The sequence below is a fragment of the Mercurialis annua genome, linkage group LG6 (assembly GCF_937616625.2).
Source record: "Mercurialis annua linkage group LG6, ddMerAnnu1.2, whole genome shotgun sequence".
NCBI lineage: Eukaryota > Viridiplantae > Streptophyta > Magnoliopsida > Malpighiales > Euphorbiaceae > Mercurialis > Mercurialis annua.
This window is the reverse complement of record NC_065575.1, coordinates 32,675,870-32,747,958: the sequence shown is the minus strand read 5'-3', so window position 1 is coordinate 32,747,958 and position 72,089 is coordinate 32,675,870. Positions and strand designations below refer to the sequence as shown.

At 34.3% G+C, this 72,089-nt stretch overlaps 4 protein-coding genes across 5 annotated transcripts; 2 read left to right on the top strand and 2 right to left on the bottom strand.

Moving 5' to 3' along the window:
- Positions 1 to 9,871: 9,871 nt before the first annotated feature.
- On the top strand, positions 9,872 to 11,237 carry LOC126686883 (glutathione S-transferase U17-like). The gene is made up of 2 exons (XM_050381164.2): positions 9,872 to 10,309; positions 10,674 to 11,237. Exons 1-2 carry the CDS (start codon positions 9,992 to 9,994, stop codon positions 11,046 to 11,048), a joined length of 693 nt encoding a protein of 230 aa, XP_050237121.1. The 5' UTR covers positions 9,872 to 9,991; the 3' UTR covers positions 11,049 to 11,237.
- Positions 11,238 to 15,062: 3,825 nt separating this feature from the next.
- On the bottom strand, positions 15,063 to 15,380 carry LOC126687770 (uncharacterized). The gene has a single exon (XM_050382326.1). The coding sequence runs from the start codon at positions 15,378 to 15,380 to the stop codon at positions 15,063 to 15,065; it is 318 nt and encodes a 105-aa protein (XP_050238283.1).
- A 12,700-nt stretch (positions 15,381 to 28,080) lies between these two features.
- On the top strand, positions 28,081 to 41,975 carry LOC126687093 (uncharacterized). 2 transcript variants are annotated; one of them, XM_050381464.2, is made up of 14 exons: positions 28,081 to 28,343; positions 28,569 to 28,721; positions 28,808 to 28,906; positions 29,888 to 29,989; positions 30,064 to 30,207; positions 30,430 to 30,524; positions 30,617 to 30,746; positions 30,821 to 30,925; positions 31,897 to 32,003; positions 32,087 to 32,138; positions 41,088 to 41,177; positions 41,271 to 41,355; positions 41,431 to 41,495; positions 41,579 to 41,975. In XM_050381464.2, the coding sequence occupies exons 1-14, from the start codon at positions 28,251 to 28,253 to the stop codon at positions 41,663 to 41,665; spliced, it is 1,407 nt and encodes a 468-aa protein (XP_050237421.1). In that variant the 5' UTR covers positions 28,081 to 28,250; the 3' UTR covers positions 41,666 to 41,975. The 2 variants fall into 2 exon arrangements, with proteins under 2 accessions (XP_050237421.1, XP_050237423.1); XM_050381466.2 differs by lacking the exons at positions 28,081 to 28,343; positions 28,569 to 28,721 and having other exon boundaries at positions 28,816 to 28,906; positions 29,878 to 29,989.
- Positions 41,976 to 42,581: 606 nt separating this feature from the next.
- Positions 42,582 to 44,911, bottom strand: LOC126653427 (LEAF RUST 10 DISEASE-RESISTANCE LOCUS RECEPTOR-LIKE PROTEIN KINASE-like 1.5). Its single transcript, XM_050347323.2, has one exon. The coding sequence runs from the start codon at positions 44,679 to 44,681 to the stop codon at positions 42,849 to 42,851; it is 1,833 nt and encodes a 610-aa protein (XP_050203280.1). The 5' UTR covers positions 44,682 to 44,911; the 3' UTR covers positions 42,582 to 42,848.
- Positions 44,912 to 72,089: the final 27,178 nt, after the last annotated feature.

The window sequence follows — 72,089 nt, the reverse complement described above, 5'->3', positions numbered from 1 at the left end:
TTCTTTTCCTAACTGAAGCTTTCCTTCTGCTCTTCTTTCTTTCTCTCGAATGATCTGATTCTTCATTTTCTTTTATATATAGGTTGGCTAATTATCCATTTTGATCCTTCATTTCTTTAACTTAAACAATTTCTCTTTTAAACTTTCTAATTTAACCAAACGGTTAAATTATCCTTTTAACTCAATTACTTACGTATTATTTATATCCATATAAATAATACTAACTAAAAATTATCATTTTCCGTTAATAATATTTTAATTGCAACTTTTGAGGCTTAATTGGCTAATTTACACTTTAGCCCTAAAAACTTTTCAAAAGTTACAATTTAGTCCAAAACGCATCCGCGTCCAAATTTTAAAAGGTCTCCGATTGACCTGAAACTTTTACCACATATACTATAATACATTTAGCGGTCCTTGGCGAAATAATTTTCACTTTGGAATTTATATGGCTAAATTACCATTTTAGTCCTTGTACTTTATTTTGCGACTTTCTTAACATTTTTCTTTTCTAATTCCAATTCCAACTTTAGAACTGAAATATAATGTTAAATTTCTCACAATAACCCTCTCGAATCCGTCCTGCTAGAATTTAATATTTATCTTAATTTCCCGGAAATCTTTCCGATATCGCCACTCTAGCGACTTAACACTGGACACGTGGTCCAATTAAATACTTAAATATTTTGGGGTATTACATTTTTCCCCCCTTATAAAAATTCGTCCTCGAATTTTCATATACTTTTCTTACTTTAATCCCCTTTACGTCTAGTAAGGATACCGTGTTCGTCTCTTAACACTGGTCAGCACATGGAATCGTCATTCCAATTTCTTTACTTCTTGCACTTTGATGTCAGTTATCACTGACAAGTTCACTTTTGATTTCTTCTCTTTAAACTTTCAGTTCCTTACTGATATCCAATGGTAGTTCGTCTTAATGACGTTTTATCATTAAGGACGACGAAACTAGTAGTATTCATATGTACTTACCATTCTCTGTCTTTGATTCTTTACTTTTTGTTCAATACGTCTATCCCATTATCATTCCTTGTTGAGTAATGTGATTACTCAATTAGCTCATGTGTAGTCTCTTTCATATGGTCGTCGTCACGATCTGATCTTTATTTATCTTCGTGCTGGGGTCTTCATCCCGTTATCTATTGTCCTCTTTGGTCTCGTTACTTCACTTCTCGTATGAAGATTCTTTCGCTATCGTCGTTAATCATGGTTATCGATGAGGTGAATCCTCAGGACGTATCCTTATGAGGTCTTCACTTTTCTTGTAAAACTTACTTAACCTTCTTCTTGCATCTAGATATATCGTATACCTCTTTATTCGTTTGCATTTCCATTGATCTATTTCCTTTAAGCATGACGTACTATTCTTTGAAACTCCTTGTCTCTTCTTACCTTACATCGATATGTTTCATCAATCTGGTTTTCAGCCAGATAGGATTGTCATATTGGTCGCTGAATTCTTATTTTAATAAGGCAGCGTGTGACCAATGCTCATGCAAGCTTTCTTTGCTTCTAATTCTTAAGTGAAGATCTTAATCCTTTTCCAATCATATACTTACATCTGAATGTTCCTTGATGACATTGTTACTTGCTCTATGTTTGATCTTTTTATTCATCATTTCATCTATGCTTTTCCCTTCTCTGTTGTCTCTTGACATTCAAAGATGCTTTTAGCATTTATCGTTATAATCCAACTCTTTCTTTGCTATATCATCTTTCCAATTCTTAATCTTAATTTGGCTCTTAGCTTCCAAACTATTTCTTTTAACTATTATGTAGCGTTAAACTTACTTCTTATCATCATCCACGATCTTGCTATTCTACTTATTATTCCTACTTTCGTCCATATTTCCGACGTACTTCTTCGTATCTTTCTTTGATTTCTTGTCCTTAGTTAACCAATAGGATTAATAGTCCAAATGCTATGATCCTATAGTATTCTTCTTGCATTCCTAATTCACGTTCTTATCGTGTTTCTTGATTATCTTCTATTGCATCTCTTGCTTTCCTTCTCAGCGCATCTCGTACATCGTGTACTACTTACTTTTGATATCCACAACATCGATCATTAATAGAGAGTCGTGGCCTTCTTCGTCTTAATTTCCCGATGTAGTGTGCCCTTAATCGTATACGTATCGTCTTATCGTACTTGTACTGTCATTATGACCGTCTGTAAAGCCGATCCTACACTGATATCATCTCTATCGTGTCTCGCATATCTGATATTTCTTGTTCAACACTCTGAACGTATTAAATAATAGGTCACAGTTTCCTTTGCCTGAATTATCGACGTAGTACGCTCTCAATTACTTACATACAGTACTATTGTACCTTTACTGACATCTTAACTGTCAGTGAATCGGATCCTATGTTTCTGTCATCTTTATCCTTTCTTTCTTTGTTTCTATGTGTTCACGACTACACAGAGTTCCATTTCTCTAATCTCCTTGATTGTTCCCCACGTAACTCCTCTTTTCCTTACCTCAATCTCTCTTAAAGAGTTCCTTGCGACATACGTAAGCTATTCACACTTTCTTAATGATTATCATCCTGAATGATTTCTTAATATCCTTAATCCTTTCTTAATTCTCATCGAATATATATCTTTTACCTTTAGCATACCTTACTTTCACATCTTAATTTCTCGTTCAATTTATCTGATATTACTTTCTTTCGTATGGGTCAATTCCAATATTGAGTCTCTGCTTTACATTCTATCACTTATTTCAACATACTAAACTTTAATCGTATATCTGACACGTTCGATGTCATATACCATCTCTCAACCGTTCATAGGTATCTCTTTCTTTACGCTAATATTGTCTTTATATCCATTGTCTTAATTGGCACACAATTCCTTATATCAGTTGCTTTTTTGGCTAACTGATTCCTAATGACGTTGGGCTACTGCGGCACTTCCGATGCCTGTATGTACCCACTTTACTTTGCTAGGTTCCTGTTGTCCTTTATCTCGTCTCTGGCCTTTACTGACCGATTGGAGTAGATTGCATTCGCTTTGGTTACCTCGATCTTCTTCTTGCGCCTCATATACTTGTTGTGCAACAGCGCGCGTTCGCGCAGTTCTTTATTCCTAGTATGGCGAATACATAAAGGAATCCTGATGAATTCCTTAAAATATAACACCTAATAGTCATCGCAACTAACCGCTGTCCACGTAAGTTGGATTATTGGAATGTCTCCTTCCCTTAGGCTTTCTAGGATGATGTCTCTTATTGCAAGTCTTCTGAGTGCTCTGACTCATTGTAGACTTAGCAAATTATCAAAATATATACTCGCGTTGTATATGTTATACGTATATTACTATTGTAGCTATAGCATCTATATTGACCGAATTCAAGAAAACCAGTGTTCCCTAGATTTTTTTTTTTGATTACATATCATAACTTAAGTCTTGTGAGCATTCCGCTCACATGGACTTAATCAAGCATTAAAAGTATCAAAACATAATATTCATGTTCTAACTCATTATTAATCGGATATGAATTATTATCCGAACACATTTATTATTCTAATCACCTACTAGCCTGTTTAATCAAGGCTAAGTTCATATCCTAGAAGTATAACTCTTATATTCTCGCAATTATACTTATTTGATCTTCTCGTGTCCTTGATCACAGCTTGCTCGTGGGCACTTCACTTCCGTCACAGAGTTCTGGTCTAGGTATACTTACACTAAAAACAAAACTCCTGAAAACTCTTTTAAATAAAACAACTCATTTAAAAATTCCATTTAAATCTTAGCAAAATTGTGCACTAGGGTGATGACGTCTCTCATCCCCAAAGAGTTGCCACATCTCACCTCTTCGTCTTAACATAATGCATATGATGCATGTCCTATTAATGCATGTATTGATGTATGTAGTGATGCATTTCTATCAATGTCGTGGCAATTATCAATGGCTATTACGGATCTAGGCATAATTATGCTTTTAGAATCGTTAAGCAAATAACTTTTAAAAGTTATAAACTTCGAGTTTTGTAAGTTCTCTAGACCTTTAAACTCTGCTTCTGGAAAGTTCCTCAACTTCTACAACTTTGCATTCCTTCTTCTCACTCTTTATGAAATTTCGATCGATCGAATCCAATAACATCTCTCCTGCTATCTGATGCTAAACACCCATATATATAACATCAAATCACATTCACATCAATTATATTCTATTCATAGTAGGCAATACCTCTCCTAGAAACTTCATTTCAAAAAGCATATTATTCTTAATCTCTTTCGTCTGACATCGATAGCAAAGCCAACCGATGTACCCTATCTGCCTGACACTGATAGCGAAGCCAACCGATGTATCCTATCTGCCTGACATCGATAGCGAAGCCAACTGATGTATCCTATCTGCCTGACATCGATAGCGAAGCCAACCGATGTATCCTATCTGCCTGACATCGATAGCAAAGCCAACCGATGTATCCTATATGCCTGACATCGATAGCGAAGCCAACCGATGTATCTGATTCAACTCATACAAATCAATCTCATATCATGCAAGCACATCTTATCAAAAATAAAATTATACGTATATATCCCGTATATACGTGTCACGAAAGCAAACAAACATTTCGCAAGTCAATCTATTATACTTATCATAAAACACTTTACGTAGACGACTGGGATCAGACAAAGCTCAACTCTATAGCTGCAGTAGTGCCTAGGTTACTTGACCGACAAACGCATCTTAGCAGAGGTAACTGGACCAACTTCTCTGATACCACAATTGTCACGACCCAATTTATTGAGCCGAGACCAACGCTAGGGAATGGGAGTGGTAGCTCCGAAACCCGTAGCAAGCCTAAAACCGCTAATAATTTTTCGCATTTAACAATATAATATTGTATATAAAATATTTTCAGAAAAACTCTTTTGGATAATGCATTTATAAATATTAAAATATCATATTAGAGTTTACAATATAAAATATCATTTAAAGTTAAAGCGTCTATTTAACACTGACAACTACTGACTACTGCAGTTCTAAGAACTCATACTTGTGCAAGTCCAATGACTTCTGGCATAGTGGAGATGGTTTGTCTGATCCGACTCTGTCTACCTGCAAACATCAGAGTGAGGGGTCAGTATTTGGGGAAATACTGAGTGAGTTTGCAAGTTACTTATAGTATTATCAAAATATAGCGTCACACGCTTAATACGTATATAAATTTATGATACAAGCAAACATTATTAATTTCAAAACTGTGAGTCAAACTCACTAGATACGGGGACTTCCAGACTACACCGTAGCCGAGTGCTCACTCGTATCGAAATCATAAAGTGTGAGTCCAACTCACTGGTGGGTCCAACCCACTGGTGGCCCCAGCCCACTAGATACGGGGACTTCCAGACTACACCGTAGCCGAGTTCACTCTCGTATCGAATTCATATCATATCATGCATAAATATATATTAATTCTTAATCACAAAGTCAGGTACTCTAGACTGATTCACTAATGATCATGCAGCCTATTGACACCCAATAGGTAGTTAGTCTCTTCGGACCGCACATTAGACACTTATCTCCAAAACAACGAATACAACAACATTCATATAATCAAATCTATCAAACAAAACATCTTATACGAGCAAATCATATAAATACGAGATATTTAATAACAATACTCATAATATAAGAAAATAACTTTTATACTAATAATACGCGAAAGTAAATTTGCCACTCACAGTGACCGCTATCCAAAACTGCATAATCGTCACCCGATCACGTAGGTTCCGTGCATCGTTTGATCTTACAGCTACTCTAGCTCATCGGTCTGATAGCTCGCCGATACGTCCGTTACTTAGTCGAGTTACCTGTACGTTTAATTCATAAACGTAGGCTTAATATCAAAATCCTAAGTTATAAACTTAGGTTAACTCGATCTTATTCTAAATACGTCTTTTAACTTTGATCGTGTTCTAATACTTAGGCGAGATACTTGTTATATCTCTTATCCATCGATTTCTAATCATAGGTTTCTTATATCTCGAAACCCTAATCGAATACGTCATGTTCGATATCTAAATTTATCGTTTTCGGGGTCCGTATTTCCTTTTTGATGTCTGACACTCTTAAAGTCGGAAAACGGGGTCATAGCAAGGTGAAAATACCTTATAGGTGCTTCAAATAAGTCATGCGTCCGCATAGTCTTGTTGCGCGCCCGCGCATTATAGTTGCGCGCCCGCGCAATATGATTGCGCGCCCGCGTAACGTACTTGCGCGCCCGCGTAACTTACTTGCGCGCCCGCGTAACTTACTTGCGCGCCCGCGTATATTCGCCCTCGGTCATTCCGACGTGCTTCCGGCGTGAAAACGCTCCAAACGTGTTAATAACACTTAATCTAAGTTCAAAACACTATAATTCAATCTCAAAATCATTAAAACGATTAAATCGTTTCGTGGCCTAAAATTTTAACTCGATATATAATCCAATTCATCCATTAAAAAGGCGAAACGTCAAGCTTACCGTGATTCGCCATTGAAATACGATCAATTCGAGCAATGGAACGTCGGAAACGGACGAGAAACGGCGAAACCGCGGTGGATCGTAATCATTCGCCATTTCTTTTCCTAACTGAAGCTTTCCTTCTGCTCTTCTTTCTTTCTCTCGAATGATCTGATTCTTCATTTTCTTTTATATATAGGTTGGCTAATTAGCCATTTGATCCTTCATTTCTTTAACTTAAACCATTTCTCTTTTAAACTTTCTAATTTAACCAAACGGTTAAATTCTCCTTTTAACTCAATTACTTACGTATTATTTATATCCATATAAATAATACTAACTAAAAATTATCATTTTCCGTTAATAATATTTTAATTGCAACTTTTGAGGCTTAATTGGCTAATTTACACTTTAGCCCTAAAAACTTTTCAAAAGTTACAATTTAGTCCAAAACGCATCCGCGTCCAAATTTTAAAAGGTCTCCGATTGACCTGAAACTTTTACCACATATACTATAATACATTTAGCGGTCCTTGGCGAAATAATTTTCACTTTGGAATTTATATGGCTAAATTACCATTTTAGTCCTTGTACTTTATTTTGCGACTTTCTTAATATTTTTCTTTTCTAATTCCAATTCCAACTTTAGAACTGAAATATAATGTTAAATTTCTCAGAATAACCCTCTCGAATCCGTCCTGCTAGAATTTAATATTTATCTTAATTTCCCGGAAATCTTTCCGATATCGCTACTCTAGCGACTTAACACTGGACACGTGGTCAAATTAAATATTTAAATATTTTGGGGTATTACATGGAATTTGTAATAATTCATCTAGATATTTATAAATTTTGATAAAAAAAGTGTAATGTTATAAAAATTCACAAACGTTATAGATTTTTCATTTTAATCACGCCATTTAAAAATCGTCATTTTCATACAAAACTACCAATTTTTCCCAAATCCATACACTGTTTAAAAATCCGACAAAAACTGTTGATATGTCACTATTCGATTCGTTATGACATGTCACTATTTGGTTACCAACTCAACAATTTTCACCGGATTAACGGTGTATGAATATGAGAAAAATTGGTAGTTCGTACATGAAAATGACGATTTTTAAACGACTTGATTAAATGAAAAAACGTGATGAATTTTTATAACATTAAAACCAAAAAATGGGCAGACTCAAATTTGTTAGGGAAAAGGGTCATCTATGACCCTAAGGTTTGTCTACAAGATCAAATGAGCCCTTAACGTCCGGAAAGGTTCAAATATGTCCACAACGTTTTAAAAAGTGAACAACAAGGCCCTAATTGTGACTTATAAGTGAGATGTTGGGGGCATGGTTATCAAAATTAGGGGCCTGGTTGTTCAATTTTTAAGACGTTAGGGGCATATTTTAACCTTTCCGAACGTTGACGACTTACTTGATCCTCGAGTCAAACGTTCGGGGCATAAATGACCCTTTTTCCAATTTGTTTTTTTTTTTTTGTCATAGGCTAAACTTCAATAAATGAAGTGGAAATATTTACAATATAAAGATAAAACTCCTCATCACAATGAGCAAGTCATACCAAAGTCAAATGATGATACTGCAAAACAGTCATCCAATAGGGCTTTTTGACTACCAAGTGAGCCACCCAAATATATAAATATAGTAGTTATCGAAAAATTAAACTGAAACTGATTGTCGCTTCAGCTCTACTCATCAGATTATTTTTTTAAAGATGAGAAAACTCTGTAGTAACAATCTCTCCATATGCGCCTAAAATTTCGATAACTTTGCCATAATTAAAGAAGCCAAAGATTAACCAAAATAATTAGCCATTAAATGTAAGCCTATGGTTATTTTGTTTGTAAAAGGTATTTTTATTTATTTATTTATCATTATTAGAAGAATTGTACCAATTTTCTTCTAGTAGAGAAATAAATAAAATAAATTACAACAAAATAACCATAGAAACAGCCATCGATATATATATTTTATGTTATTTCTATAAAATCTGAATCACTTATTAAAACATTATATATAATAACTTTTTTTTAGTAGATAAAAATAAAATAATTACCAACCTTATACTAAACGTGATGAAATAAAATTATGACACGTAAAAAAAAGTGAAATAAATATATAAAAACAGATTAATCAAATTAAATAAGCATGTGATTTAATGTACATGTCTTTGGTGTTGAATAGCTTCATATTTTATCCAAAATTAAAGGTATTGCCAAATATATAAAATTTTACCCTTTAAAAGCATCTACCATGGATTCTTTATAAATTTAAAAGTTAATATTACGATATTATAATATAAAACAATACTTCAATGAAACTTTTATTTTAAAAATAAAACAAAAAATTCTAATTAACTTAGCAAATTTAAACTGTTAAAGCAACTCTTTATTTAAATATACTTCGTTTTCAATTATTTATTTTAAAATTATAAACACTGTAATCATTAAATTTATAAAATATTAAATTAAATTAAATTTTACTTTTTATTATTGAAAATTCTTTTAAAAATGCTCTTAAAAATAAAGAATACCATGTAAGATGCTCTAAAGGGAAAGCGCCAAAAAAGTGATATATAATCACGCCAAAATAGAAATAAAGAGCAGTTGAATAAAACTAAATTTAATGTTTAATTATCAAAAACTAAATTTTCACTGTTGCTTGAAAATTTAATGTAAAATTTCTTCTTTCCATTCTTCTAAATTTAATTATTGTTATTGATAGAAAAAAGATGAAGCATCATTGATGAACACAATCAAATAACCGCCCAAGTTTCTTCTTTCCAATCTTCTAAATTCAAAATATATTTGTCGTATAATTGCAGCGGTTAACAAGGGAAAACAAATTGTTGAGAATAAATGGAGAAGAGAATAACTTTAGAAAAAGAGATTTTTGATTTTTGTTTTAATTTGCAGCCATGAAGAAAGTGTATAAAATTATACTTATAGAAAATTGCTAATTAAATGACATCATTAAGTTATAAAGTTATTATTAACCGCAAAACTGCCCCTTCACTGCCATCTTGCCGGACTTCAAAAAACTGTCAAAGCCCGAACAACAAGCGGAGGAATGGCTTCTATTTTTAATTAGTATAAAAAAATAGAATGGCTATATTTTTAGAGTAAATTTTTGACAAGGTTAAAGCAATTTTTAAGATTTGAACTTCTTTTTTTCAACAGATTGTTTGTTTTATTCATCAAAACAATCAATTAGTTTTTTCATTTTTCCAATTTGTTTATCTATAGTTTTCGGTGTGAAAGATTAAAATTAGGAGATTTGATTTATGATTGTGTAAGTGATGTCGTCATGTCATTAAATTAGAAAGAGATATATCTCCTCCTACATGTTCCGCACCACCAGTTTCCTAATCTCTTTAAACATAACGACCTTCCAGAACTTTCTTTGATCCTTATAATAATCCCCCCATCAGATCTATTATCACTCATATCAAACATACAAACAAATTATCAAAAATTTTAAGAAACTAAATGGCTACGAGTGGGGTTAAGGTTCTTGGAGCATGGGCGAGTCCGTACGTTATGAGGCCAAGAATTGCGCTGAACATAAAATCTGTCGATTACGAGTTTCTTGAAGAAACATTCGGATCAAAAAGTGAACTTCTGCTAAAATCGAACCCTGTTCACAAGAAAATCCCGGTTCTGATTCATGATGGCAAGCCAATTTGTGAGTCTTTGATCATTGTGGAGTACATTGATGGTGCTTGGTCTTCTGCTCCTAAAATTCTTCCCTCCGATCCTTATGATCGTGCTACTGCTAGATTTTGGGGTGCCTACATTGATGACAAGGTACTTTTCTCATTCATTTTGACAATTTATTGCAATGGTAATCGAATTCCATATTTTTATGAATTTGGTGGTTGGATTTGTAGTTGTATTTTTTTTAGGAAATCATTGCAAATGAGGTTTTTTAGCGTTTGTGTGAGAAAATGAACTCACCATTTTAATAGTAGAATGCTTTTGTGCAGCGTTTATACTTTGTACTATTTGAACTTTAATCATTAGTAGTTAGATTTGTATTTGATCTTAAATAAAATAGCTAATTTGCTCTGATTTGGACTCTAAAATTTCTTTTGTTTGCTGAAATAATTTAAACTGAACCAAACCGTAACATTTCGATTGATTTGTGTATGCAATAACAACAAATGCGCAGTGGTTCCCAAGTTTAAGAGGGGTTGCATCAGGAGATGCAGAGGCAAAAGAGAAGTCAAAAGAGCAGATCGTAGAAGGGCTGGTGCTACTCGAAGAAGTTTACCAGAAAACCAGCAAAGGAAAAGCGTTTTTCGGAGAAGATGAAATCGGATATCTCGACATTGCATTGGGTTGCTACTTGGGTTGGTTAAGAGCAACAGAGGAAATGAGTGAAGTGAAGCTACTCGATGAAGCCAAAACTCCAGGTCTTGTCAAGTGGGCTGATGCATTTGCTTCTCATCATGCTGTTAAGGATGTCCTGCCTGAGACCGACAAGCTTGTTGAGTTTGCTAAGCTTCTTTTTGCCAAACTCAGAGCTCCTAAAACTGACTCTTAGATTCATAAATTTGTCCTCATAATTTGGAACTTTTATTGTCATGGTTTTTTCCTTTTGTGCTTGATTGCTTGGAACACTTGTTGTTTGGTCCGATTTCGTTGGTCAAGGCTATATGAAGAATAAAAATGTTTTATTTTCATTAAATTGTTAAACCAGCTGCATATTCAATTTAAATTGTTATTATGTTCATTTAGTTGTTTGATGATGTGTTATAGTATTGTTATTTTATTTTAAAGCAGAACTGCATTATTCATTACACCTTTTTTAGGATAATAATAATAATGAAATCTACTAATTAGAAAAGTAATTCCAGATTTTCACCATCCTTTTTATATAAAATATATGATGAGAAAAGTAATGTAAAAACTCCCTTTGTTTTAAAACGATAGATCATTTAGACAAACATAAAAATTAAATAAAAATATAATTAAGTAGGTTAAAATTATTATTTTTTTCTGCGTTTTTAACATTAAGTTTTTTTATAATTTTTAAATATATAAATAACACATTAGTAGCTATATTTTTATTGATACATTTTATATTAGAATATGACATCGTAAACTTATTTGAGGATAACTATACGTATCCATTAAGATATAAGACTTTTGATGTTTAAAATGCTTACCAAATATATAAGATGATTTATAATTTAGAACGTTAAAAATAGTAAGATAGCTTATCAATTTGGGAAAGAGTATATATATTATTGAGCAAATTACTCTAATGCCCCTCATATTAGTCATAATTCACAATTTGTTACCTCTTATTTGAAAATCAAACGATTTGGTACCTCACTTTTAATTTCGTCAATAATTAAGAGCTTTTGTTAGTTACGTTAATAATTTGGTATTCACTATCAAACGATATATATGGTACCTCACTTTCAATTATGTTAACGATTTGGTTCATCACTTTCAATTATGTTAACGATCTGATACCTCATTTTCAAACAATTTGATACGTCATGTTTAATTCCGTTAACAATTTGGTACCTATATTTAACATAAGGTTATAAGTGTTTGCAAAATTAAAACTGAAATACCAAATCATTTGATTTTCAAATAAGAGATATCAATTTGTGGATTATGATATAAGTGGGGGTTTTAGAATAATTTGTTCTATATTATTTGTGGTATCTTAAACTTTTTCTTTCTAGTGAAATAAAACATCAAACATCACAAATCTATATGCAATTATTTATTTACTATCACCACAAAAAATACAATAATTGGTAATAATAATTTTACAAATAAATTAATTTTATGATTAAATTAATTTTACTGCTACAAGATATTTTACAGTAATAATTTCAAAAAATTGTGATGTAAAAAGAACTATCATCACTGGTTAAGTTATTCCCAGTAGCAATATAAAATGTTGCTATTATAAATTAAAGGTCTAATAACTCACAAATACTCAACCTTTTTTATTATAAAATGTTCATGCATGAATATAAAATGTTGCTATCATTAATTAAAGGTCTAATAACTCACATATACTCAATCTTTTTAAATTTTTTTATTGTCTCTCTTTCTAAAATTTTTATTTTTCAATTTTCACTTTTAATTATAACCATTTGTCTAAATTAAAATTCAAAAAAACCTCTCATATTATTTTATTTTTAAATTTTTTATAATAAAATTGCAATTTGGAACAATGTGGAGTAATATAAACAAAATATTTAAACTTTTTTCCACTCCAATTTGGACAAATCGCTATAATTGAAAGTGAAAACTGATGAATGAGCTAAAACTTAAATTTTTAAAAGATGAAGTCATAAACGGAAAAAAATTAAAAAATAGGATATTTTTTAAGTGATTAAGTCTTAATTAAATATCATCACAATATATAATTATTATCATTAGTTAAATAATATGCAGCAGTAGAAAATGTTGTTGCCATTGTTGTAATTGTTTGGCTGATAATAGCACATGCTGGCAGTGTCAAAATATGCTCATTCCATAAAGGTTTAATGTATACAAAATCACCAATTTTAGCATGTTTTTAGTATTTGACACGGACTTTTAATTTTAACATATAAATACATGAACTATCAATTTTTTCAAATATGACCGAGTTTCCGTTTTAAGTGAAAAACGTTGCCGTTTTAGGTATTAAACATTGCCGTTTTAGGTCAAAAAAGGTGCACGTGTTATATATGCAAAAATTGATAGTTCGTGTATTTATATGTGAAAATTAAAAATTCGTGTCAAACACCAAGAACACGCGAAAATTGATGATTTTTGTAGCAATTAAGCCTCCATAAACTATAGAAACTTCCGAAAAAGTTAAGAGTACATGTAAAATCAGCCTACATTCACCGACTATTTCTGATTTTAAGACCTTTTATCATTGACGTTTCTAAATTTTTATTCCGACCTATAAACTCTTTGAGTTTCGATTTCAACGCCAATAAACTATTTCCGTCCAATTTTTAATTAATATTGTTAGAAGTCGATTATGTGATAACTAAAAAATACATATCCACACAACCAGCGCTGCGTCATATAACACGTTATTAGAAACACCCAAATTTTTCAAAAAAGCTCTAAATACCTGAAATACCCTAAACTAAAAACCCCAATTTTTAAACAAAATCCTAAAGCTGATATACATATGTTGCTGCCACCTCTACTGCAGCTGCCGCTCCTCCTCCTCAACTCTAGCCTTATCTTCGGCATCCTCATATTCAGCCACCATTATTCCTCCAAAAAATGATCAATCATCGATGTTGTCGTCTTCGTCTAGAGACGAAGGGACCAGAGGCAACGATGGGTCCTCGTCGAGCTTCTGTAATGGTGGGTAACCGAGAGCGACGAGCTTCGATGATGGTGGATGATAGCGGCGGCGGGATATTTAGATTTAGGGTTCGATTTTTAGAGTATTTAGGGCATTTTTGTATTTTTAGTGCTTTTTTATGACGTGATGGTGTGGAGTGTATTTTTTTAAGTGCCATGTTGTTGAATGTTAACGGTGTTGACCAAAAATTGAACTGCAGAAGTTCATTAGCTTTCAAATCAAATTCAAAGGGTTTGTAGGCCGAAATTGAAGTTCACAAACAAGAGTGATAAAAGACCCTAAGGCCTATTTGGTTAAGCTGTGTCTTGTAGTTGGTAGCTCTTAACTGTCGCTGATAGCTGTTAGCTGATAACGGATATACTACACGTGCTTGGTGAAATTTGATTAGTTATTACTGTTTATATGTAAAATGATCTTAAAGGGTGTCACTAATTTTATTAAATTAAAAATAGATTATATTATATTTAATAAAAATAACTAATTTTTTTATAAGAAGGAACATTTAATTTAATGGCTTAAATGCACCAAAAATCATCAACTTTCGTGTGTTATTGGTATTTAACGTAATCTTTTAATTTTGACATATTTAACATGAAGTTCCCAATTTTTTGCAATTAAGACCACGTGTGTGTTTTCTTTGAAAACTAATACCATTTTACATCCAAAACGGTGTTAGTATCTTTTTTTTTGTAAGAATACTGAGATTATATTAAGCCCAAACGAAACAAACAAAGGCTCAAAAGCACCAAGTTCAAAAATCCCTAAGGATTGATACAACCTACATCAGCAAAATAAAGCTAACAACTCATTCTTTGCCAATTTTGATACAACCGACAGAACATCTGCGAATTACTTCTCCTGGAAAACATCTTTAGAATAACTTCTTCTCTGATTACTGCAATGATAGTTGCTTTTGTAATATCTTCTTTCTCAAAGATCATTCTGTTTCTAGCTCTCCAAATATCATAGATCACACACACAAAGGCAATCCTTCTGATCTTAGCAAGGATACTTTTCCCCATAGCTTTCCTACTAAACCAGGACCACTCCCTTCTCCAGCTGGAAACCTCTCTGTTAAGCTTGCAGAACTTTCTTGAACACACTTCCAGTAATATGACATTCAAAGAATAGGTGTTGTACAGTTTCAGTATGTTGTTGACAAAACACACAAACATCATTGTCAATAGTACCTTACCTCTTTAGTCTATCCCTTGTTCAGAGTTTGTTCTTCACAGCAAGCCAAGCTATGAAGCTATGCCTTGGCACAAAACCAGGTCTCCACAGCACTTTCCACCAAGACACATTATCAAATTTACATCTAATATGTTCCATGGCAGATTTAATAGTAAAAATACCAGCTTTGCTATACTTCCATCTAATGTTGTCATCTCTATCAGGCTGGACACTATGATTCTCAGCTATCATGATCCACATACTTTCAGTTGCTTCATCAAATGGATCAGGAAGATTCCATTTACCTTTTTGCCATACATCTTTCACATTAGCATTTCTAAGTATATCTGCATCTGACATTTAGGCATTAGGATACAGATCAACCAAAGCTTTCCCCTCAATCCAGGGATCATGCCAGAAAGAGATCTCACCTCTTCCTAATTAATAAATAATCCCCTGTTTAAACTCATCTCTCAATTTAATCAAGCTCCTCCAATTCCAGCTAGCAATCAGAGGCTTGGTAATTCCCTAGAAGCTCATCATTTTGAGCTTATTTCTAGTAACCCACTGAGCCCAGAGAGAGCCTTTGATTACAATCAAATCCCAGATGTGCTTCATAACTGCAGCTCTATTCCACGTAACCATGTCTTTAGCTTCTAGTCCACCTTCAGCCCTGAGCTTGCAGACATCTTTCCAAGCAACTAGATTTCCATATTTGAACTCAGCAGTCCCTTTCCACAGAATTTTTTTTACACAATCTCTCTACATCTCTAGTTACTGCAATTGGAAGGATAAACATTGAGGCTCAATAAAGTTGCATTCCAAATAAAATTAAATTAACCAGTTGGAGCCTCCCAGCATATGTCAGATGTTTCACAGTCCAGTTGGATATTCTACTGGTTATTTTATCAATTAATTCTTTACAGTCTTCCTTGCTCAGCCTCTTGCTTATTAAAGGAACTCCCAAGTACTTGATGGGCAGTTTGCCTTCCTTAAATCACAACACCTGCAGAATGTTCTCTTTAGTAATATTATCCACCGCACTGAAGTAAGAACAAGTCTTTTGGGCATTCACTTGCAGACCAGTAGCTTCATGGAAATGCTTTAAAGTCTCAACAATCTTCTTTATACTTTCAATATCTCCTTTACAGAATATGAATAGTTCATCAGCAAAGTAGAGATGTTTAATCTTCAAATTTTTGCATTCATAATGATAAGCAAATTGATCCTCACACATAACACTCAGGCATTCTTGGGATATTAAACTCCCTGGGTCACTCGACTCTCAAGAAATTTCAAAAAGGTCACAAAAATCAATTTTCTTACAAAGTGGTCACTGAACTATACCTTTTATTACAAAAATATTTCTATTGTTACGAAAAGAACACTAAACGTTTTGTGAACTACAAAAAAAATCATTGGGTTATTCCTTTTATTACAAAAAGGTCACTGAACTATGTTCCTTTTTGTAATTTTAGCTTGCCACGTAAGCAAAAATGTTAGGTTTTTAAGTCGTTTTATATGGGTGAACCCTTTTGTAATAAAAGGTATAGTTTAGTGACCATTTTGTAAGAAAATTGACTTTAGTGACCTTTTTGAGATTTCTTGAGACTTGAGTGACCTAGGGAGCTTAATATCCGGCATTCTTGATAGGTACTCCATGACTAACACAAACAACAGAGGGGACATGGGATCCCCCTGCCTGATTCCACAAGCCCATGGAAAAAAACCTCTGGCTTCCCATTAATCACAATAGAATAAACAGGTGTTCTAACACAGCTCATCATCCACTCTATAAATCTCTCAGGAAATCTCAAATGTAGTAATATCTCCTCTATACTATCCCACTGTATTGAATCATATGCCTTCCTCAAATCTATCTTCATTGCACAGTCTCGTTTCCCATTCTCTCTATGGTAATTAAAGACCAGTTCATGTGCCAATAAAACATTATCACAAATTTTCCTCCCTGGTATAAATGCAGATCGTGACTTACTGACTATACCATCCAGACACTTCCTTAACCTTGCATATATGATTTTTGTTATGCACTTATAGAGGACATTGCAGCAGGAAATGGGCCTGAAATCATTCAACTTCTTAGCATTTGCTACCTTAGGAATAATTGTGATAGTAGTTGCATTTAGCTGTTTCAATATCTTCGCATACTCAAAGAAATCCCTAATAGCATCACATACCTCTCTCCCAATTATTTTCCAAGATTTTTTTGAAAAACAAGCTGCTATATCCATCTGGCCCAGGAGCCTTATCATTACCAATCCCAAACATTGCTTCTTTAATTTCATCATCACTAACCTGCTCACAAAGCATAATGCCCTCCTCTTCAGAAACACACTTCCCAACATTCATACTACTTGCTTTAATATGGGATGCTCTATTGCTCCTCTTTCCTAACAAGATCTTATAATAATCCACAATACTATCAATAATAACTCCCTGGTCATTAATCATAACCCCTTCCACATTCAGTTGATTAATTCTATTGTTGGATTGCTTTTGTTTTAGAGACTTATGGAAAAAACTAGTATTTAGATCTCCTAGTTCTATCCTCTGCACTCTGGATTTTGGCTTATAAAAATTCTCCTCCCATCTCAACAGTCACTTATAATGTTTAACAACAGCATGCTCCTCATCCATAAGCCAGGTATTAAAGGGATCTTTTTGGATATTACCTTGTATCTCCTCAAGCAACTTTTTTGTATTCAAAACTTTAGTTGATGTATCACTAAATTTGACCGTATTTAAAAGTTTAAGCTCAGCTTTTAATCTTTTGATTTTACTAACCACTTTATATATTTTATAACCCTCACATGGTATAATCCAATTCTTCCTAACAATCTCTAGAAAATCATCACAATCAGTCCACATATTAAAGAATCTGAAAGGTTTAAAACTATGGCATATAGGCTCACTAAACACCATAATCAAGGGAGAGTGGTCTGAAATACCTGGATTGAGCACATTAACTTCAGAATCATACCTCTGCATCCAGCTCTCAGGGATAAAACCTCTATCAATCTTCCTCCAAACTCTTTTATCTCCATGTTGATTATTGGTCCATGTGAATTGATTTCCACTCCATCGACTCTCCACCAAATTAGCCTCATCCACACATTTCTGAAAGTCTTCACAATCACCAGGATTAGCTAAATTGCCCCCAAGTCTATCATCATTCCTTAGGATAGCATTGAAATCCCCTAACACTACCCAAGGAATGTTTTGCTGAGCCACACTCCGGATATTCTCCCACAGTCTCCTTCTATTCATTCCATCATTTGCACCATAGACAAAGGTACATCACATTTTCCTTTTATTACTTTCAATAACACAATGAATCATCTACTCAGTAATGTTTGTATTCATAATTTTAACCTTCTCTTCATTATACATCACTCATATTTTACCAATCTCACAAAACTCATTGTTGTTGACAACTTCCATCCTTTAAGCCCCATCCTCTTCCAAACTCTATCAAAGTTATTATTTCTCACCCTTGTTTCCAGAACTGCAATTAGACATAATTGAAAATTCATAATCCAATTCCTAATCTCTAGATGCTTAATAGGGTCATTTAGACCCCTAATATTCCAGGATCCAATCATTTTCCCTATCTGGGGGAATATTGACCTTCTTCAACCTCTAGTCTCCAATGATCCCTACTTTACCCCCAGGCAGTGCCTCCATTTTATTCTAAATCATCTGCTGCTGGTTGCCCACTCTAGCACCAGACAAAACCTCCACTGTACTTTGTATCACCTGCTGTTGGTTGATAATAGCTCTCCCTTTCCTTTTAGCTCCAATTGGAGAAGCTTTAGGTTGGGAGTTCTGACTTGTTTTACTAGACTCTCCAGTATTCTCCTTAACCACATCCTCAATCCTTGCTACTTCCTTATTGCCCTCTCCAATCCCCTTATGAACCATTAAATCCTCCATTACCTCAGAAACAGGTTTTTTCTGGATCCATTCCTTCTGCTCTTTCCAGATTATCTTGCATCCTGCATCAGTATGACCCATAATTTTACATTTTGAACAGACAGGTGGTCTTCACTCATACTCTCTGAACGAATTATCCTCCAAATTTATCCTCCAGTATTACAACCTCTGGGAAATATCCAAAGACCTCCATCTCCACTAGCACCTTGGCATATGACAATCTAGACATACCATTCGTACACTGATCAGTAAACGTTGGCTTTCCACACAGGCTCGCCATTCTTCCCAGCATAGTTGGAGACCAAAATTCCCACGGTAGTTTGGGAAATTGAATCCATATAGGTACCTTCACCATTTCATCAACCTCAAACTACATTCGCTTACTCCATTCCTTTAGATCAATGGACGCTGCTCAAAGAATACAGGACCATCACTGAGAGCTTTCATTTTTCCCACTACATTCTGAAATTGTAGTAAAAATATTTTTGGATTAATCTGGACTACATCTAGTAACCCAATCTTATTCCATCTATTCATAACGAAACCTTTCAATCGAAAATATCTTGGTTCAAAACCCATAACCGAGCAAACCAGCGCACAATTCCATTTACTTTCTTCCTCATTCACCTTCGTCGTATGAAACTTCACCACTCTAATACCATTATTCAGATCAGGAGGATGATACTCAAGGTTTGCACCATTACTTTTATATCTATTTGCTGCAAATAATGAACTCCAGGATTTGTTATCTCCCCCCTCCTTAGTTCCTTCACCTTCATATCTTACTTCTCTATTATACTCTTCTGATAGAACCCTAGATTCAATCACGATCGAACCCATTTTAGGTATATTCCCCAAGCTCTTTTCACTATGAACTAATTTGACGCTCTCTACTGCTTCTTTCTCCGAATCATAACCATTCTTCTCATTGTCGTTAAGATCCGATACAGCAGCACTCGATTCAGATCTATTCATCTCCGCTACAATCGCCTCATTAAGTTCCACAATCGATTCATGTACCATTTCCTCATCTTCCTGAGTAGATTCCTTCTCTAACACTTATTCGATTAGCTGAAGCTTTAAATCAAACACCTTATTGTTCTTCGGATTCGACGTTTTTTTAGGTTTCTTCCCCATTTTGAGAAACAACGTACTTTAGCAAAAGGATCTAAACGTGCGCCGAGAGAAAACGTAAGAAATTGTCATCTCACAAAGTTACAAAATTTGTAATTGAAATCTTTTAAATGTTCATGTACTTTTTTGCCAAACTTAAAAGATTGTGTTAAATACCAAAAAGAGGCGAAAGTTGGTGATTTTTGGTGCATATAAGTCTTAATTTAAATTTGTTTATACATTTTTTTTATAAACTTATGATTTTTTTTAAAACATTATAGCATTATAGCTACTCTAATATAAATAAAATAATTTTATATAATTAATAAATACTTAGAATATTTACGACTAATTTAAATTAGTTTGCATATTGTACAAATAATATATGTTAGTAGGAAAATTTTGTCTGAATAATTAAAAATATTGAAACAGCTATCAGCTGTTGGCAAAAAGCTCCAGAATAAAAAAAATTCCAACAACAGCTGTTAAAAGTTCAAAAATCTTCTAAGAATTTTTAAAACAAAACGTTTGAGTGGAGTCTTTTGAAAAGAAAAAGCTAAAATTCCACTAAAAAACTGAACCCACCCCCCCGAAAGTCTTAGACGGTGAGTGAATCTTTTTGACATAGATAACTATTAGACTCTCTTTTTTTTCCAGATGTTAGTTATAGAGGCGGAATTTGAACCCACGACCTATAAATGCACTTGAAAACCTCTTAACCAACTAGACTAGAATCACACTCGCTATTGGAGGAATTAAAACCAATAAAATTAGTATCAAAAATAAAGTCAGCTATAGCTTTAAAATTAAAGAGTTAACAACTTAAGTACTTACTAATGATCTCATAACTCAATTGGTTAGGAGTAAGGTCCAAGGCTCTAGATGACTTGGGTTCTACTCTCCATGGACACAAAATTATGGAGATTATTTGAAGATTTATAGAGATTTATGAGAAACGCATATTTGGACTTGAAATTTTCAAAAGAAGGCGATAAGCGTCAGAAGCGTCGGCTGCGACATCGTTTCGTCATGATGGAGAGATTTGTAGGCGATGCATTTACCGTAAACGGCGTTAATTGTAAACATAAAAATAAATCAGTAATAGATATTAAATTTAGATATCAGATTGTAATATATTACACATAAAAAATACAGGTATTCTAAAAAAATATTATTTGTAAAAAATAAATGATATATAATTATATCAAACCTATATAAATTTTTAAGAAACAATTATAATTATGAAACGAACAAAGTATGAACTCGACCTTTAAACTTGTGTGTCGTGACAATTTGAGTACAAAATAATTTTTTTAGGATCAATTAGATCCTAAACTTGTATTTTCGGGGTCAACTACATCATTTTAATCAATTAGTTCCCTTAAATTACTTTTCAGGATCAAATAAGTTCACGTGTGAGGTATACAAATTTGAGGTTATTTGACTTAAATTAAGAAAGTTTGGAGATTTAGTGACGAATAAAATTAAAAATAACTTAAAATGATCCATTTGATCCCAAAGATATAAATTTAAAATTTAATTGATCTGAAAAGTTAAATTTGTTATGAATATAATGTGAATATGGTGTATGACAAAATTACCTATCCAATTAGGTGAAAAAATTTCAACCCTCCATTTTTGACATGCATGTAAATGCATTAATTACATGGTGGGTGAAATTGCCTATAAATAGGTTTCCATCCATGTAAATTTTACAATTGAAAATACTCATCAAAGAAGTAAAATTCCTCCCAAATATTTGCTCTCTTGTTGCATTATTGTGATCACTAATTATTAATTAGTTTAGTCTATAAAAATTATTTATATTATCATTAAATTTATAACACGTTATCAGCACGATCGTTCTATCAGTTTACGATTCCCTAATTCAAGAAAATTCGGTAAAGTATTCCAAAGGTAAATCTCTAACTTTAATACTTGTCTAATTATTTAATTAATGGAAGGTTATACCTCCTACAAATTTTATTTACTTAATATTTAATTTATTATGTTTATATCTATGTTATTAATTTTTATATGGAAGGCTAAGCCTCCTATAAATAATCCTTTGATAATTTAATTTTAATCGTTGATGCTTGAGTGGTAATCCCCTTGCTATAAACGATTTTATTTAGTTGACACTATTAGTATAAATATAAATATTTTTATACCATAATTAAATTTAATCCATTGTTGTCCTCATCTAAATAATTTTATTCAAAAAAAATATATATAAAATAACCTAACGGCTACATAACGGTAACAAACGGCTATATAACGGTAATAAAACGGCTATATTTTTCTCTATATATACTCACTTTACTATTTATTTTCACTACACAATTTTTCATCTCTTAATCTTCAAAAATTCAAAAATGAAGCTATTTTGGATTATTATTATTATGTTACTTAATTTAATACTCATTGGTATATTTAATCTTCCGTGGAAAGAATTTTATTTATATTTAGGTATTTTTGTATTTATTGTTCTACCTTTACTAATTGCTGCAATAATTGTTGATTATGCATATTTATAAGCCAAAAATATGATGGTTGTACTTGTTTGTTTACTCTTGAAAATAAATGATTATTATTTCTATGTTTTATCGCATAAATAAATATTAGTTCTAATTATATTTATTTTTCATGTGATAGTTTAATCATGTCAAACCTTACAAAGCTTGAATTTACGGCACTTGATGTATCTGGAAAAAATTATCTGTCATGGATACTAGATGCAAAAATACATCTGCAAGCCTCTGGTCATGAGGACACTATTAAAGAGGGAAATAATGCCTCTACTCAAGATCGTGCAAAAGCAATGATCTTCCTTCGCCATCATCTTGATGAAGGATTAAAAAATGAATATCTCAGTGAAGATAATCCACTTATTCTCTGGAATAGTTTAAAAGAACGCTTCGACCATCAGAAAACTGTAATTCTTCCAAAAGCTCGTTATGACTGGATGCATTTAAGATTGCAGGATTTTAAAAGTGTTAGTGAATACAATTCTGCAATATTCCGAATTAGCTCAAAGCTAAAATTGTGTGGAGAAACAATTACTGATGAAGATTTATTAGAAAAAACATTCTCCACTTTTTATGCATCTAATGTGGTACTCCAGCAGCAGTATCGTGAGAAAGGGTTTAAGAAATATTCAGAGCTGATTTCTTGCCTTCTAGTGGCTGAGCAGAATAACGAGCTGTTAATGAAAAATCATGCGGCATGACCCACTGGTTCTGCTCCATTTCCTGAAGTAAATGCGAGCGCATATAGATCTCCTCGTGGTCGTGGTCGTGGCCGTGGTCGTGGTCGTGGTCATGGTTACGGTCGAGGTGGAAATAATTACAACCATGTCGGTTATAATAACTCCTTTAGGCATAAGAATCACCACCAGAAGTGGGATAAGAAGGAGGAGAAACAAGAAAACAGGAACAGTGGACAATACAAACATCAAGTGAAAAATGTCGATAGTAAATGTTATCGATGTGGCATGACTGGGCATTGGTCGCGTACCTGTCGTACGCCCAAACATCTTGTTGAGCTTTACCAAGCTTCCCTCAAGGAAAATGGAAAGAATATAGAAACAAATTTTGTTTCTGATGATGATTTTGACCACAGTCTAATGCATAATGACTCTATAGACATGACACATTTAGATGTTTCCGATTTTCTTGAGAACAATAATAATGAAAACTAATCCAGCATGTATTGTAATGTTTTTATTATTTACTCATGTATTGTTGTGTTATTCTATAATTTCTTATGATAAATTTTTCTTTGTTTGAATTAAGAAGCATATGGATAATTCTCAGCATGTTGTTTCGTCCAAGTTCAGTAATGAAGAAATATGTCTTGTGGATAGTGCGACAACCCACACTATACTCAAACACCAAAAATATTTTTCAAATCTTAAAAGATGTCAGACAAATGTCAGTACAATATCTGGTAAGGTAAAATTAATTGAAGGCTCCGGAAGAGCTACTGTTCTATTACAAGGGGGAACTGTACTTACCATTAATGAAGCATTATTTTCCCCCAAGTCTCAAAGAAACTTGTTAAGTTTTAAAGATATTCGTCTGAATAAATTCCATATTGAGACAGAAAATGATGATAATATGGAATATCTTCATATTACAACAAATGTTTCAGGTAAGAAACATGTAATTGAAAAATTACCCACATTTTCTTCTGGTTTATATTATACATATATAAATGTGGTCGAATCACATATGGCTGAAAAGAAAAAGTATTGTGATGCTTCAATACTAAAATTATGGCATGAAAGATTGGGTCATCCAGGATCAATAATGATGCGGAGAATAATTGACAGTGCACGAGGACATCCACTGAAAGATGAGAAAATTCCCCAAGTAAGTAATATGTCATGTACAGCTTGTTCTATTGGAAAATTAATTGTGAGACCTTCACCGGCTAAAATTGAGAATGAATCGCCTTTATTTCTTGAAAGAATTCAAGGTGATATATGTGGGCCAATTCATCCACCATGTGGACAATTCAGATACTTTATGGTATTGATTGACGCATCCAGCAGATGGTCACATGTTTGTTTATTATCAACTCGCAATGTTGCATTTGCAAGATTTCTTGCTCAAATTATTAAATTGCGTGTTCAATTCCCTGATTACACAATTAAAAGGGTAAGACTTGATAATGCTGGTGAATTCACATCTCAAACATTCAATGATTATTGCATGTCTGTTGGAATCACAGTTGAGCATCCTGTTGCACACGTACATACACATAATGGTTTAGCTGAATCTCTAATTAAGCGCCTTCAGCTTATTGCTAGACCATTAATGATGAGAACTAAGCTACCTATCTCTATATGGGGACATGCTATATTACATGCTGCATCATTAATTCGTGTTAGACCTAGTGCATATCATAAATACTCCCCATTACAATTAGCATTTGGTCAAGAACCAGATATTGCCCATCTTAGGGTTTTTGGTTGTGCTGTATACGTGCCAATTGCACCACCACAACGCACAAAAATGGGTCCTCAAAGAAGATTGGGAATATACGTTGGTTATGTGTCTGCATCCATAATTAGGTATCTTGAACCTTTAACAGGTGATGTTTTTACAGCACGTTTCGCCGATTGTCATTTTAATGAAGAAGAGTTCCCACCATTAGGGGGAGAAAATAAACAATCAGATAAAAATATTGCATGGTGTGAACCTTCATTATTGCATCTTGATCCTTGCACAAAACAATGTGAAACAGAAGTTCAAAAGATTGTGCATTTGCAAGCTGTTGCAAATCAATTACCTGATGCATTTACAGATACAAAAAGAGTGACTAAATCATATATACCAGCAGTTAATGCCCCTGCTAGAGTTGAGATTCCAAAAGAGAATTCTGAAAATAAAGTCGCTCATGAATCAAAGACACGCCAGAAGCGTGGAAGACCGATCGGTTCAAGAAATAAAAATCCTAGGAAAAGAAAAGGAGCAGAAAATCTCGATCATGCTAGCAAAGAGAAAGGTGTTCCTGAAGAAACACAAGATAAAGAAAATACTCCAGAAGAAGAAATAAATGAGGTTAACCAAGGCAATGCCCCAGAAGAGGATATGAATGTAATTAATCAAGACAGTACCCTAGAAGAGGACACAAATGAGAATAACAAAGAAATCTCGATTAATTACAATAATACAAAGATTGTTTGGAATCGAGACACAATGGAAAATATTGACGAAATTTTCTCTTATGCTGTTGCATGTGATATCATAAATGGAAATGAGGATCCCGAACCGAGATCGGTTATTGAATGTCAAAATAGACATGATTGGGATAAATGGAAAGACGCTATGCAAGCTGAATTAGATTCTCTTAACAAGAGAAGTGTGTTTGGACCTGTTGTCCTCACACCTAAAGATGTGAACCCGGTAGGTTACAAATGGGTCTTTATACGAAAACGAAATGAGAAAAATGAAATCACAAGATATAAAGCTAGACTTGTTGCTCAAGGCTTTTCTCAAAGACCTGGAATTGATTATGATGAAACATATTCTCCTGTCATGGATGCAATTACATTTCGATATTTGATCAGTCTTGCAGTTTCTAAGAAATTAGAAATGCGTCTCATGGATGTTGTAACAGCATATTTGTATGGATCGCTAGATAGCGATATTTATATTAAGGTCCCTGAAGGATTTAAAATGCCTGAAGCATTAAATAGAAAACCCAAAGAAATGTATTCAATCAAATTGCAAAGATCTTTGTATGGGTTAAAACAATCAGGGCGCATGTGGTATAATCGTTTAAGCGATTATTTGATAAATAAAGGCTATGTGAATAACCTTATTTGCCCATGTGTTTTTATCAAGAAATCAACATCGGGATTTGTGATTATAGCCGTCTATGTTGACGATTTAAATATTATTGGAACAGACAGTGAGATCAATGAAGCAAGTGTGTACTTAAAGGAAGAATTTGAAATGAAAGATCTTGGAAAAACCAAATATTGTCTTGGTTTACAAATTGAACATATGCACAATGGCGTATTAGTGCATCAGTCAAATTATATAGAAAAGATCTTAAAACGTTTTGGTATGGATAAAGCAAATCCTTTAAGTACTCCTATGGTTAATCGATCACTAAATGTTGAAACTGATCCATTTCGTCCTTGTGGAGAAAATGAGGATATTCTTGGTCCTGAAGTACCATATCTCAGTGCAATTGGAGCACTTATGTATCTCGCTAATTGCACTCGTCCTGACATATCCTTTTCTGTCAATTTATTGGCAAGATTCAGTTCAGCTCCCACGAAGAGACATTGGAATGGAATCAAACATATATTACGTTATCTTCGTGGAAGCACTGATCTTGGTTTATTTTATTCTAACGATTCAAATCTAGAATTGATTGGTTATGCAGATGCAGGTTATTTGTCTGATCCTCATAAGGTTAAGTCTCAAACTGGATATGTATTTACAAGTGGAGGTACTGCAATTTCTTGGCGGTCACAGAAACAAACAATTGTAGCCACTTCCTCAAATCATGCTGAACTTATTGCATTACATGAAGCAAGTAGGGAATGTGTGTGGCTCAGATCAATAACACAACACATTCAAGAATCTTGTGGTTTTCCAGTCCATAAGAGTCCAACTGTTCTATACGAAGATAATGTTGCATGTATAGCACAAATCAAGGAAGGATACGTCAAGAGTGACAGAACCAAACATATACCTCCAAAATTCTTTTCATACACTCAAGAACTCATAAAGAATCAAGAAATTGACATCCAGTATGTTCAATCAAATAACAATTCATCTGATCTCTTCACGAAGGCACTCCCTACAGCAATATTTAGAAAACATGTTCATAATATTGGAATGCGCCATCTGCGAAATACATGAAGGATTATCTATGTTGCAATGAGGGGGAGAAATTACGCACTGCACTCTTTTTCCCTAACTAAAGTTTTTATCCCATTGGGTTTTTCTTTAGTGAGGTTTTTAATGAGGCAGTACGACATAGCGTACTTTGGAACAAACATTTTGTCATCCAAGGGGGAGTGTTATGAATATAATGTGAATATGGTGTATGACAAAATTACCTATCCAATTAGGTGAAAAAATTTCAACCCTCCATTTTTGACATGCATGTAAATGCATTAATTACATGGTGGGTGAAATTGCCTATAAATAGGTTTCCATCCATGTAAATTTTACAATTGAAAATACTCATCAAAGAAGTAAAATTCCTCCCAAATATTTGCTCTCTTGTTGCATTATTGTGATCACTAATTATTAATTAGTTTAGTCTATAAAAATTATTTATATTATCATTAAATTTATAACAAAATTGTGCTTATTTGATTTCAAGACATAAATTTGAGGCCGGGTTGGCCTTTGTTCATTAAGAAATTTGGGTTTTACACACCCTATGTATATAGGTATTAGGTAGAGACATGTCCTATACGATACCATAACAAGAAACAAAGACAATAAGACGGTGAGTGATGCCACAACCCGACATCGATGTCCACGATTCACTTCATGTCCTTATCATCTTTCTAGTTTCCCATGTAATAAAATTAACAAACAAACACCCTAACTTCACGTCATATAACACTATGCAATACAACACAAATCTTTCACTTACCGCACAAATCAAATCATAAACAATTGAGAAATGGAGACAGCTTTCAAATTAGATAGCTGGGGATACCAAGTTAGTACTAATTCAGATGCTTGTATTTCTGCTATCAACTCCTATTATCAACAGGTTGGTCTTCTAATTCTCTCTATTTATATTATTTTTGGAAGAAATAAGCGTTTGTGGGAGAAATAGAACTCACGATGTTGGCAGAATACTGCCCGACGCGTTTATACTGTTTAAGCTATAGCTCGTTCATTTTCTATTTTAATTTTTGTTTTGGGTTTTGTTGATAGTACTGTGTATTCGTCTCTGAAAATACAAATTATGATCCGGGTTTTGTTTTTGCTGAAGGTGTTGAGTTATGGGAGAGAGCGACGTGTGATTCTTGAAGCTCCGAAGCATGATCAAGATTGTGTTTTAGCTAATATTTTGGCTGGTCATTTTCTCTTGTCTAGTGATCCTTTTCGAGCTTCTCCTTATATTCAGGCTGCACAGTCTCGACTTGTTAGTTTTTTTTATTGACTTTGTAAATTTGTGTTTTCTAGCTTTGTTTGAGTTGGATTTCTAAAAGAAAATTATGTTTTAACCAGGGGTATGCTACCTCGTATGAGAAAGCAGTTTTTGATTTGATTAGCTATTTAATTGCTGATGATAGAGATGATGATGTGGTTGTTGAATCTCATGCTAAGGTAACAAGCTTGTAATTTTAGCTCTCTTTCTTTGCTCATATGATATTAGTTCGAGGTAGCACGGACACTTCATTTGATCAATGTGTCTTGTTTCGGAAACATTTCGGATACTTGTCGTTTCAGACACTAAACTTCATAATAAAACCCTTAAAATAACACTGTTTTCCCCTGTCCGTATTCAAGTGTCCCATTTCCCCTTGTCCGTGTCCGTGCCCGTGCTACCTAGTTAATTCAATCGATGAACAGCAGAATTTTTTACCCCAATTTTGAAGTTGGCCACTTTTTAAATCCAATTTACCCGGAAGAGAATGGAATATTTGGTTTTTGTGATAGGAGCAAAACAAGTAGAAAAATTGATATGCATTTGGTGCTATAAATGATTAAAATGGTGTTATAAGGGTGATAAGAAACAATTTGAGAATAATATGTTCTGTATTATGTTCAACAATTATAAGGCTATTTTATACAAGTATAGAATCTCTATTCTAGGAAGGAAATCCTACTCTAAGAAATAATCAAACACAATCAACCATAATCAAGTAGTCTATAATTTAGCTACTAATTAATAGACTAATTGATTTTAATATATCCACATTCCTAATATGCTTTAACACTCCCCCTCAAGCTGGAGCATAGATGGTATCAGAGTCTTATCCATTCATACAATATGAAATCTATATCTGGCCCGACCTATGTAATGCGTGAAGGGGATCTGTTGCTATGCTCGGTCACACTACGCGTGAAGGGGAGTGTTAAAGTGTGAATCACACATGTGTTCTGTGTGTGAATGGATATGTGTTTATATATCGGTTGGACCTCTCCACTTAATACCAATTGGTTTTAAGATGGAATATAACAAAGGGCTTTTACTATCCGTGATAAATTTACTCTCCATTTACAATTTGTTTTGCTTCTTGATATTTAGTGTTTTGTTTCTAATTCAAGGTGTACTATTTGTATTTGATGCCTAGTATTTTGCAGCATTTGAGTGACTACCCAAAAGATATGGTTTCTCTTAAAAGGGTTCAGGTGTTTTGCTTCTACATGGGTAGACCTGACCTGTCCCTTGACCTTGTTCAGCAGGTTTCATCCCTTCCATGGAATAAGCTCTTATACTTTATAATTAGTTTAATTTGACTGGAGTTTTGCTCTCATAGGTTCTACCTGAAAATGAACATGAACATTATATATATGGCATGCTTGCTTTTCCGTTATTAGAACTAGGCCGAATGGCTGATGCAGCGAAAGCTGCAAGAAAGGGATTTGAGATAAACAAGCAGGATTGCTGGTCACAACATGCTGTGAGTTATACTTTTTTATGTATGCTCTCACAATTTATGTAAATTTTAATACTTTTTACTTTCATTCATAAAGTTCTTCTATCTAATCCTGGAAAAGGCGGATAATGATACTAATACAGTCTCATCTTTCCTGAACCTGGTATTCTATAGATGCAACTTGGTATAACAATGAGCTCCTATGATAGCAAGCTTTAATTTCTATCAACTTTGACTCTTATGCAGGTGTGCCATGTTCTTCAGTATGAATGCCGTTTTAAAGAAGCAGTAGAGTTTATGGAAAAATGCTCATCTTCATGGAGTGCTTGTTCATCATTCATGTATGTGTAAGCAAGTGATTTCAACTTGATACTATTGTGAATCTACTGATTAGTTCTTGATTCCTTTGGCGGTATAAATTTTTTGTCTGCAGTATTACTCATAATTGGTGGCATGTAGCTCTTTGTTACTTGGAAGGTCATTCTTCTATGCAAAAAGTGTTAGAAATTTATGATCATTATATTTGGAAGGAGTTAGAAAGAGATGATGCAGTTCCTCCAGAGGTGTAATTTTATGTCTATATTTTCAAGATGTAGATTGTTTTGCAATGAACGACCTAACATTCTTTTACATTTAGGTGTACTTGAATGCCTTAGGCTTGTCACTGCGTGTGTATGTCCGCGATGAACTTGATGTCTTTGGGGACCGTCTGAAAGTCTTAGCAGGCAGAGTAAAAGATGAAGTAAGTTTGTCATCACTATATGGCGATATTTACCAAATCAGAACCTTCATTCCTTTGAGTAGAAATAATTAGTGACTGAAAAGTCTTAAATATAAGAAGAACAGTACATGCTTATTAATTGGTGTTTGGTAGCCTGCCAAGCTATGAGTAGCTGGTTTGGTTCCAAAACTTCCTTTAATATATATGCACGCAGGCTTGCAGAATCTTGTAAAATACAATTTCTGTTTATTTTCTGGTCAAAAAATTATACCAATAGTGTCTGAACATCTGAATATGCTATATTAATATATGAACTTTTATTTCTTTTAAATCAGTGTTTCAATTTTTTTAAAAGTATATCAAATGAATGCTTTTAACCATTTTCCGGTCATCACACTACAAGGCCAAAATTACATTTTAAACTTGCTGATAAGTTTCACTATTTTAATGCCACGTAGAAAAAATTCACTTATACACATAATCTTTTTATGCTAGTATGGTAGTACATTTAAGCAAATATGAAGCTTTTTCTTTTTTCTCTTTTTAGCACACATATGACAAAAAAATGGTTAAAAGCACTTAGTTGATATAGTTCTACTAGTTGAATACCAATAAATGCTTAGACGCTAAAAGAACAGATTCAAAAAGTTCAGACAACACTAGTGTAATTTTTTCTCTTCTGTTTTAGCAGAGAGCAATTTTCCTTGATCTTGTTTGACCTACCTGCACCTTGCTTACAGTTAACGTAGTTTAGTTGTATCCCTTGTGAGCTTGTAAAGCATATGGAGCGAACATCACTTTTAAGACCATCACCTATCGATATGCATAAACTTGAACAGAAACACTAAATGCCAATCTTGCTAGTAAACTATTGCTCACAAAACAAGGGCATTGCATCATAAACAAACTCACTTCAGTAATATTGTCATGATTATTTTTTTTCCTTTTCATTTTGCTATTTGCTATTTATATGTGCATTATATAACATTCAGGCCAACTGGTATTTAGAATGGCACTTCGATGTGTTGATATTATGGGCGTTAGCTAAAACTGGTGAACTATCAAAAGCTGGAGACTTACTCGACGGTTTGAAGTTGAGGTAAACCCTTATATCTTCGTTTGTATGTTTTTATAGGCTCTCCAGCATGCATTTATTTAATTGCAATTTGATCCTCTGTGTAGGATTTCTCAGATGAACGAGAAGAAGCATCAACTAATGCAGAGGGGAATTCAGGTTTGTTTTCATTTCAGACTCCTTACCATTCTTGTATCACTGCCCAATTTTTTCATTTTCAATATTTACATTTATATGCAAGCTAGTCAGATTACAGATCATTGTCCCGGGATTTGGAAAGGCATGACATTGACTACTTTTCGTGATTAATAAGAAATTACAGGATAAACTTTACTATTTTCTACCAAAAAAAAAAACTTTACTATTATAAATTTTGAGATTTTTTCTGTAGCTTTCTGCCTTTGATGCTGCTGTCATCTTACATAGCATTCGTCTGATCGTTTACTTAACTACCAAGTTTAGTGTTTTTGCATAGTTTCAATTCAATTCTAGGCTATATTTCTTTCTCAACTGTATCGCATGCACACACACTATGCATGCTGTATTTCAAGCTTAATTGCTTAGCTGTAAATGATATACTTATGTGTGTGTATAAGCATCAGTATTGTATTGTTTTTGGGGGGTTATAAAATATAAGAAATGATTAATAAATCTTACATGGTATCATAGCAATAATTTTTTTTTCTGTTTCTAAACCTTTTTGTTGCTCAGTTTCTTGGCAGCCAAACAGCCTTTTAATCACATCTAAACCTTTTCTTTCTAAACAAATCAATGTCAGATTGGATTGAATGCCTCTCTATGTGAGAGTTCTTCTCAATTTATAGAAAAATACATGGCTGATTCTCAGCAATTACATCAATTAAATCTAGCTGATTTCTAGTAATCAAATCTGCCTAAATAAGGAACTTTCTATAGACAGTATATTTACTAATCAAATCTGCCTAGATAAGGAAGTTTCAACTATACTATTATGAACAAAATATTTACAGCAATAAAGCCTAATAAAAGCATGATATATGCTGTCATCCCCCCTCAAATTGATGCTGGTTGATCAAGAAGCATCAATTTGCCCACAAAAAACTGATGGCGTTGTCGTGTCATGGCCTTAGTAAATACATCAGCTATCTGAAGGTTGGTGGAAACATGTGGAAGAGAAATAACTTGAGAGTCGAATGCTTCCCGAATAGAATGACAGTCCACTTCAATATGCTTAGTACGCTCATGGTAAACAGGATTAGAGGCAATCTGAATAGCACTTGTGTTGTCAGCATGAAGTGGGGTAGGATTAGGCTGAGAGAAGCCAAGCTCAGCTAGAAGTCCACGCAGCCAAATAATCTCTGAACAAGCAGCAGACATAGCACGATATTCTGATTCTGTAGAAGATTTAGAAACACGATCCTGCTTCTTACTTTTCCAAGAAATCAAGGAATTACCAAGAAACATACACCAGCCCGTGACGGATCGTCGAGTATCAGGACATCCAGCCCAATCAGCATCGCTATATGCAACAAGATGAAGAGGAGAACCAGCTGGAAAGAATAATCCACGACTAGGTGTTCCACGAAGGTATCGAATAACTCGATGAACAGCAGCTAAATGCAAATGACTGGGATTTTGCATGAATTGACTAACTTGCTGAACAGCGAAGGAAATGTCAGGTCGAGTTATAGTCAGGTAATTTAAGCTACCCACCAACTGTCGATAAACAGTAGGATCAGAAAGGAGAGTACCATCCCCGCGGCGATATTTTGTGTTGATTTCGAGTGGAGTATCCACAGAAGAAGCATCTTGTAGACGAGCTAAAGTAAGCAAATCTTGTGTATACTTACGTTGATGCAAAAAAATACCTGAAGAGTCATGATGGACTTCCAAACCCAAAAAGTAAGTAAGAGGACCAAGATCTTTCATGTGAAATGAGGCTTCCAGGTGTTGTTGTAAACGAGCAATTAAGATAAAATCACTCCCGGTGATAACAATGTCATCAACATAAACTAGAAGTAGAACAATACCATTGGCTGTCTTGCAAAGAAATAAAGAAGAGTCGTATTGACTCTGCTTGAATGCAAACTGTAATAAAGTTGATCTGAATTTATCAAACCATGCTCGGGGAGCCTGTTTCAACCCATATAAAGACCGCTTCAGCTTACATACATCCAAAGAAGAAGAGGAGGGTAAGCCGGGTGGTAAAACCATATATATATCTTCTTTGAGATCGCCATGAAGGAACGCATTTTTAACATCCATCTGATGAAGTGGCCATCCTTGTGAGGCAGCAATTGAAATTACCAGTCGAACTGTTGTCATTTTGGCAACCGGAGCAAAAGTCTCTTCATAATTCACCCCATACTCTTGTTTGTTACCAAGAGCAACCAACCGTGCCTTATAGCGATCTAGAGTACCATCAGAACGAAGCTTGATTGAGTAAACCCATTTACAACCAATAGCCTTAATATCTTTAGGACAACAAACAATATCCCATGTGTGATTATCCTCAAGAGCTTTAAGTTCTTCTTTCATTGCTTTACGCCAACAATCATGTTTAGCAGCCTCTGAATAATATGAAGGAATAGGAACATTGGACAAATTGGTATGAAGAGATGTATGAGAAAATCCATACCGTTCAGGTGGCTGCTTGATTCTCGACGAGCGGCGTAAAATGATGTCGGACTGGGTGGTTATGGAAGGAGTAGTTTGATCAGGCTCAGATGTGGGATGAAGCTCAGAAACCTGCAAAGTTGGACGTTGTCTTCTTTGATACACAAATCCTGTCTTAAATCGTTCAAAATTTGGAGTGACCTCATCAAAATTAGGAAGAATGGGTGGCTCTGGTGAAGGCTCAACATAAGTAGAAAAGAAAAATTGATTTTCAAAGAAAACAACATGACGAGAAATACGAAATCTGTTAGAGCATGGATCATAACAAACATAACCTTTGTGTGACACACTATAGCCCATAAAAGCACATTTAACAGACTGAGCAGATAATTTATTACGTTCATGAGGTGGCAAATGAACAAAACAAACACAACCAAATGTATGTATGTCAAGGTAACTGGGATGCTTATTATGAAGACGATAGTAAGGAGATTCAAACTTCAAGATAGATGAAGGCAAACGATTAATTAAGTAAACTGCTGTACTTAAAGCTTCAACCCAAAATTTAGTGGGAACAAAAGATTCCAATAATAAAGTGCGAACAACATCTAACAAATGACGGTTTTTACGCTCAGCCATACCATTTTGTTGTGGCGTATACGGACAAGAGCGTTGGGAAATAATTCCTTGCTTATGGAGGAAATCATGAAATTCATGAGACATATATTCACCACCAGAATCAGACCGAAGTACTTTTATTTTCGAAGAAAATTGAGTCGCAACATAGGCTACAAATGTTTGAAAGACAGAAAATACCTCAGATTTAGAACGAAGAAAGTAGATCCACGTGTACCTGCTGTAATCATCAATGAAAGTTACAAAATATTTGTAATTAGCATGTGATACTACTGGAGTTATACCCCAAACGTCACTATGGATTATATCAAAGCAGCTTTCAGTACGACTACCATGAGAAGGAAAAGAAAGAGACTTACTCTTACCCAATTTACAAGTAGAGCAATCAAAAGAAAGAAGAGAGGAGAATTGATCTTTATTTCCTAATAAACCAGAATTTATTAAATGAGATAAGACAATAGAGTTAGGATGTCCTAAACGTCTGTGCCATACTGCACCTTTTTGGTTTACAGTCGTACAAGCCAAAGAAACAAAATTAGGAATAGAAAAGTTCAAAGGAAACAAGCGTCCAACTTTAGGCCCCTTCGCTAGTATCTTCCCCGACACCTGATCCTGCACAACACAACCATCACGAGAAAATTGCACATCACAGTTATTATCAACCAATTGTCCTACCGAAATGAGGCTAGTTGAAAGCTCGGGTGACACAAGAACATCTTTAATTGAAGAATTAACATCTCCAATAGCATGAATAGGCAATACACTACCATTAGCAATCTGAATATTTCCATGATATTTTTTAATATTACTCAGACTTTCGCATGATCTAGTCATGTGATTGGATGCGCCAGAATCAACAAGCCAAGATAAAGATGGCACAGAATGCTTACCTTGAAGCCCCAAGGCTGAAAAGGCTCTCATAATCATTTCTTGAACCATTTCGGGAGTAAGAACAGATCTGTCCACAGTTGTTGAATCAACAGCAGCCTGATTAGCAACAACTTGATTAGCTTGATTAAGAGCAGCCTGATTAGCAATAGCAGGTTGATGAGTTTGACGATTCTGAGGACGAATAGGACAATCTCTTATAATGTGCCCAGCCTTCTTACAATAATTGCAAGATTTCTTTGTACAGTGAATAGCGATGTGTCCATATTCCTTGCAGCTATAGCATTGAACTCGCCGTCTGTCTTTTTCATGGCCTCTCATATTAGCTGCATAAGCAATTGCATTACCATGCATTCTATTTTGTTGCAATAAAGTTTGTGTTGAGAGTCGCTGCTCCTCACGAAGTAACTCGCCAAGGCACACATCCAGAGAAGGAGAAGGATTACGATTCATCAAATTGGAGCGGGCTGCCTCATACTCGGGACGTAGTTTCATCAAAAACTGGTCTCTCTTGCTTTGTTCATGCACTTCTTGAACAGCAGAAAGAGAGTCGCATGGTACGTTGGCATAAATTATGTCAACATATTCAGCCCATATATTCTGAAATCCAGAAAAATATTCTTGAATAGAGAGATCTCCTTGGGAGTAACTAGCAATCTCATACTCTAATTGGAAGCGCTTGGCTGTATTATCCTGAGTATAGACCCTTTTTAAGTGCTCCCACATGCCCTTAGCTGTCTTGAATGGCCTCAAATTAGGAACAAGCAGCTGGTCAACTGATCCGACAAGCCAGGTCATGACTTTAGCATCCTTGACTTGCCACTGAGCCAATTGAGAAAGCTCAGTAGGTGCTGGATCAGTACCATCAATGTGTCCCCAAAGTTCTTTTCCCGTGACAAATAAGCGAAACTGAAATTCCCAGGTAGAATAATTTCTACCAGTGAAACGAACACCAAAATTTTCTAGGTTGGTAGCTGACATGATCCCGTCACTCACCAAAGAACAAAGAATCCAAAAGTTTTGGAAGAAACTGAACAATAAAGAAACACTCAAAAGAACCCAGAAACAAACCCAAGATCACGAAAAAAAATCAGAATTCTGAATTATGGCTCCGATACCATGTCAGATTGGATTGAATGCCTCTCTATGTGAGAGTTCTTCTCAATTTATAGAAAAATACATGGCTGATTCTCAGCAATTACATCAATTAAATCTAGCTGATTTCTAGTAATCAAATCTGCCTAAATAAGGAACTTTCTATAGACAGTATATTTACTAATCAAATCTGCCTAGATAAGGAAGTTTCAACTATACTATTATGAACAAAATATTTACAGCAATAAAGCCTAATAAAAGTATGATATATGCTGTCAATCAATACCCTGTCGATTTGTCTAATCAAAATCTCTCCGCTGCATTTTTCTTTTCATTTGATCAAGTATTGAAGCAATACAATCAAATTATGGCAATACATACACTTTGAATTGAAAATAATCTTCTTAGTTCTTATTGCCTTCATCCTGAAGAAAATCTTTCATTAGTGTCGGTTTTTAACCTCTTAATCCTGAAGAAAATCTTTCATTAGTGTCGATTTTTAACCTCTTAACTAGAAATTATTGAGTATCAATGGTGTAGATCAATGCGAAAAGAATTGCTTCGAAAGACCAAATTAAAATTTGTGAATGGAACAATTTCAGTTCCTAATAGGGATGATCAAACTTATGAAGCATAGGAAAGATGTAACAACATGGTATTACCTAGCTCACAAGAGCTGTTTCTCCTTAGCTTATAGAATCTCCAAGCTTTGCTACCACTTTAGATATCCACACAAGCAAATTTGATGCTTGAGAAAATAAGTGTATTTTTATTGGTTTTCCCGCAAGAACAAGAGGATCCATTCTTTATGATGTAATACCATAAAAAGTGGGTTTCTTGAAATGTGATTTTATGAACATCTCGTTTCTTTTCCTCCTAATTCTGACCCTACTATTTCATCTCCATTGCCCTTGACTCCATTCATCCTGAATTAGATTGTGACGTTTTCATTTTCAGTACCTACACAATCTAATACTTCTTCCCTTATTATTCACCATTTACCAGACTTGCATTACCTTTTTCATCTAATTCTACAGTTACATTGTGAAGCTATTCAGACTATGACTAGGCATCATATGGAGATACACGCAATTTGAGTGAAGGTTCAAAAACCCCCCTGTACTTGGCACGAAGGATCAAATAAGCCCAACCTCGCGAAAGTGGATCAAACTATCCCAGAAGTATGCAAAAACGTATCAAATACCCCCTTCCCCACTCTCACCCTAGAAAGTGAACACACTCTCCGGTTTTAAATGAATTTAGGTGGTTTGAGAGGGTTAAAAGGTTAAAATAATCCTTAATATCTATATCATTCACAAAATAAACATTTAATTTACTTTTATAACAATTACATTTTAATAATTTAATAATCAAATTAATTTTAAAATAAAAACTGAAGGATCTTTTTATCCTTTTTTCAACTATCAACTTCTTCTTCTCCAATCGGCCACTGATTCCACCGCCGCCGCCGCCGCAATTCCACCGTTGACGAACCGCATCTTGCTCGTCTGAGACGAGCAAGGATCTGCTCAGATCTGCTCGTCTCAGACGAGCATATCTGTGCTCGTCTGAGACGATCTGATCTCTGCTCGTCTGAGACGAGCGGCGATCTGCTCTTCTCCTCCGCCGTCGCCGCTATGTCACCGGAGATTGATTGTGGAAGAAGATGAATTAGGATAGTAATTAAGTTTAATTAGGAAAACGAATAGAAAAGGTCATCAATTTTATATTAATTAAATTATAATTAAATATGATTAATTAGTGTTAATTAGTGTTAATATTTAAAATTAGGTTATTCCACTCTCTTTTTTGGTCAAAAGGGTGAAACCGATCCGGTTTTGCATAGTTGTAGGGTGAATTGATCCGGTTTTGCGAGGTTGGACTTATTTGATCTTTCGTGCCAAGTACAAGGGGGTAAATTGAACCTTCACTCCACGTAATTTAATACTCCCTCCGTCCCATTCTAATTGAGAAAATTTCAATTGCACATTATTTAAGAAATTTTAGTAACATTACTTTTATATCCTTACATTACATTAAATGCATCACAACTTTTTAAAAATATGCTTTCTAAATGCATTAATTGAAGAGGGTATAAAGAGAAAAGTAGTGTGAAAAGTACTCTATAAATAGAAAGTGTCAATTAGAATGGGACACCCAAAAAGGAAATAGTGTTCAATTAGAATGGGACGGAGGGAGTATATTGGTTTCTGTGTTTTCCTTGGATATTCATTTGATATCCTGGAAAATTAAAGGAGCAATTTTGTTAAGTAATTGCATCAGCAGCTTTAAAATTTAAAATAAGTTGACCAAGTTTGCTGTGATTTTATTGTTTAACCAGTTATTAGAGATAGTAGCTCATGTTTAGGAAGTTTGTTGCATTTATCTCTCTTTTTCCGTTAAGTCAATCATTTGTTTTTTTAGAAAAACAAACATTAAAACCAACACAATCTACACTTTCTCGCTCCAACTTTGAGGCTGAATGTTGGTCTATTTGCTCAAAGATCTTCATCAACTCTCCTTCTTGTTGTTGTTGTTGTGATTTACTGTGATAATTAGACTGCAATTCAGCTTGCTCGTAATCCTGCGTTTCAACCTTCATGAGCCCAGTGTTATTAAAAGCGCTCGCCTGAGCGCCTAAAGCGCTCAGGCGAGGCGCCACAGACTGATGGCGCCTCCAGACCTTCCAGTCGAGGCGCCTTCAGTAAGGCGAGCGCTTTATTTGCTTAAGCGCTCGCCTTGGCTCGCCTTGGAAGATGGAAAAAGCACGCTTTATTGAATTTTTGTTTTTTTACGTTTTTAAGGTGACTTTTACTCTAATCTAGACATTCCTATTTGATAGCCTTAATTAATGCCTTAATTAATGCTTTAAATGGATTTAACTTAGGAAATTTAAAAGTCTTTTAGGAAGTCTAAAAGTCTATTCAAGTCTCTATTTAAGTGTTTAGGTTTAAGTAAAACACAATAACTTCAAATTAAAATATACGTTCAGTAGAAAAAAAAGAGCAGAGCCTTTTATTCTTTTTTCTCACGCCATGGATAGCGAACCTCAACCATGCACTGATGGTTCAACACCCACTGAAAAGAAGAAGGATCTAGGATGGAAATACAACTACTTGCAAATGATGGAAATCCATATGATCCAGGATGGAAATCCATATGATCAACAATGAAATTGATTCAGATGTGGATGAAATTGAAGGATATGAGAGTGGTGGTGGAGCTAAATTTGATGAAAATGTTGATGGATATTTTAGTGATTGACTTTAATTCCTTATTCTGATTAGTTGTAAGATCGTCTTTTGTTGAAAGTTGAAACTCGTTTTGATTTTGGTATTGGATGATAAGTATTTAGGGTTAGGACTACTATTATAGATCTATTAGCTTTATGATTATGGTTTAAATTTAGAAATTTAAGAGTTTTATATTTATGATTTATGATTTTTTATTAAATATATATATAAATATATATATTTAATATTTTTAGGTATTGGCGCCTTACTTCGATAAGGCGAGCGCTTTTTTAGCGCTTCTCACCTCGGGCGATATATGGCTATCTCGCCTTGAGAGCGCCTTGCGCCTTTAACAACACTGCATGAGCCCACAAAACACATTGGAGTGATATTGTAACAGTGTTGACGATTACTCAACTCTCAAGCTTAGTGTTTTTACAAAGTTTCAATTGTAGGCTATTTTTGCTTCTCAACTGTAATGTAAGCACACACATTATGCATGCTGTTTTTCAAGACTAATTACTTAGCTGTAATTGATACTTTGATGTGTGTATATAAGCGTCAATGTTGTCTTGTGTGACCTCGAAATGGTGCCGCTAATTTGTTTTCTCTAAGTTGACGAGTTTTGATTAGTTTTTGAAAAAATGTTGCGTGTTAACAGCTTGCTGAAGCCTTGTATGAGTATGGGAGGGGTAACAATGAACAAGCACTGGTTGTTCTTGGTCCTGATTTCAATGCATATGATTGTAAGGTAGTATTATCAATTTGATTTTGGTGTTCTAATTGATCACATTAAATGTACTCCTGTATTGGAAGATGTGACATCAGTACTTGTTCGTGGTAGATGATCGGTGCATCTGATGAGCAACTTGATGTGTTCAATGAAGTTTGGTACAGTATGTTACTGAATACTGGACAAGCCGCTAAGGGTATGACATCTCCCTCCTATTTCGTAATTTAACACGTGACTTGCTTCTCTTTGACCGTTATTGCTCGAACTGCAGCGATCGAAACAATTGAGCAACAGATAAAGAAGAGAGACGGAGCCCCTTTCATGTGGCGCCTACTGGTATAGCTCCCCTTTGTCATATTATTTTTCTATAGAAAATAAGTATGCCAAACGAGCTAACTAATGCAATCATTGCTGTGCAGGAAAAGTCGTATGCATTGACAGGTAGGGAAGAAGCTAAAGTTGCCGGTGAGAAGGGTAAGGCGTTAGAATGTGCATACTTTAATTAGATGGAATGACGGCTAATCAATCGCCGGAGTCATAATTATCTAAGCGGGGCGGAACCATCACGTTTCTAATAATGGATAATAATCCAACTTGTTAAAGACTCTTTAATTCATTGTTTTTTATCACTATACACGGAGGACGACGATAACTGAACAAATCTTACCTATGAATTGCAGTAACATCTAAAATGTAAAGGATGATTCATTCTAAAAGTAAGTAGGCAATGCAAATAAAATTGGTCTACTTTTCATGTATTTTTCATTAGAATGCAAGTATAGCTTCTTTTAGTGGATAAGAAGCTGAATTGAGCAAGTATGTCTATATCAGTTTTTATGAGTTTTTTGTCAAAATTTTGATTAGTTTTTAAAATTTCAAACTACCGATGTTACATTTTATCTGCCCTACTCGCCTGAAAAGGAAAAGCAAAGTGCAATTAATGTTTTGTTGGTGTTGTTAAGTGGACTTGTTATGAGTAGGGCCTCTTTTGGACATTACCATGATTAAGGCTGTTCGCCGTACCAAATTGAACCGAACCGAAAATAATTGATTTGGTCTATAAATTAGAGAATTTTTACAAATTGGTTTGTTTCATTTTGAAAAACCAAACTATATATGTTATATATTTAAAAAAATACCACAATTAAAAAATTTTACTTTTTTTTATATATATTTAAATGTGAAACTATATAATACATTGCAATGTCTTGAATTTGATTTCAAAATTTGACGTTTTTTAGTTTTTTTTAATTTTTCATTTTTATCTTTAAAATTCTAAAGGAACAACATTTATTTTTCTATTTTAGTTAAACCAAAAACCGAACCTAATCGAACCAAATTTTATTCCAAAGTTTGGTACGGTTTTTAATATCTAAAATAACCAAACGGTTTGAACATTTACACTTCCACGTTGAACCGAAAAACTAAATGCACATCCCTAAATGTGATAGTAAATAATTGAGCAAAATTACATATGATACAAGAGAATACAACAACAATCTATGAATCAGGAAATTAATCTCCAGTAATTTTTTTTTACCTTAAGGTTAGATTTGAAAGACAGATGAGTTTTGACATTCTGTTTCATCAAAAGCTTCCAAACAAGAACATCTCACATCTCTTTCACACAGTCAACCAAACACTGCTCTTCATTCATGTCACACGTCACCCTTTTGCCACGTCACCTCATTATTCTGAATTATTCGACCCGCCAAACCCACTCGTGCGGCTCCGGATCCGTTTCAATTCTTCTACCACTTCTCTTGAATCCGGCCTGTCATCTTTATCCGCCGCCACACACCGGAATGCCAGTTCAGCCACCGCTTCTATACTTTCATTCGCTCCACCGCCACCGTTATTTACTAAAACCGGATCCACCACTTGGTGGAGCTGACCCATTTGGATCTTGGATACTACCAAATCAGCCAAAGCCATTTCTCTCTTATCTCTACTCTGATCTACAGCTTTTAACCCTGAAATCAGCTGTAACAATATCACTCCAAAGCTATACACATCGCTTTTCTCTGTTAGCCGGAACGACCGGTGATAATCCGGGTCTAAATAACCGGGTGTACCTTGAGGACCGGTCCAGACATATCCGGAAGACGACGAGGTCATATCAGAAGAGAAAACTAACAGCCTTGAGAGTCCAAAATCACCAACTTTGATTCTCATATCTTTTTCCACAAATATATTTGATGAAGTTATATCTCTATGAACAATTGCTGGTTGGACTGCAAAATGCAAGTATTCTAGAGCTGAAGCTGTTTGTAATGCAATTTCAAGCCTTACTTGCCATGTCAGGTTTAAGTTTTTTGAGAGATGCAGATGATCATAGAGAGTTCCATTAGAGACATAATCGTAAACCAAAAGTAAACCTCTCGGATCGCTGCAGTACCCGTGTAACTTCACAAGATTTGGATGATCGATGGATGATAAAATCAGGATTTCGTTGCAGAATGATTTTGTGGAGAATGCTGTTCCTGCTGCCGCTGAATGGTTGTGTTTGTGAAGGTATTTTACAGCTACTATTCGCCCATCGTAGAGATGGCCTAAGTATACCGACCCAAAGCCTCCGTCGCCAATTTTGCGCTTCGGGTCGAAGTGATTAGTGGATGACTCGAGCTCTTCGTAGGTGAATACTGGGGGAAGCAAACTAGCTGAACGATGGCGATGAAGGAAAAGAATTGTCGGGTCTTCTTCGTTGGTTAGTGATCTTATTCGTCTCGCCCTGTAAATTGCAGCCATTACTAAAATGACCAGTAATAAACAGAGGATTGTAAAGATTGAACACAATATGGCGATCCGGTTGGCGTCGTCTTGGTGAATCCATGGCGGTGAGATTTGAGGTTTAGGTAATGAGCAGATGAATTTCCTTTCCGGGTCTTTCAAATTGAAGCCGCAGATACCGTTCTTGGATTTGCATTCTCTGCAGTTAGTAAAGTACGAATCTTGAGACTCATCGTATTCAACACGGATACCTACAGTTAAAATCTGGTTAATATACCCTAAAATATCAGACTGGCAGCCTTGTTCGGAAGGAACAAGACGATTAGATTCGCAACCATGGAGAAGCTGAACCGGGTTCTTGATAAGCTTGCACTCCCACGGACAACGGCTGCAGTTAGGTAAAATCGGAGCAGAGCAAGATCTGACTACAGAGAGACGAGAGCAGTCAGATTGGGAGAATTTAAAAGGCGAGGCGGAGAGGTTCAGAGAGCGGTTAGGAAGTGAGAAAGCGGAGCAGTTGGAGCGGAGAAGATGGGGGGAGAGAGTGAGAGAAGAAGAGTTGAGATGGAAGCTTAAAAGTGAAAAAGAAACATTGTTGATGGAGATGGTTGAGTAAGGAGACGAGCATTTGAGTTGAAAAAAAGGGTGGCCGGAGCCGGGTGATGTAGAGAAGGGGAAAGGAGGGGGGGCTGTGAAGGGCGGACATGAAGATCTGGAGAGTGTTACGAGGGTCAAGAAAATGATACAAACTAAGGCAGTTGACGGTGGTGGTGGTGGTGGTGGTGGTGACATTGAAGCAGTGGAAGTGGAGAGAAACTAGAAGCGGACATGTAAGGAAAAGAGAGTGAATCTTGAAAGAATGGTCACGTGAAGAGTGAAGACAAAAAGTAACTCGAAAGAAGCGGAGGTGTTGCTAAACGGAGTAATATATTATTCAAATTTTTGCTTTTACTTTTTGTGTTCTCAAAATGGGGTGCTTTTGGACTTTGCATCACTTTGTTTACTCACTAGTACTCAGTACTGGTTTGGACTCATTCTAGTGACTTTATTGGGGTCTTCTTTCAAAATCTTACTTTATAATCGGCTTGTAATGAGGCGGGAAAAATGGAGTGGCTGATCCAATTCACAAGGGTTTTTTGGGAGAATTTTATACATTAATATCTAAAGTTATTCAAAATCTTTTATTTAAATTTTAATCATTCAAAAATATCACATCTTTTCGATTTCTTTTATTTATGGGAAAAGGGGCAAATATACCCCTATCGTTTAGGGTATGGAGCAAGTATGCCCTCTTTGAATTTTAGATCTCAATTAAACCCCCAACGTTTCAAAAACAGACCATATAAGCCCCTGCTTTTAACAACGTTAACGAAACGTTAGTTTCCGCCTACGTGGAATGTCCATGTATATTCCACGTGTTCAAAAGGGGAAAAATATGCCCTTATGGTTTAAGACGGGAGCAAATAGGCCCCTATGGTTTAAGGTGGGAGCAAATAGCCCCTTTATGAATTTTTAATCTCGATTAGGCCCCTAAAGTTTCAAAATCAGCATATCCAAACCCCTTTATCTAACATTGTTAAACGAAACGCTCTATACTGTTACTTCATGCCTACGTGAAATGTCTATAACATTTAATATCTCAGATAAAATTTTCCACGTGCCTTATTCATTTTTAAGTTTAAAAAATATTTTATTTTAAAAAAAAAATAGGAATCTTTCAAACTTTTTCCATATAGAGGCTTCAGACTAATGGTAACATATATTTTTATTTTTATTAAAAACAATATGTTTAGACCTAGCTGAATTCGAACAAACATATATATGTTGTATTTGTTAGTTCGAAGCGACGAACATAGATATAACTTTAGAAAATGATGTGACAGGAATAAAAAGACGTGGTAAATACGGTGGACAACCAACAGAAAAAAGGAGAAAAGTCGAAGAGAAAAGATATAATATAAAAAAAGTTTGAAAAGATTCCTAAAATTTTATTTAAAATATAAACTGTTTTGAATTTAAAAATGAGTAGGACACGTGAATTTTTTTATCTGAGATATTAAATGATGTGGACATTTCACGTAGGCATGAAGTAACAGCATAGAGCGTTTTGTTAACAATGTTAGACAAAAGGGTTTGGATGTGCTGATTTTGAAATTTCAGGGGCTTAATTGAGATCAAAAATTCATAAAGGGCCTATTTGCTCTCGCCCTAAACCATAAGGGCATATTTGCTCCCGCCTTAAACCATAAGGGCATATTTGCTCCCTTTTGGCCACGTGGAATATGACATTGACATTCCACGTAGGCGTAAACTAACGTTTTGTTAACACTGTTAAACGGAGGGGTTTGTATGGTCTGCTTTTAAAACATTAGGGGCTTAATTGAGATTCGAAATTCAAAAAGGGTCTACTTGCTCCATACCCTAAACGATAGGGGTATATTTGCCCCTTTTCCCTTTATTTATGGTCTCACCTTTAGAATCTTCAATTTTAACCCATATTTTCAATTTTCGCTTGCAATTTTAATCATTTGTTCAAACTGGAGTTCGAAATCGTTCAAATAAATCTCTCATATTACTTGATTTTTGAAAATTTTATGATAAGAATGCAATTTGGGACAATATGAAATAATATAACCGAAATATTTAAACTTATTTCTCACTCCATTTTGGACAAATGGATATGAGTGAAAGTGGAAATTGAAAATTAGGATAAAATTGAAAATTTTGAAAGATGAGTTTATAAAAAATCGAAAAGATAAGGTATTTTGAGTGATTAAGCCTTTATTTTATGTCTAAACTTTTGTTTTTTTTACTTCAGTGTTCAAAGTTTTTAAAACATATCAAATGCGCGTTTTTAAATACTTTTCAGTGACCGATGTTTTAAAAGATAAATAACTTTTTTTTGTTTAATTTTATACATCTTTTAGTAAAAAGGTTGACAATTGTGTGCGAAGTAATACACTTATACGTATGGAATTAAAATGCCCCATCAATATCAATAAATTTAACAACTATTTTTGCTTTAAACGGTTAAAAAACTCATTTAATACACTTTTTAAATAGTGAAATACTTTTTTCAAAAACCAAAGTTGAAATACTACTTTACAAAAAAAAAAGTTTCAACACTAAAAGAAAAAAAATTTAAATGTGTAATTTATCCTTTTTTTTTATTACAGCAAATGCTCAGAAAACAACTCATGTTAATTATTCTCAAAAAAAAAAAACTCATGTTAATGTAATACTATTATATCGAAATTCAATAAATAATATTTGCTTGTGCAAAGAATAAAAATGCTGAGAGAACTGATGAAATCTAATAAAAAAAATGCATTACTCTTCGTAGATCTACCGCTCCTCCCCCAAATCTACGTGAGCCTTTCCCTCGAAAACATACTGAGGTTTTCGGAATATGGAAGATTCATTCAACCAAAGAAATGCTGATGGTGACTCTTATACCAAGGACTGTAAACTAATTGAGTCTCTCTTGAATTGTTCCTTATCATGTTCAATAAAAACTATATTTAAATTCGTTTATTGAATTTAAACTCTATTTTACATTCATTTTAAATCCTCTCTATACTCACAGCGCCGCACATTACATGGGAGGTGGATTTGGCCATTATTTGGTCAAAATCACCTCCCTAAACTCACAAACTCCTCCACATCTTCCTCTCTACAATATATAAGTGTTCTTTTTACCAATCGGTTTTATTTTTCAGTTTTTTCCCTCATTCTATTTACCCATTTTTCCCTTTATGGGTCCTAGTATCTTTTTGATGGGTTTCCGGTGTCTTCACCGGTGGTTTCAGTCGTATCCGACGGTTTCAAAAATCTCTAGTGTATTCTCAGGCGATTTCAGTCGTCTCCGGCGTTTGTCCGGCATCTCCGGCATTTGTTCGGCATATCCGGCATGTTCGACGTCTTCCTCAACATTTCCGATACACTATGGCGGGTTGGAAGTTTTTTTACAGATTTAAATGATTATAACAACTTAAGTCTCTTACTTATTGTTGTAATTTTTTAGATCTGTAATTTATGCTCAAGTGACTAGATCTATTATTAGATTTAGTTTTTTTTGAGTTTTTGGGTAGCTTTTTGTAGCTAAAAAACCCTTCGAATGTTTGCTGTATTTTCTAGTCCAAATATCGTGACTAGAAATTAAGACTCTTGTAGTCTATTTATTTCATCTAATGGAATTTTTTATCTTTCGACAAAAAAAAAACTTGAGTCTAAAGATATTTTTAGAGGTGGTCATGAGCCGGATCAGTTCGTGAACCGGCCCGGAACCGATCAGGTTAAATTCGGCCCGGAACCGGTCAAACTCGGAACCGGACTAAAACCGGCTCGGAATCGTACAAAGGGTAGTTCCGGACCGGTTTCAGATTTGTTAAATCTGAACCGGCGGTTCCAAGTCGGAACCGGCAGTTTAAGGGTCGAACCCGTTAAAATATATATATATATATATATATATATATATATATTTAAAACATATATTATATCTTTATCATATAATATATTTACTTTTGCAATAATATATATATTATATTTGTTTTAGTTAAATTTTTGGTTAATATTTTTAATTTTTTTTAAAATTCTTTATTTTCTTATAATACTATCTCCGTGAGTTATTTTATTGTTAAATTATATTTTTTAATAATTAAATTTTTATTTTAATTTTAATTTTTATTCTAAACCTTCCTAAACCGAACCGGAACCGTCCGATTCCGAACCGTCATGGAACCGTCTCTTAGGCGGTTCCGGGCCGGTTCCACTTTTTCTTGAGCTGTGACCCGAAGGTTCTAAACCGAAACCGTCGGGTTATGAACCGTGCCCACCTCTAGATATTTGGCCCGTTTATATTTATAATTACAAAAACTTGTAAATGAGTTTGTGAGCTAGTTCGTATATAAATCTGACTAAAAATTTATGAAATGATTTGTATATGCGCTTGATTACGAGCTCTTAAGCTATTTCATATATCAGCTTCATGAAAATGTAATAAGAGGTTGTATAGAGTTTTAAAATGACGTAACTAAAATCTATCTCACACATACATTCGGTTCAGGCTTTATACATGTAAATAGAATAAAATTCACTTCTGACTGTTACATGATAAAAACCCTAGGGTTGGATTCTTGTTTAGGAGTAATTACTTTGTGCTTACTTGTAGTCCAAATCGAGTCATATGTGTGTCATGCATGCTTTCCAATTTTTCCATTTCCATTTTTCTAGATTTGTTTACTTTCCATGAGTCCCTCTATCAGCCGTGATGCTCATTGTCGATCTCACATTCTGGCATTGAACTACAATGCGCATATCGTCTTATACGGAGTATCATCACTTATTACCCAATAGCTCGATCGCTTGTACTCGTGATTTAGAAGACCTATCAAAGATATATCCGATGTTGGGATCTAAGCTGGTTACTACAAAACCCTATTGACTCAACTCACATGCATTCCATCCTATTCACTTCACTCTAAAGAAATACCCAACATAATGTTTGTATTTGAGGCATATCAATGGAAGGGTTCGAAACCCATTGTTTTCTAAATATCCAGTTTCAATCTCAGACTTAGGTCAAGCCTAACAATTTTATCCAGTTTTCAAAACCTTATTTTCCAAAATCACCTTGTTAGGTCAGACCTAAATGCAATATCCAATCAAGTAAAGTCTATTTACTTGGTCAGCCCATATATCAAGTCCAATCAAGTAAAGTCCATTTACTTGATCTACCGCCAGGCTCATTTACAATCTAAATCTTCTTTCAGGTGACTGCCAGGTTGTCACGACCAAAAATATTGAGCCGCAACCGGCGCTAGGGAACGGGAGTGGTAGCTCCGGAACCCGTAGCAAGCCTTAAATCACTATTAATTTTTCGCAAATAAACAAATAACATAAAGCAACAGAAGCAAGTATACATAACATGTATACACAAACATTTACACTAACTGTTCAAAAACCTTGCGGGCTCTAGTTACCGTACCCTGTACGAACTGGCCTCGCGGTACTATATCCATCAGTTAGTGTATCCAACATATCACCGGCATCTGGTGCCGTGCACAACATATAAAACACGCAGCCTACAAAGGCATATAAACAAGACAACAAGCAATATGTACACTCAAAATGTACTGCTGTCTAGGCTACGACTCTGTCAACACGGGACCACTACTGCAGCATTCACAGAAGTCAGAAACTATACATACACAGCTGACTTCTGGACTTCAAAATTGGCCTCTAGCTAGGTCCACATACTAAGCACCCGAAAGACATCAAAGGTGAGGAGTCAGTATTTGGGAAAATACTGAGTGAGGTTGCATTTTACTAACGGTATTAATATAAAAACATAGCATCGCATCTCAAGAAAACAATAATATAAAACATATAACAGGGATTTGATCCGTACGAAACTAATATCCTAGCATGCGACACATTTCTCGAATAATCACTATCATTTAACCCAATCGTAAATATCAATCGCGAGTCTAACTCGCTGGTGGCCCAGCCACTAGATACGGGGACTCCAGACTACACCGTAGCCGAGTACTCACTCGTATCAACAACCCAATCGTAAATATCAATCGCGAGTCTAACTCGCTGGTGGCCCATCCACGTAAATTTTATAATCATCAACAGCTCCCAGCTGTGTTAAGTCATTTCTCAAATGCAAATATACTAGACTGACTCGATACTGGTGATCACACAGCCTATTGACACCCAATAGGTAGCTAGTTTCTTCGGATCGCATACTAGTTCTCGTATATAGAAATTAATAAAGCATATAACATTTCAATCAATTATATATAATGCGATGCGTGTAAACAGTATATGTATCTATACAAAATAACTTTATATATATAATACACGAAAGTAAAGTGCAACTCACAGTGACCGCAATCCAATCAATAATGTGGTCGATGAAATGATATGCCCTCGCTATCCCACATCTACTGACCTCTCTGCTCGCTGACACGTCTGATAAACAATTAACATTTAATGATTAGACGTTAATCTCGTATTCCTATACGTATAATACTTTTAAGTTTTAGGGTTTAGTTTCATTTCGATGAAGTTTCAAGGAGTTTTCAGGACAATGCGCAGGTGCTGCCTGCACACTGACACTGTTTAGTAAAACGACGATCTCTCCCAATTGAACTGTTGGATCGAGATGAAATTTGACAGAGGCGTTCCTAAGAGGCAAATCTATAAACTGACCGTTGGGATTTTGAATCTGGCAAGTTTAGGGCAGTGTGCGAACGCACACAATGAGTGTGCGAACGCACACCCCAAAATTCAAGGAGTGTGCGAACGCACACTCAATGTGTGCGAACGCACACCCTTGACAGCCCTCGGAAAGTCGTTTTCCGGGGCTTTTCAACCATCCCGACGTGCTTAAAACATAACCACCTCCAAAACCCATATCTCGGTTTATGCTAAAACGTTATAAACAATCCAAAAACGTCAAATTCAATCCTAAAACACAATTTCACAAAAACAGCCCTATATATTCGAATACCACACCAAATTTCAAGATTTTTACCTTAATTTGAAGCTTAGGATAGATAGAGCCTTCGATTCTGAAGAAATCGCCGCGAAAATCGCTCGAATCGGACGTCGAACGGCGAAACGGCGGCGAAACGACGGTATCGCTCGTTAACTCTCAAAATCTCTCGATCCTTCTCTGATTCATATCTTCTTCTTCTTATAATTTGGCTAAAATGCCACTTTGATCCTTGTTCTTTTTGTTTATTATCATTTATCCTTTAAGCTTTTCTTTTATTCGATTTAGTCCATAACTAAATCGATAAATCCTTTTATTATGACTTATACATATTATTTATATCCAATAAATAATACAAAACTCGATATTAATACTTTCCCGTCAAAACCTATAAATTTCCATTTTCGACACAAAGTGGTTAAACTACCACTTTGGTCCCTGCACTTTATTTCGAGCTTTTCTTGACATTTTTCCTCTTAATTCCAATTCGAACTTAGGAATTGAAATATATTACTAAATTCCTCGCATATAATCCTTTCCAAAACCGACCTACTAAAACTTATTTATCGAAAAACTTTCTGATATCGCCACCCTGGCGAGTCCAAACTGGACACGTGGTCCAATTAGATAATTAAACATTTTGGGGTATTACATTCTCCCCCCCCTTATAAAAATTCGTCCTCGAATTTGCATAAATCTTGTTAGGATCTTAACTTATCCTTATAGTCTCATTGACGTCCATTAATACATATTGGTTCTATCTTTTCTTGTACTTTAACTTTTACTTCTCTTCTCATAACTTCCTGTTATTGTATAGCTGCTTGCTGTTACGTCATTGAGAATTCTCTTACTGGTACCTTCGTCTCATTTGTTATCTTCTCCGAGATAGAACGGTCCATGGACGTGTTCTTGATATCATAGTCCTTGCATCATTGCTACCTAGTTGTCACTAATCATAATCTAATGTTTTCTCGTTTCTCCATTTCATTCTTAGTAGCCATAGGGTTGCTACTCGTCTCCTTTATACGTGAATGGTCACGACGTATTAATTTCATCTTAATGAGGTACTTACTTTATGCATATTCCTATGAATATTTTCTCTTGTAATTATAACCTGCAGTTATGATCTTTACTATCGTCTGTAGTTATCACTTTCCTTTCTTAGCTGGTTCCTGTCATTTCTCACTCCTTTCTATCATTGTCTGACACTTCGTTCTTTATCAATCAATCTTCTTCAACTTGCTTCATGTCTAATACATTCACTGTCTCTTAACATAGCTAAGCCTGATACTTCCTTTATTTCTTCAATTTGTCCTTCCTTTACTTTGCTAATCTATCATGAAATTCATGTTGCCTTGTTAGTCCTGATTCTTCATTCGCTTACCATTGTTTTAAACATCTCATTTCACGTTACTTTCGATCATATAGCTTGTACAATTGCCTTTGTTTGCTAGTACTACTCATATTCTTATTCTCTTCACCTCTCTCTAGTTGCTCTTTTGAGGTTCGCCTCGAATCTTTTATTGACTTTTTAGTCAACGATGTTCTTCCTTTACGTCACAGTTCCTTATTCATAATGACTTCATAAGAATCTCATATGTTTCTTTATCATTTAACTGTTTCGAGAATCTTTCTCGTTAACTAATTTTTACTTAACTTCTTTCTTATTTTTAATCTTTAATTAACTTCATCTTTAACTTACGTCCTTAACAGATCCAGTAGATCCTTAATAACTTATTTATTTCCTTAATCGTCATTCCTTCCTACTATATAATCAACTTCCTTTCTCGTCTTATACTTCTTCTTCTTACTTTTGAATAGCTTCATAATTTTATTCTCATTCTTCAAGGTGTCGCCTTAATACTAGTCATGATCATTTCTTAGCATTTAGATCATACTTGACTTAGCAACTTCCAAAATTAGGGAATAGTTTCGATTTTTGTTTGTCCTACACTCCTTATGCTTCTTTAGCACTTATAACATGGTTCTAATTGTCTTTAAATACCTTGATCTCTTTATACTAATACCATCTCTCGTTCTTTGACATTGTGGCTTCTTAGATACAGTTCACTCCTATCTGTCCAATAGCAATGAAGTATCATCTTATCCTTTACTTACTGTATTCGCTACGTCTTTCCTTCGTTTATAATAGCTCAATTATTGTTGTTCTATTCTGATAATCCTTCTGACATATCTTTATAACTTTCCACTTCTCTATTCATCTTACTAATCTTAAGGGTATATGAGTTTCCTTATTATATTTTCTTTCATATCATCCACAATTCTTATATTTACTGACACGTATGCCTATACGTGTGCCTTTCTCCTTATACTAGAATTTTACAACTTAACTTTTCTCCTTTCTGTTAACGCAATCTATAGCTCTTAATGTTGATATTAGTGACTTCACTTAATATCAGTCATATAGCATCATTATCTCTCTTGATCTATCAAATTTCTAACTTTCATATCTTGCAAAATCACCTTCACATTTTGCAAAATCGTCTGCTTCATCATTTCGTATCCTTTCTTTTTCTACTTATGTATCTTCGAACACTGATATTAATAAAGTTATATCCTTTAAATATCACTTCATGTTCATCATTTATAGCATCATCTTCTCGTCCTTTATACTTTCAATTTTTTTTCTCTATTGTGTTCCTCGTTCGCTATGCTACTTATTTCACCATAAGAATAATTATTATATTCTTCGTCCTTACGTACTCGTACGTTTCTTTCATCTAACATGACTTTCTGTTATTTCATCCTTTATTCCATCATAAGGATAAATATTGTATCCTTAAATATTGTCAGCGCATCGCATCTTAACTGCGTATGCTCTCTGGCGATAACTCTTTATTCACATTCTCCTTTAGCTTTACTAGCTTTGTTGCAATTAATCGTTAACATGGCTTTGTTCTATTATTGGAGTTTCTTTTACAATTTTATTCTTATTTATTAAGAATCTTTTATTTTTCGTCGCAGAGCTTTACATCTGAGTTTACTTACTAAACAAAAGATTTCAAAACATCCTTTGGCTGGCCAGCTCTTTTAAATCACTTTTCATAAATCGTTTGAAATCATTAGTACAATTGTAGCTCAGAGTGATGACATCTCTCATCACCAAAGAGTTGCTCAAAATTGCACTTTTCTGCATTATTATAAAAATATGATGCATGGTCTATATTTTTAAAATCATTTTCTTATGCATTCCTATCGTGATTATGCAATATCATATGCGATGTCTGAGCACAATTGTACCTTGAAAAATCATAAAATAATCTCATACTTTTCATAAAATCGTAAGTTACTCTAGATTGTACACTCTGCGACTATGAACGGCTTTCTTTATACTTATTGGGTATATTTTAAATTTTTGTATTGCTGTCACTTTCTGTCACTTTTCTGACTATTCTTCTGTCACATCACTTCTCTCTTCATATCTCCACTAACTCAATTCAATTCAATGTTCTCTGTTACCGTAATCCCTACATCCACTCCTTCGGTACACTATATCATATCATATACAAACGCAGGTACCGATGTTCTACATCGATTACCTTTTAGTAAACCATCTTTTCCTTCACAGGTTCTAGAACGTAACATAGGAATTACGTTCGCGATAGTGTATTATGTATTGTTTATTATATGATTGTTGTTGCAAATTATGTTTATATATTCTTTTGTTAGTCGCGTGTTTATTAACATCGCTTCCTATAGGCCCTACCTATCTGAGGTATTATCCTATAGGTACATTCTACTCGTTATGCTCTATCATGCATGCAGTAAACATATACACAACAATGCAACATATAAACACAAATACTCAAAGCATATTAATCATTTATACCTAAGGGTGCCTGATGTGGAACACTAGGTTTCCTAATAACTGTTCCAATGTGTCGACCCTTAATTCTTCTACTGGAGTTGACTCCGCCTCTATGCACGGAGTGGGGGTTAGTCCTAATACCAAAGGATCGACCATTATAGTCTGGATAGAACGCAAGTCCGAAAAAGTAGGGTCGAACAGGATTGCCATCCCACTCGCGGTCAGCCTCGATCTTACGGGCCATCATAGTGAGCGTCCCAAAGTGCTCGTGAACATACTCATATAGCTCATCAAACTCTGGTCCTAATCTCCTGACATAGCTACGATTAATTGTCTCATTATCTTTATCTAGATATGGGACTCCCTCGACCATACGTAAAAAGTCAGTGGAACACAGTCCCACTGGTAACGTTTCTCGAGAAAAGGAGCGCATCAGCCTCCTAACCTGATTCAGAACCACATGCCCCTGACCTTTAGCTATCTCTGTATCCTCTCTCAAATTGCAGTATCTCCGCACATTGGACTAGAAATGTTCACTCTGATACTCCTTGATGTCTGACTCATCTGATAACTCTTCTTCTTCTTCAAAATCCTCCTCTTAAGGAACTTCTTCTGATTCTTCCTCTAGATCCTCCTCTGGATCTTCCTCGGGATCTTCCTCACTTTCCTCACTGTGCTTCATTTCAAGCGAGTGAGTTCTACCTCTAACCCAAGAAGAACTATCAATTTCTGATACTGACATGAAACCATTCTAATATATCTCAGGTGATCTCCCAATATCTATGTGGAATCCATTCTGATGGACTTCAGATGGTCCGCCTATTTCATTATGAAATCCATTCTGATATATAGGAGGCTTTTCCTCCTGTTCCTCTGCAGCATGTAGCTGAGCTCCATTTTGCCCAGACATGCTGAGAAGAAACAATTCCTAATGTCACTGACCATCTGAGCCCCTTTTTCCTCTCTTAACTTCAATATCAACTTATACAGTGCTATAAACATTTAACATTCAATCAATTTGTACGTAATTCGCAAATACGTAATCACTGAATACCCCTTACACAAGTAATAGACACTTAGTTGCCTTAGCCGCTCATATACACAGATATTCATCACTTCTTCATTTAACCATCTCGGTTAGCGCGCTTTATGGAACTTACTAATAATGCACATATCAATCAAATGCAAACAACTAAGGTTTGACTCTCTTGCTGCAGTAGTTCCTAGGTTTACTTACTGACAGAGTTTCACAATTCAGACAGACATCCAAAACAAACTAGCAGTGGTAACTGGACCAACTGCTCTCAAAGAATCATCAAAACAAACTTGCAGCGGTAACTGGACCAACTGCTCTGATACCAACATTGTCACGACGCAAAATTTGAGCCGCAACCGGCGCTAGGGAACGGGAGTGGTAGCTCCGGAACCCGTAGCAAGCCTTAATTCACTATTAATTTTTCGCAAATAAACAAATAACATAAAGCAACAGAAGCAAGTATACATAACATGTATACACAAACATTTACACTAACTGTTCAAAAACCTCGCGGGCTCTAGTTACCGTACCCTGTACGAACTGGCCTCGCGGTACTATATCCATCAGTTAGTGTATCTAACATATCACCGGCATCTGGTGCCGTGCACAACATATAAAACACGCAGCCTACAAAGGCATATAAACAAGACAGCAAGCAATATGTACACTCAAAATGTACTGCTGTCTAGGCTACGACTCTGTCAACACGGGACCACTACTGCAGCATTCACAGAAGTCAGAAACTATACATACACAGCTGACTTTTGGACTTCAAAATTGGCCTCTAGTTAGGTCCACATACGGTATCGCTCGTATAATACACGAAAGTAAAGTGCAACTCACAGTGACCGCAATCCAATTAATAATGTGGTCGATGAAATGATATGCCCTCGCTATCCCACATCTACTGACCTCTCTGCTCGCTGACACGTCTGATAAATAATTAATGTTTAATGATTAGACGTTAATCTCGTATTCCTATACATATAATACTTTTAAGTGTTAGGGTTTAGTTTCATTTCGATGAAGTTTCAAGGAGTTTTCAGGACAATGCGCAGGTGCTGCCTGCACACTGACACTGTTTAGTAAAACGACGATCTCTCCCAATTGAACCGTTGGATCGAGATGAAATTTGACAGAGGCGTTCCTAAGAGGCAAATCTATAAACTGACCATTGGGATTTTGAATCTGGCAAGTTTAGGGCAGTGTGCGAACGCACACAATGAGTGTGCGAACGCACACTCAATGTGTGCGAACGCACACCCTTGACAGCCCCCGGAAAGTCGTTTTCCGGGGCTTTTCAACCATCCCGACGTGCTTAAAACATAACCACCTCCAAAACCCATATCTCGGTTTATGCTAAAACGTTATAAACAATCCAAAAACGTCAAATTCAATCCTAAAACACAATTTCACAAAAACAGCCCTATATATTCGAATACCACACCAAATTTCAAGATTTTTACCTTAATTTGAAGCTTAGGATAGATAGAGCCTTCGATTCTGAAGAAATCGCCGCGAAAATCGCTCGAATCGGACGTCGAACGGCGAAACGGCGGGAAACGACGGTATCGCTCGTTAACTCTCAAAATCTCTCGATCCTTCTCTGATTCATATCTTCTTCTTCTTATAATTTGGCTAAAATGCCACTTTGATCCTTGTTCTTTTTGTTTATTATCATTTATTCTTTAAACTTTTCTTTTATACGATTTAGTCCATAACTAAATCGATAAATCCTTTTATTATGACTTATACGTATTATTTATATCCAATAAATAATACGAAACTCGATATTAATACTTTCCCGTCAAAACCTATAAATTTCCATTTTTGACACAAAGTGGTTAAATTACCACTTTGATCCCTGCACTTTATTTCGATCTTTTCTTGACATTTTTCCTCTTAATTCCAATTCGAACTTATGAATTGAAATATATTACTAAATTCCTCGCATATAATCCTTTCCAAAACCGACCTACTAAAACTTATTTATCGGAAAACTTTCTGATATCGCCACCCTGGCGAGTTCAAACTGGACACGTGGTCCAATTAGATAATTAAATATTTTGGGGTATTACACAGGTCCACCTTATCTATGTTTTCACACCTTCCAATTAAGGGGTCGAACAATTCCTACATTGACATAAACCCGTCGAATCTAACATAGGATTCTATCGTTAAAACACATAGCATAAAGAATCATATTCTAGAGTTTACTTTAGACACGAGACTTATATGTATAACCTATAAACAAAACTTGTCGTATTTAATTCGTATCATTCTCGACATATATTATATCACGTCCTTTCCTTTTTATTAAATTTAATTAATTTATGATAAAACTTGTTCTTGTAATTATAGTTTATTAATAACTTCATTTGTTTTTATCATAACCTAACTAGTCCATATATACCTTTTGTTTACTAACTTAAACCCCATTTAAACTTCCAAAATCAATCCGCTAAACTCGAGATAAATTCATTAATCATTAAGTCCGAATTCGAACCTAAAATAGTTGCCCATAGGACTACTTAGGAACTGCAATATATACAGTCCCTTCTCCACAACTCTTCTCGTCAAACAAATGAATTTTGCTCGTACGAGCAGAATGGATTCTGCTTATTGAGCAAAAATAAGTCTACACAATTGAGCATATATAATTCCAAGCTCCTCGGTTCTTATCTCCACTATCCCAAACGCTAAACAATCAATATGTGTATACATACTTCCATTTCGATAAATTAAAATCATCAATGCAAAATTTAGTACGTTTAGAAATGATAATCGATAAACCGTATCTAAAACCTTAACAAACGATAGAACTACGAGATCGAATTCAAATCCGAATTTATTACCTTGATTATACGTGAGATAACAAATAAATTGAAATTAGAAATGTGAATTCAGTTTGAAATCTCAGACCCTAACTTTTGGATGCTCCTGTTGTGCGATGGGGATGAAGGAAATGAGTGAAATGATGAATTTGGGTTTTTATAACCTAAAACCTTATTAAATGTGATGTTATAGATTCGTCAAAGTACACGTTAGTCCAAGAGCTCAATCTCACACTAATGATAAATTTGGGTTTTTATAACCTAAAACCTTATGAAATGTGATGTTTATATGGATTCGTCAAAGTACACTTTAGTCCAAGCAGCTCAATCTCGCACTTTTATCGAATTTCTTAATTATTTGTCTGTAACAATTACGGAAACCAAATCCTAATTCCACGAAACTTTACTCAAAAATCCTATTAAATATAAAACAAATACAAATATAATTTTTATTTGCACTAGACATATACTTTATTTTATATTAATTATAATCGATATTTGTCTCGCTCAGTCCCACTTAATTATTATTTCGCGATAATTAAAATAGACCCACTTCGATCTCATTCCTTAATATTATAACTTTTTTTTGACTTCCACAATTTTAATTATCCAAATTAGGACACGTGACATTACTTAATACATTTAAAAAAATATGGGATATTGCATTCAATTTCTCAGTTGGAGAAAAAGATTGGAACTCTGGAGACTCGTCTTCAGATTCTTACTGACGAGACCGGTTCTTTGAAGACGAGTCCTGCTTCATTGGTTTTAGATAGGGATCTTCTGAAGTCCAAAATGGAGAAGTTTCAGCTTGCGCTGAAGGAAACTGGATCCTTTTATTCGGTGATGATAACCGAATATTAATTGGCCATTGGGGATAGGCTGCGGGAGGATAACCTTAATGTTGATATTTCGGGCATTAGTCGGCTGAATTCCAAGGACCTGGCTCCTATTGTTCAGGCAAAATTGGCTGAGAAGGCGAAGGCTCCGAAGACTTTGTAATTTTTATTTTATTTTCTTTTTTGGAGGCGAATTGATTTCGTTTGTGTAATTTTATTTATTTTTAACAGACATAGTTTCCTTTACTTTTTGTATTATTTCGCTCGAGTTATTCTAAACTCGGGTTTGTGTAGAGTTGATCTAAACTGTTTGTTTCTCAAATTTAATCTAAAATCTGAGATTTGAAGGAGTTAATATGAACTCCTTTGTTTTTACTTTTCAGAGTTAGTATGAACTCCTTTATTTTTAGAGCTAATCTAAACTCTTTGGTTTTCATATCACTCTTAATATCGGTGATATACTAGTTTGTTTGATGAGCGTGCTTTAATTTTGGAGGCAAATATTCTTTATTGATAAGTTAAAAGTGTACAAGCTATTTGAAGTACAAAATCAACTAATAATATTTCTTTAGATTTTCGACGTCCCAGTTTCTCGGTACTAGTGATCCCTCGAAGGCTTTGAGTCTGTAAGCCCCTTTTTCAGTTGTTCCTTCGACCACATATCTGTCCTTCTCAGTTATAATGAACTTTCGTAACCCCGGCGTTTCCTCTTCCGATCTCGGCATTTCTCAACATCAAATCCCCTATCTGTAATTTTCTTGGTTTAACTTTCTTGTTGTGGTATCGAGCAGCCTAGTGCTTATATGCTTTGTCTCGAATTCCTTCTTGATTCCTTTTTTCCTCAAGTAAATCGAGGCAGAGTCTTATTGTTGCTTCGTTTGACGATTCTTCCATGTAATTTAATCTAAAGCTTGGTATTTCGAAACTACTAGAATCACATCTTTTCTTCCGTAGGCGAGTCCAAATGACGTTTTGCCTGCTCCTTTTCTTGGTGTGGTTTTGTATGCCCATATGACACTACATAGCTACTCTGCCCAATTTCCTTTTACTTCATCTAGCCTTTTCCTAATCCCTTGTACTAGGGTTCGGTTAGTGACTTCCGTCATACTTTTGGTTTGTGGATGCGCCACAGATGTGATGCTCAGATTGATTTTTATGTCTGCACAAAACTTTTTGAATTGTTGGCAATCGAATTGTTTGTAGTTACCCGTCACCAGTGTATATGGTATGCCATATCTGCAAATTACAAATTCCTTGAAGAAACCTTCTATCCTTGCCTCAGTTATGGTTGGGAGTGCCTTCACATCCACCCATTTTGTAAAATGCCCCCCATATAGCGAAAGGCCAAGAGATCTCTAAGGATCCTTGTTGTGTTGGTGGTTGATGATTGACATTATCATGCCTTTGGCGCTTGTCACATTTTTTTCTTTAATGCTTTTGCGTCTTCTCCCAATGTAGGACAGTAATAGTAGCATGGTTTTTCTTATTATTTTGACGGCCCATTCATGAGCTCCACAAATTCCATCATGAATTTCTTATAGGATTAGCTTTATGTCTTCGGGCGTCATGCGCCTTGTCCATGGGTGAATCAAGGAGGTTCGTTATAAGATTTTATCGTAGTAGGAATAGTTAATCGTTTTTTTGGACTATTTTAACTGCTTCATTCTTCTCTGCTAGTAATTTGTTATTTTCTAGATACTTGATGAAAGGTGTCATCCAAGTTTCGCCTTCCTCAATTTCCAAGATCTCTGCTTCTCCTATAGTTGGTATATCCATGATTTCAGTTAGTTTCATTTTGCTGAATAGTTCGCCTAGTTCGGAGGCTGACTTTTCTATGGAGTCGACCTCTTTATTTGTTTATCGTGGGATTTGGTGGATCTCCCACCTCTATCCTTGATCTTCTAACTTCTGCAGCATCTTCGCGACTTTTTCCAAGTATTTGTTAATTCCTACTTCCTTGGCTTGGAATTTGCCTTTAACTTGGTTTGCCACTAGCTGAGAGTCGCAATGGATTTTGAGGATCTCGGGCTTTACCTCTAGAGCTAAAATAAGTTCGGAGATCAACGCTTCATACTCCGCCACATTATTGCTAGCATCAAATATTATGTGTACACCATATTCTATTCTAATCTTTTTGGGTCCTTTTAGGATGACACCTGCTCTGGCTTCTTTTTCATTTAAGGTTTCGTCAACATGCGATTCCCATTGGAGATCCAAATTGGGTTCTTCTTGTTCTCCTAGTGTGATCTTTGCCACAAAATCAGCCAGTACTTGAGCTTTTAGTGTTTGTCTTAGTTCGTAGCAGATGTCATACTCGCCGAGTTGGACGGACCAACATACAAGTCGCCTTGAGGTTTCGGGCATTTGTAGTGCCTTTCTCAAGGGTTTGTTGTGACATTTCATCTATCTTTTGGTATCTTGTTTCTACCCCTTTCAGCACTCCGCTGATGCAATATATTAGTTTAAGTTCCTTGTCTTCTTCTATGACTAAGACTGTTCCAATTGTTTCTTTTCTGGCACAGATGTACAAGTATAGTGTTTCATCTAATATCAGCATGCTTAGGAGAGAATGCGAGGTCATGAATTTTTTTCAACTCTTCTAATTCTTCTAGGCATTCTTCATCCCATTTGAACTTCTGTGAACCCTTAAAGGCTTTGATGAATGGGAGATATTTTTTGGCGGAGCAAGACATGAATCGTTCAAGTGCAGTAGTTTGTCCTTTGATTTTCTGAATCTCGTTTATATTTTTTAGAGGTGTCATGTCCATTATCGCCTTTAGTTTTTCTAGGTTTGTCTCGATTCCTCTTTGGGATGTCATGAATCCCAAGAATTTCCCTTCTCCAATCCCGAACGCGCATTTTTCTAGTTTGCGCTTTGTTCTGTACTTGTTCATGATCTTAAAGGTTTCCTCCAAGTCTTTGGGGTGATATTCCACCCTCCCGCTTTTTATGACTAATTCATTTATGTATACTAGAAATATTTTTCCAACTTCTTCTTTGAATATGAAGTTCATGAGCCTCTGGTATGTGGCTCTGGTATTTTTTCAAACCGAAGGGCATTGCGTTATAGCAATATGTTCCTCAACCGGTAACAAACGATGTCTTTCCTTTATCTTCATCTTTCATTTGTATTTGATGATAACCTTGTGCTGTGTCAGCGAGGCTTAACATTGTGTGTCTAGTAGTTAAGTCAACTAGATGGTCTATGTCCAGTAGCGGGTAGCTATCCTTTGGACATACTTTGTTCAAATATGTGTAATCTACACAGATCCGATTTTTTCCGTTTGCTTTTTCCACAATCACCACATTAGTGACCATTCGGAATAGTGAACTATTTGATAAATCCCGCTTTCATCAATCCTTCTACTTCGTTAGTAACTATTTTTTGTATTTTTATGGAAAACTTCTTTTCTTTTGCCTGACTGGCGTTGCGTTTTTGTACACGTTGAGCTCGTGGGTGATGATATGCAGATCGATTCCTAGCATTTCTGAAGCCTTTGAAGCGAATGTCTCTGTGTTCCTTTTTAGGATAGCGATAATTTTTTATTTGATTTCAGGGGCTATTTTGGCCCCTATATCCACTTTCTTTTCTTCAGTCAACTTTATTTTCAGCGTCGGGCTCTTAGGCGTGTAATCATTTTCTGTGATGTCATGGTTTAGTATTTCTTTAATAGGAAAGGTTTCGAACGATTCGGCTACCGAATTCTCGTAACATTGTTGGGCGAGTTGTTGGTTTCCTCTTATTGTGATAATTTCTTTATTTATTGGTATTTTCATGGCGAGCGCTTTTACGCTGGTCACATCTGCCAAATCGTGGAGAAAAGTTTCCCTAGAATTACGTTGTAGGGGAGGTTCACATCCATAATGTGGAATAATGTCACCATTTCTTGATCTTTTTCTTCCTTTATGATTTTCACCATTAGGGATTTTTCCCATAATGGGAAGATGGGTGGCCCTTCGAATTTTGTTAGTGGGATTGTGGCCTTTGTTTAGTTTTGTGGATTTCCTTCCTAGGAATTCGTAAGTCTTTTGCATCATTAAATTTATTGCACTTCCTTCGTCTACTAGAAATCATTCCATATTCTAGTTATCCACGATCATTATCACAACCAGCGCATCACTATGCGAGTTCTTGATTTTTCAAATTCTTCTGTGCTAAAGGTTACCGCCGATAGTGTTAACAACTTTACTTCCTTTGTATTTTGCTTTTTCAGTTGGTGATACTTGCTTGTTATTCTGTTGATTGTTTGAGTTTGGCTTAGGATAGTATGCATGGATCCTACCAGAGACTGGGTTGCAGGTTTAGTACCACAACAGATTTGTTTGGTTCGCGGAAAAGCTCCTCTGTTGAAGTTTTAAGCTTTTTCCACAGACGGCGCCAATTGATGGATTATGAGCTCAAATTGACGGATATGACCTGCAAAACAAGGTAGATGATTAATTGGATAGTGGTGGTCCGAGTAACTCTCAGATGCTTAAGTCAGTTTAGGGTTAAGGTAGACTAGTAATGTATTGAATTATGTGTAAATGCATACCTCAGATCTGTTTATACTAGTGAGATCTTACCTGATTGAGTCCAGAAAGAAAAGAAATTCCTTAAGGAAATAAGATTCGAAATAGGAAAGAGATTTCTACTTCATAGCACGATCTTTTCTCTTTCCTTATTCAAGGAGAGTCCTAAATAGAAATGTCTTCCTATTTTGGTCTTTGCTCTCATTTAGGTGAATATATTTTATCTTATCTTCTAAATTCTCTTTATGATTATCGTATTATAGTTGAATTAGGACTCGATCTCTTGATCAAGATTACATCGTTGGAGGTTGTTTGTTTTTTGAGTTTTGGCCAACTCCCGTGAAGATTCGGTCAATATCTTGTTTGGACGAAGTCCGTATGAGTATACTATTATGCAGGCGAATCTCTTAAAATTATAGACTGTGCTAATACGTGTTGCCGAGACGAGTCCTGAAGTAGGCTTCTTTGGCCGAACCTTTATATAACTCGATCTATAAATATAATCTTGATAAAATATGTTTTTATTATTTAGCAAATAAAGCATGTGAAAAACATAGAAATAAAAAGATATTTAACCAAATGACCATAAATTATAGGATCGAACTTCAGTCCAGCGTTGGACTGGTCCAGCTCAAGGAGAGTCACATATTTTGATGGCTTAGTATAATGACTAGCTACCTAGAGAATTAGTTAAAGTAAAAATAAGCTATATTTTTCAATATATACAAACCCAACTCACATATAAAAGAAAGTGAATATTATATTTATACAAAATCAGTTTTTTTTTCAATCATACAAAATTAGTTAATACAAATATTATGATCAATTAGTTAAATATAAATATTATTTAATATACATTTTTTATTAAATAAATATTATATGTTTTTTAAAAGATAATTATTAAATATTTTAAATTTATTAGTATCAATATTTAATAAATTATTTCTAAATTATTAAATATGTTTTATTGTAAATAATTGTTACTTTTATTAATTTATATATAAAATGACCTATATTATTAAATTTTTTAACCGACTAAATGTACAAATATTCAATTGAACATAGTTTTTCTTTATTTAATTGAAATGCATTGTTTATGAATTTACTTACTAAAAATTTCACTATTTCAAATACTTTCTACCTTATACAATGAATTATTTTATCCGAAAAATTCAACACGCGTATAATATAATATAATTTTTATTTAAATTTATATTAATTATCAATAATTTATAAAACTAAAAATCATAAAAAGAAATATAATTTTGACAAAAAATTAAAAAAATAACAAAAAGATTTCGACTAACCTTGCGCCGCCGAAGGAGCAGTCTAGTGCTCCTTCTATGAGAAGGAGCACCGGACTGCTCCTTCTCATCAATCCTACAATATTAAACTCATATATATTTTAATTTTAATCAACCTTAGTTACAAATATTGTCCCATGCAATACTAACACGACGAACATTGAAGAACCAAATTGATGAACTGGGTCAAGAATTTTTCAGCAAATCCAATTCAAGAAGCTATCCAAAACTACCAAAGATCATAACTTTATGAAAACCCGGAATTTATTTTAGCTTGAGTTTATCTGTGTATCTATATTAGAGTGAGCATCTATAAACTGAGTTGTTGTTATTATGAGGTGACAATAGCATCCATGATTCTGTAGTAGTAGTAGTCCACTTTTAATGGATGTGGCCTCTGCAATTATAATAATTTTCCCATCTACTTTTTCATTACATTCCTTTTAAAGCTTAACTATATATTATAGTGTATATAAATTCCATTCACTAATGGTGATATACAGTCTTGAGAAAACAACAAAAGTGCCAAAATTTGGCCTCCAATTACACTAATTACCATTTAACTCATTTATTTTACATTCATAACACAAAACACCAAAACTTTACATTCATGTCATCGCAATAAGAAGAAGACATGTGGTCCTTTTTTCTCTTTCCCACGTGGTCCCCTTTTCTCTCTCATGTGTTCTCTTTCTCTCTTTCTCTCTCCACGTGGTCCCCCTTTTTCTCTCTCATGTGTTTCTCTTTCTCTCTCCCTCTTGCAACGTGGTCTCTCTTTCTCATACACACACATACAATATACCTAAATAATTCATTTATATAACATAAATTTTAAAAATAATATTACTTTTAATTCTAAAAACTTAAATTTATTAAATTTATTAAATTTTAAAAAAATACATAAATACACAAATAATATAATTTTTATAAATTATTTAATTTTTATGCCATGTATAATTATATATTATGATGTATCTATCATGTATAAATATATATCATGATGTATCTATAAAATACATTTTAAAAATGTATCTATCATGTATAAAATATGTATCGGAAAATGTATAAATATATAAATGAACCTATCGAATTAGTCGGTTGATTCAATTAAATCGATAAAAAATAAAGATAAAAATTAAAAAGTTTAATTAATTCGGTTAATTAAACTTTAATTTACTACATATAATTCACTTTCTCGATCAAAAGATTTTGGAAAAGATAAATTAGTAATCAAATATGTATCGGAGGTGTATCAAATATGTATCGGAGATGTATCAAATATGTATCGGAGATGTATCAAATATGTATCGGAGATGTATTTATTTTTTAATCACGAAATCTGAATTATATTTAAAAAAAAACAAAGTAATATATTTATATTTTTAAATATAAATTAAATATATAAAACTTTAAAAAATAAAAACAAGCCGATCGAATTAGTCGGTTGATTTAATTAAATCGATAAAAAATAGAAAAAGGAGTTTGAACGGCCGAATATGTATCAAATATGTATCGGAGATGTATCAGATATGTAGAAACGATGTATCAAATATATATCACAAATATATCAGATATATGTAATAATACTTATCATATTACGGGTTACGTGCGTAATACGTAAAGTAATTCTAGTACATTTTATAAGTAATCACCCTCTTCGCTACTTTTAGTTTATTTTAAAGAAATATATTTATTCATAAATAGATAATTAATGTTTTAGAACTTATAAATGTCTTTTATTGATTGTATTATAAATTAAGCTTGTTTATTTAAAAAGTGTTAGGTGCTGCATGTAATATTTAGTCCGAAGTTTTGAAACTACATTGGCAACATCTACTTTTTTTGTCTCTTTCTTAAATAATCCTCATCTTTACTTTTTTTGAATTTTCTTTGAAAATGGAGCTTATATCTGCTCTATAAATATTTCAATTAAAAAATTAAAAAAGTAGTAAAATAAAATAAATATTTAAATTTAAGCAAAATAAAATTTCCACTTGAATCTCCATTACTTCATGTAATATTCAAATGAATTATAGAAAACTTAGGAAGCAGACCTAATAAAAATGAATGACATGAAGATAACTTTACAACCAAATGCGCAATTCACCATTCTAAACTGAATGGTGAGTAAGAAGTCACAACTTTACAACCAATGGTAAGAAAGGGTAATGGTCAGCTATATTCTAGAAAGGAAGAGATGGTGCTAGTGAAAGAAAACTGATTATTATGACATTAAATGTAAACTTTTTGATAAAATGGTATTGTGCGTAAACTTTTTGATAAAATGGTATTGTGCGAAAATAAAGGTCATTTTATGACTTTTCTTGTTATTTTCTCTACAGTCTTCTACTAATTAAATTAGAAACAGTTTTTTTCTTTTAAAAAAGGAGTATGCGTGGAAAACATTGGATAGAGCAACTAATAAAGATTCAAGAACCCCGTATGGAACAAAAATACTACATTGAAATAATTACCTAGAATAATAATTAAAATAAACTATTATATTGAGACAATTGCCTAGAGTACTAAAAAAACTATTTTAACTATTTAATAATTATTATTTTAATTATCTTTTAATCGTATAAATTAAATTCTAAATAAGGTAAACTATTTCAATGAACTATTTTTATTTTATACTTTCTATCAGAATTCTCTATAATTATAAAAGTTGAATATCAATTAAAAAAATATAAACAATTAAAAAAGTTATTTAAAGTATTTAATAAGATAAATTATTCCAAATGAACTATTATTTAAAATTATATTTGATAATTTGACGAGTCACACTACGAGCCACGTGTGACACACTTAAAGCGACGCTATATATATATATATATATATATATATATATATATATATATATATCATGTTTAAATTTATCTAATACAAGAGAATAACTCGATTTAATTGATTTGACAATCAAAAAAATATTTTCAATTAGTAGTATTAAATATCATGATATGAAGAAAATTAATTAATTTAAAGCAAATTACTTAGAGGCCCCTGAGATACACCATAATTAACAGTTTGGTACCCCTTGTGTTAAAAGTCTACTTAATGGTCCCTCTGTTTTAATTTCATTAACTAAGAGATCCTTCTATTAATTTGAGGGACCAAATCGTTTACCGGATTGAAACTCGGGTACTAAATCGTTTAGAAGTGAGAGACCAAATCGTTTAATAAAACTAAAAGTGAGGGACCAAATCGTTCACAAAACAAAAGGTGGGGTACCAAATCGTTTGAAAATAAGTGTCGAGATTAACGTAGGGACCTAATAGTTAACGGAATTGAAACTGAAGGACCATTAAATAGACATTTGAAACAAGAGGTACCAAACTGATAATTATGTTATATCTCAAGGACCTTAGCATAATTTGCTCATTAATTTAAGCAGTATATATTAAATAGTAAAAATATAATAGGCATGCAAACGTGAAAAATTAAGCTAGAGAGTGTTGCACCAAAAGTATAGCATAAAAAAAGAAATTTTAATATTATCCTTCCAATTAAATTTTCCTTTTCTTCGTGGATCATCCATTACATACTCTAGTTCAGCTATATCCAATAATTATCACTAAGTAAACTTGAAATCAATAAATTTTAAATTATAGAAAAATTATAGAAAAATTTGAACGCGTATTGAATTATTCGGATAAAATAGTTTATTATAAATTATTAAAAATGATGTATATTTAAATTGAAATTAAAAATAAAAATAATTAAACATATATTTTACTTAAATTGAATATTTATAAATATGCTAATGGTTTGTAAATATTTATATAAGAAATGTAAGTTTAATTATTTTAAATTTGAATTTACATATATCTCATTTTTATTAATTTATATTTTAACCGAATAATTCGACACGCGCCCAATTTTTCCAATGTATTTTCTTTAACTGAAATCTATTATTTTTAAGTTCACTTATTAATAATCGGTAGTTATTCAAGCGATAGAAACGGGATAAAGGTACATTTTTAGAGACTAGCCTGAGTATTTTTATCATAACTTTCTTTTCCAACGTCGGATTTAACCGATTCAGACGTCTATGGAAATATAACTCGAATACCTACAACTTTTATGAAGACGTCCGGTCCGGATTCAACCTGAAAAGGGGATGAAAGTGCCCTTAAAGATGCTGTATGTGTGCAGTTTTGTGAAATCTGCATGTACCCAGTGCGAGTATTTAATTTATAAATCGTTTTTCCGACATCGGATTTCATAGATTCAAATGTCCATGGAAAGGTAACTCGAATACCTACAACTTTCATGTAGACATCAAATCCCGAGTTGACCTAGAACATGGACAAAACGTGCTTTGAAGCTGCTAACTGTGTATGTCATGATGAAATCCATATATATTCATATTGTGTATTTATGTCGTAACTCATTCTCCCGACGTCGGATTTTATTGGTTCAAACGTCTCTGGAAAGGTAACTCGAATACCTGCGAATTTCATTCAGACATCTACTCGGATTCATCCTCTAAAAGGGACGAAATTTCTCTTCAAGCTGCTACATGTGTGGAGACATGGTCAAATCTACGCACTATCGCTAGGACTATCGCGTAGATTAAAATTTTACACATGCCTATATCCGTAGATATCCATATCTTTTTTTTAAAAAAAAGATAGAAGCATCTTCCAAAACTATCACTGCTATTCATGACATAATATTTTTTCCCGAAAGCTTACTCGAATACCTACATTTTTTGTGAAGACATCAAATTCAGATTCATACTCAAATAAGGACGAAATTGCTCTTGAAGCTTCTGCTTGTGTCGAGGCATGGTGACTTTTCACCAAATAACATATTTTTATGATAAAAATATTTAACTCCTCACCAATTGCATTCCAAATTCCATAGAGAGTGGGATTTATATGCTTATTTTGTCCACTAATCCCCATTAGCTAAACATTATGGACATGGACATAGTTTATTATTATTTATAATTTATTTAAGTAAAACATATATGTTCAATTATTTTAAATTTGAATTTAAATATACCTTCTTTTTATTAATTTATAATAATCTATTTTATCCGAATAATTCAACACGCGTCCGAAATCTCCATGATATTTTATTTAACTGAAATTTATTATATTCAAATTCACTTATTAATAATCGGTAGCTATTCAAGCAATAGAAATGAGATAGAAGTATATTTTCAAAAACCAGTCTAAGTAGTTTTATCATAATTCGCTTTTCCAACGTTGAATTTAACTAATGCAGACGTCCATTGAAAGGTAACTCGAATACCTACAACTTTTATGCAGACAACCGATTCGGATTCAACCTGAAAAAGGGACGAAAGTGCCCTTGAAGATGCTGCATGTGTGCAGCTCTGTGAATTCTGCATGTACCCAGCCTGAGTATTTAATTCATTAGTCGTTTTTCCGACGTTGGATTTTATTGATTCAAACGTCCATTGAGAGGTAACTCGAATACCTACAACTTTCATGCAGACATCAAATCCCAATTCGACCTGTAACATGGACAAAAGGTGCTTTGAAGTTGCTGCATGTGTATATCATGGTGAAATATATATATATATATATATATATATATATATATATATATTCAGATTGTGTATTTATGTCAAAACTCGATTTCCCGACGTCGGATTTCATTGATTCAAACATCATGAAAAGTTAACTCGAATACCTACGAATTTCATGAAGACGTCCGGTCAAGATTCATCCTCTAAAAAGGACGAAATCTACCTTCAAACTGCTGCATGTGTGGAGACATGGTCAAATCTACGCACTATCGCTAGGACTATCTCGAAGACTAAAATTTTACACATGCCTATATCCGTAGATATCCATCTCTTTTGAAAAAGGTATAAGCATCTTCCAAAATCATCCCGGCTATTTATGCCATAACGTTTTTTCCCGACATCCGATTTAACTGATTCGAACAGCCATAAAAAGCTAACTCGAATATCTACATTTTTGTGAAGACATAAAATTTTGATTCATCCTTAAATAAGGATGAAATTTCCCTTGAAGCTGCTGCATGTGTAGAGGCATGGTGATTCTTCACCAAATAACATATTTTGTAATAAAAATATTTATAACTCCTCACCTATTGCATTTCAAACTTCATGGAGGGAGATTTATGTGCTTACTTTGTCCACTTCCACCCATTAACTAAATATTATGGACATGGTTTATTATAATTTATAATTTATTTAAGTAAAGTTTATATATTCAATTATTTTAAATTTGAATTTAAATATACCTCTTTTTTTTATTAATTTATAATAATCTATTTTATCTGAATATTTCAACACGCGTCCAATTTCTCCATGATATTTTATTTAACTGAAATTTGTTA

Coding starts and splice junctions, on each gene's coding strand:
- LOC126653427 (XM_050347323.2), bottom strand. CDS start 44,681: ATGTCACCACCACCACCACCACCACCACCGTCAACTGCCTTAGTTTGT.
- LOC126687093 (XM_050381464.2), top strand. CDS start 28,251: ATGGAGACAGCTTTCAAATTAGATAGCTGGGGATACCAAGTTAGTACT. Junction 28,907..29,887: donor TTGTTGAATCTCATGCTAAG/GTAACAAGCTTG, acceptor AGTATTTTGCAG/CATTTGAGTGACTACCCAAA. Junction 41,356..41,430: donor TACTGGACAAGCCGCTAAGG/GTATGACATCTC, acceptor CTCGAACTGCAG/CGATCGAAACAATTGAGCAA.
- LOC126686883 (XM_050381164.2), top strand. CDS start 9,992: ATGGCTACGAGTGGGGTTAAGGTTCTTGGAGCATGGGCGAGTCCGTAC. Junction 10,310..10,673: donor GTGCCTACATTGATGACAAG/GTACTTTTCTCA, acceptor ACAAATGCGCAG/TGGTTCCCAAGTTTAAGAGG.
- LOC126687770 (XM_050382326.1), bottom strand. CDS start 15,380: ATGTCAGATGCAGATATACTTAGAAATGCTAATGTGAAAGATGTATGG.